General features: G+C 42.4%; 2 protein-coding genes across 3 annotated transcripts; one reads left to right on the forward strand and one right to left on the reverse strand.

Moving 5' to 3' along the window:
* Nucleotides 1–12209: 12209 nt before the first annotated feature.
* On the forward strand, nt 12210–21527 carry LOC147888269 (uncharacterized). Of its 2 annotated transcripts, XM_087393429.1 has the most exons (4): nt 12210–12705; nt 13634–13692; nt 13865–14059; nt 14503–21527. In XM_087393429.1, exons 1-4 carry the CDS (start codon nt 12644–12646, stop codon nt 21075–21077), a joined length of 6891 nt encoding a protein of 2296 aa, XP_087249555.1. In that variant the 5' UTR covers nt 12210–12643; the 3' UTR covers nt 21078–21527. The 2 variants fall into 2 exon arrangements, with proteins under 2 accessions (XP_087249555.1, XP_087249556.1); XM_087393430.1 differs by lacking the exon at nt 13634–13692.
* A 32714-nt stretch (nt 21528–54241) lies between these two features.
* LOC147888270 (uncharacterized) lies at nt 54242–59683 on the reverse strand. The gene is made up of 3 exons (XM_087393573.1): nt 59416–59683; nt 59194–59331; nt 54242–54746 (listed from the first exon to the last, which is right to left on the reverse strand). The coding sequence occupies exons 1-3, from the start codon at nt 59524–59526 to the stop codon at nt 54564–54566; spliced, it is 432 nt and encodes a 143-aa protein (XP_087249699.1). The 5' UTR covers nt 59527–59683; the 3' UTR covers nt 54242–54563.
* Nucleotides 59684–72089: the final 12406 nt, after the last annotated feature.

Raw genomic sequence — 72089 nt, forward strand, 5'->3', positions numbered from 1 at the left:
ATCCTCCGTGATCTTTATGCTCATTAAGTGATAGATTAGGCTAGTACGATCCACACTTTGTCATGGTATCAGAGCTTAGGTCTAGTCTCCTAGATTAGTTGTAGGTTTGCCTTAGGAGCACATGTTTTCTCCTAGGTTAGTTTTAGTTTTAGGTGAGAGAAATTCCATCCTTGTGAGAGTGAATGCTGTTCATTCAATCGAAAGAATTCCGTCTATTCTTTTCGTTCATTTCAACATTTGTGACAGATCTCCTTGTGAGAGATTATTGAGAGCCTAGACTTCTTTGAGAGAGTATTATGTGTAAGAGAAAACCATTCGGAGAGCGACATACTACATTTTGAGAGAGAGAGAGAGAGAGAGAGAGAGAGAGAGAGAGAGAGAGAGAGAACTCTCTTTATTGCTGCAGAGAATTTTGAGGTAAAGACCTCCACTATATCCTTTAGTAAGTGCTCATGCAAAGCTTCTTACTAAGCTTCTTGGCTGAGGCGGCACTCCATCAACTGTCTCTACTTCTATGTAAATCTCTTAAGCTATCAGCCCAACGATGCCTTCTATCTGTGCACCGCTATTGTATTTCTCTTGCACCCCTGCACTACTGATTTCTTGCAATAGAGCTCCCTCTAGCTCGCAACAAGGCACTTCCAAATTCTATGCTACAGCTCGCTTCACTGATAACTACGAAGTCCTACAACCCACTGGTCATGACCTCCACTAGTCTACAGTGGCTCTCCAAGGCTGCCTCCTACTCGCATCTACAACCAGCAATAGAACATTACAGCAACAGCGCCATCTCCAAGGCTCCATAAGCCTCTCCATTGTCCCAGCAGCTCACAAAGGCCAGATAGTGGCTCCGCTCTGCTAGCCTAAGCTCCAAAGCACCATGCAACGGCCTCCCAGGACTAGCCAACGCCCACGACCACCATAAATGCCTCCAAATGGCCTGCAAGCCTGCCTTGCTTGCCGCAGCTCCATAGTTGCCAACAACTCCAGCGCCTCCTACACAATGACCTACAAACAAAAACCCAGCCTCGCCTTCTCTAACAACGCTCCTAGACTCTAGTCTCCAGTCTCCCGCATCCTTCAACGCTGTTCCTGCAAGGCAGTGCCTCTCTAGAGTGACCTACAGCCAGACCAAGTCTTCCATCAATGAGCAGTGATGGCCCCCCACTCCTGACACCTCTGACTTCTGCAGCTCCTTACACACGAACCTTCCACTTTGTTGTCGCTCTTCATGCTCCTCTCGTCGTCATCGCGCCTCTGTAGCAGCCTGCAAAGTCTTTCTTTTTGTTTTCTAAGGATGAACCTTAGGCCACATGGCAATCCATTGATAGGACATGTGGCAGATAAGGTTGGGTGTGTGTGGTTATGTGTGGTTAAGTTCAACTTTGGTTAAGTTTATAGTTATGTTCAGTTTAGGTGGACCATGGTAAAGTAAATGTAACCTTGGGTTAACATGTTTGGGTTCAAAGATTGCCACATGGCACACGGCCACCTCAGCATAGTAACCCCTTGCCATGCACAGTTTGCAAGCAACATGTGAATCCATATGCCACATCATCAAAAGCCCCTTTTTTTAATCAAAATTTGACAAGCCGTAACTTGCAATCCAGGAGGAATTTGGACACGCTCCAAAAAGGAAAAGTGATTGCCTTTTTGAGCTCTACGCACTTGTTAGATCAGAATCATTGTATGCAATTAGACACTACTATTGAAGCAAAACGAAGCTCATGGTATGACCTTTGCAACAAATGGAAAAGCGATGCATGAATGCAAAAAGCATGCCAAAAGCACAAGTGCATGAGATGACCATAGCTCAGAACATGGCATCCACACATAAAGAATCAAGGCACATGGTAGAACAAAGCATCACGCATCAAGCTACATCAAGCAAAGAAAATAATGCCATCGACGTCAAGCATTGAGAAGCGACAACCTTGCCACCTTCAACCCACAGGTTTGTAAAACAAGCCTGACCACCTGAGAGTAGCTATGAAAGCATCTAGGGGAGGTATTGACATGTAAAAGCCACACTTAACCACCTTAAGTAGCAATGCATGCACTAAGGGGAGGTGATGGAATGTAAATTCACATCTGACCACCTTGCGGTAGCCAACGGATCATGGCACCAAGGGGAGGTGTTGAGATACGGTGCCATATGCACATAGATTAAAGGCTAAGGTATGGTATAGGAAAGAATTAAAGTAGCCACCCTAGGATGTGGACTACATGATGTGAGGATGTGGATTGAGGATATCCACAAGGAGAGATGTAGACTAGAGGATCCCACAAATGTTGACTATTCAAAGGGCACTCTCTATATAAGAGGCCTATCATGTATTGTTGATATAGCACATTTGGAATAGATTGAGTGTTTCATACTTCCTATCTCTCTGCCCATGGCTTTCCGTATTTGGTTTGATCCTCCGTGATCTTTATGCTCATTAAGTGATAGACTAGGCCAGTACGATCCGCACTTTGTCATACTCATGTCCTCTTCAAAGTCTTTTGACCAACCTGGCTCTAATTGAGCATCCAAATCCATATTTTGATTTTTTTTTAAATCTATTCTTCCGTCTCACTATCAGCCAAGGCATTAAAGGTGTTGTTCAACACTAGAGAGTCATCTATTTTCCCTTTCCCTTTACCTTTGTCCAGAGAGGGTTTGGGCTTGGCAGGACCTTCGTTCTGAGGAAGGGACTTTTCAAGAGTAACAGGGACCTTGGGGATCCATTTCTTAGTCTGTTTGGTGTTATTAGGTGCAAGAGGATGCTTGTGTTTGGCTTTAGCTCTCCTCTATTGGCAATTTTTAACTGCATGACTTGCCAATCCACAAAGGAAGCAAGAATTTGGTAGATTCTTGTAGAGAAGGGGTTGCTCTCTGTATATACTGCTGTTTCTATTCACAATGACTAGAGTGCTGGGTAGGTCCTCAGTTATATCCATTTTGATAGACACCTGAGGGTTAGATCTAGGATTTATAAAATTTTCTTTCTCAACACCCACTATCTCACCCAAACCACTGCATAGGGAGGCAAGTTGGTTGCAGAGGGATAGAGGCAGATCTGGCAGATCTGACATGCATGAATTTTGAGTTGACCCTTTTTATTTTAATTTGGTATGGACATGCTTAAATATGAGATTTTTTGTTTATGTTAATTTTTTGCATGCATGTGATTGTGACAACTTAAGGATTGATTGCTTTGTTTCAAACATTGCATGCATGATGGATGATAATTGATGTTTCATTTTTTTCCGTTCATCTTTTTAAGGGTTTAGGGTTTAGGTAGAATTTAGAAGTAGAAACATATAAAATTGTATGTGATCAAACTCTTCATGAATCAAATCATTACATATGATATTTCATGAATCAAATCGTTGCACCAAATATGCAATTCATGTAAAGTCATGAAAGATAGTGGACGTATGAATGTTTTATAATAGGTGAAGCCTACATTTGAAGACAATTAATACATCCAAACTTAGATTACACAAGAACCTAAAGGTTAGAGAAATCACATCATGAACTATACCATTACGGCTAAGCCTCCTTTATTCATGATATGATGGGAGTTGCGTAGTTTTTAGGGTTTAAGGGTTGAGTAACTTAGAATTAGAAACGTATAAACTTGCATGTGATCAAATCATTCATGAATCAAACATTCATGTATCCACTATCTTTCACGATTTTACATGCATCACATGTTTGGTGCAACAATTTGACTCATGAAAGATTATATGAGGTGAACCCTACATTTGGGATCATTCATACAACCAAACTTAGATTACATCAACCCCTACATATTAGACAATCCATACCATGAATTATCCATTGTACCTAAGTCTTAATTCATCTTATGATAGGAGCTGTGTAGTTTTCACCAGTCATGAATAGATTGGTAGTATGATAGAAAATAGAAATTCATTGAGTATACATTGTCAATTCAAGCCTTCCATTGTGGTCTTGTTGCACTAACCAATAATCATCTTGTTGGTGCAAGAAAAACATCATGATAAAAACCTTGTGGTGTTTGTGCTCTTTCTAGTCTTTGAAGCAAAAGGGGTATGTGTTCATTGTGACTATTCCTTTCCTTTCTATTAGGAGGAAGAGGAAGTCTTAGGTTTAAGGATTCCATTGTAGAGTTGTTGCTCTATCTAATCTTTAAATTGGGTGGGGTAAAAAGGCATCGTGATGGAGACACTATGGTGATGTGGCTCTTACTGGTCTTTGAAGCAGAAGGTGTTGGATATTCATTGTGGCTGATAGGTTTTCTCACATTGGATAATAAACTACCATATGCATACATGAAATGAATTTAGAATGGTTTGGACATGTATTTAGAAACCTATTCATTGGCTACCACATGGTATCCCCACTAGATTAACCAATCTAGAGGATACTAGATTTTGCCCCATGGATGATATAATGGGTATGACATGAATTTAATAGCTGTCTCATTTGCAACCGCTTTTGATTTTAGAGATAATTTCTCCTCTCCCATCATGAGGCTCATCCTAAGGACTAGCCTATAGAGTAGTCCTTGGCCCCTATGCTCACAAGGAACAAGAGCTAGATGGGACCACTCCTAGGGTCATTTCCATGGACTCTGTCGAAGGGGCAAGTGGTATTTTATTCTTTTTTTTGCACGCATGTGGCATTTCACACAATTTTTCTATGAGATGGAAGGTTCCAGTAGCTGTAAGTGCAAACATGAGTTAACAACAAAACAAAATAGGCATGTTAACTAGGTGTTTCAAGAGTTGTTACTAGAGTAAATAAATAGCTTGCACAAGAGAGAGATAGAGAGCATATGCCCGAACCCGTGGGCTTGCCAACATGGTGAATTGGCCATGTCCATGCACGGTCTGAGCAAACATGTGCTAAAAGATAGTCATTTATCAATGATGTCAGTGCAACACATATGAAACAAGGGGATGCATAATGGGTTGTGCATAAAAGTAACATCCTATGGTCAGAAAAGAAGAACCTTAGAATTGAGAGTTGGGAGAAGAAGTTGGCATTAAGGTTTGGTATGGCAGAGGAGTGAGCTAAGGAAGATGAGGAAGGAGGAACTACTGTCTTGAAATGAAGGTGCTTAGAGTATTGTACAAAAATTGGACTTGCATAATTGCATCAAGCCCAATGCTTCCACATAGACTTGCATGCACATTGCTCAATTTTACTCCACATGGCGCATGTCGTGTTGGAATCATTGATTGGGGAATGGCACATGATATTTTAGAGGAGCATAGAAAGGCCTTCAAAAAAACAAAGCAATTGCAGAGTGAGGGTGGTGAAGGTTGGGCATTATGGATTCACCATCATGAGAAAAATGCTCAAATGTCATGCTCTTCTCCATCTCCGTTTCGGTTCAGAAAGCTCATGAATCCACTTCCTGGAGCTTGAGATATGGTCTCTTGAGTACCATGCTCCCAGGCCTTCAACACAAGCAAACCCATGCACTCATAGGCGACTCCCTTCGGACCTCCAATGCCCTACTCCACGCCATCGCCAATAACTGCCATCCCCATTCCTAAGCTGACCTCCATGCGACAATAGCTCCATTGATGGAACTACAACAAACACCTAACATAAGGCTCCTCGGCTTAGCCCACAATGCCAAAATCTTCATCAGAGTAGGCTGAATCTACATAGATTCCTGGGTCTTGACACTTGGAGCCTTATCACAAAACCTCTCCCACACAAGGCTTGGTTAATAGCTTGCCACATGGCAGGCTATCTCCCACATCAGTTGTCCATTCACCTATGCCACGTCAGCTGCCTCAGGCAATTGCCATGTTGTCATCCAAAGTTCACTCCATAGTGACATCATTGTCCTTGTAATGATTTGTCATATGAGATAATGCACCGCTGTCGATGCACCAAGCATCCTGTTCTGCTTGGTTGACTTGATAGCTGAAATCCTCTTTTGGATTGCAATCAGTGTCTAAGTACACGTCTAAGTACACTACTGTATTATTCTTCTGCATTTCCTCGTTTGCAAGAAACATATTCCCATGTTCATTTGCAAAATGACTGTGACTAGAATGTCCACCACGATGATTTCCTCTGCCATGGAAATTCCCTCCGTTGCTACTGGATTGACCACCTTGGTTGTACTGCTTCTTGCAGCAATCTCTTTCATAGTGTCCAAACTTATGACATTAGTTGCATTGGATGTTTGACACGTTGGCGGATGCATTCCCTCATCCTTGGAATCTTCCTCGGTTGGAATGATTTTCTCTTTGCTGATTAGTGCCATGTCACCCAATTTGTGTAACCATGGTTAGGTTCGACTAGGGTTAAGGTTGTTGCCACATCAGCAGGTCCAATCACCTATTGCTATAGTGCCCAGTCAGCATGGCCACCTCATCATCTATCCAGTCAACATGCCACCTAAGCTTGCACAGTCAACAGTGCCACCTTAGCCACGATGCTTCATAGGCACACTTTCCATTTAGCGTGTGACCTTCCACTGCCACATCATCACAGTGCCACCTCATCCTTTTAATCACCCTCTTGGGATCCAAAGTTGTGGCCATCCTTCTGGGAGCCATAACTTTTGATCTAGGGGCGATTTGGAGGTGATCCAAAAGGAAAAAATGCTCGCCAGCTTGTGCTCTACACGTTGAGCAGCTCAAATCTACCATCTGACATTTCAATAGGTCTTGCATATGCACCCTCTACTTACCTAGTGCAATTTAAGAGGGGGTGTTAAGGTGTTCACATGTATATCTTCATGTTCATGTTCATTACACTTAGTGTACATGTAGCTATATCGGGTGCACTCCTCTCTCTCTCCCTCTCTCACTTCGGCTATCATAGACATATATATAATTGAGGACTAGGCTTGAGGCGTTCACGTCCCCAAATTTTAGTATACCACTTGCATTGAAAAAGAGGGGTATTTTAATGTTTGGTTGTGATCATGAGTTAAAAGTTGTAAATTTCACGTAGCATCATCATGCATCATATCATGTCGCATCATCATGCATCACAACGTGTTAAATCATCATGTTGTAATATCATGCATCAAGTAAGAATGCAACCTTTTAGTTCGATGAGGGCCATTTCTATTGCAAACAACAAGAAACAAAACACAATAAAAGTGGCATCAAATGGAAATCTGGTTATCAAACAAAAAGTCCAAATGCATAGACATGCATCAATACAATTCCTCCAAATACATTGGCACCTCACATGAATATAAAGGCAAGTTGCACCATCTCCATAATCCAAAAAATTGAGAAAAAATGACATCTTCGAAATCTCATTAGCTCACATTATCTTCTTTGCATTCATTGGCTTGCACCTCTTTCTCTCACGACTCAATTGTGGTCCACCTTTCCCCACCACGCTGGGTGTAGGGGCTATGGGGCTATGGATTACAATCTTACGGATGCAGAGTGCTCGGTGCTCTCACAAGCCTTTTATTTGAAAAATATAGGCAGGAAAGCCGACCAAAAGTACCATCAGTCAATTCCATAATGCCACTGGTCATAACACATAATACCACAGTAATGCTACTAGTATAAATAAAAAGAAAAATATAAACAATAATATTAAAAAGCCCGTCGGTATTATGGCTTGTACCGCCGGTATAAAAGGTGTTACAATCGGCATAAAGGATATTACCACACTAGTCTTTTATTATGTAATCTCAATTCCAAGCTATGAATTGTCTCCTAGTACTTGATAATCAGGCCAGTGTGGATATTGATAAGACCCATAACTACATATTGAATGTCCAAATCAATATACATTCTCCCCAACAAAGGTAGCCTTACCAAAACTCAAGACATTGGCCCACACCAACTCCAAGCTACTATCTTGTTAAAGCTCATAGATTGTAAAAACTATAGGTGGATGAATGGTGCAATAAGCCTCGCTCCGTGCCCAAGTATCGATATTTATGGGACAAGGGTATGTGAGTGAATGTGCGGGTGTTTCTCTCTATGAACAAAAAAGGAAGAAAGAAACCGAAAAAATAATAAGGATATTCAAATAACACAATTCTAATGAGAAAGAAACCTTCTAAAGACAATCGTTCATGGCCCAAGATTGTAGATTGCAATTAAGGCTAAAATGTTTAATGCAACCAACCCATTTCCATGTGACTAGGACCTACTCTTTATCTTAGGTTATGAAGTGCTCCAATTTATCTTGGGATGATGTGCCTATGCAATGCAAGAAATCAATAAAACAAGCTCATCCATATATGATGGTGTGTTATTAAGTTTTTTAGCACAATTGTCCATTTTAACTCTATGTGAGACTTGGGGATCCTTTTCATATTATGTAGTGTTTTGAAGAATTCCATTTAAGAAGAAAAGGTTTAAATCATTTATCAATCGAACAAAACTCTTTTTTTTCATATGAAAACATGTTGATTGATTTATTTATATGTCATTTAAACTTATAAGTTAAAAGAAAGGACACATAAATCACTTGTATTTTGATTAAAGTAAACATAAAAGGTCAGTCGGCTTTTCTCTAATTGCCTCTTTTGTATATATGTTTTAACATTACAAGATGGTTCAATAATGAAAAATATAATTTGGAATTGTTATTTTCTCCTCATAAAGAATGTTATCAATGCTCAACTCTCTCTCTCTCTCTCTCTCTCTCTCTCTCTCTCTCTCTCTCGCGCGCGCGCGCATGCGCGCAGTAATTATTAGCAGTTGTGTAGCAAACATGCTGTTGTACATCTTTGGGTGTGTAGGTTGGTAGCAGCATAATTTTACGTCTATCAAATTTTCTCAATGAATGTTTGTTTGCTCTCCTCTTGTGTGCCTTATGTGTCTTTCAAACAATTGTGAAAAAATAGTTATCGTCACAGGCTTGATTCCATAGAAGTTGTATTAAGCTTTACATTCGTCGGTAATCTATGAGGTAAATGAAGCGCTTGGAAATTCTGAGGTAGGGAAGCAAGGAGTTTAGAATTGAGGTTGCGATTTTCCATTGGGCTTGTTTATATTGAGTTAAACATGGCTAAAGGAGAAGCCTTTTTCAATTGACAACTCCTTGGGTCACTCTCACTATGTTGATATATTCTATTTGCACGTGCTCCTTTGGACAAGGCTTTTATTTTCATATTTACTTTTTGCATGTTTGTCTATGTTTTTGGCACACCATAATGACATCAAAAGTTTTGCTTACACCCTATGCGAGGTAGCACCATGGAGACCACTATATGCTGATGCAAGGATGGGTTGTTTGCATTGAGCGATGTTCAAACATTGGTAGAAACTACATCTGCTTGGAAATGGTGGATGATGAATGGTGGCATGTGTGAGCTTCTACGCCCGATTGCAATGAGGGTTCTTTCTCAGACATGCTCAAACTTGGGCTCAGAACGAAACTGGAGTCATTACAAGTACATTCACAGTACTTCACAAAATAGACTTCTAGAGGATCGGGTTGAGAAGTTAGTGTACATCTATGCATATCATAAAATCCTAGAAACATTAGGGGATGTGAGATATGAGGAGAAAGATTCGGGGATGCCAATCATAAAATCCTAGAAACATTAGGGGATGAGGAGAAAGTTCCAAAATGGACCTATGATATCCCATCGGATTCTATACCTGATTAAATGTTGGTACACCAACTAAAAGTTTACATAAAAATACTCCTTCTAGTGACGGTTTTACTAATGTTGTTTGGAAGAGGCCACTAGTGTTGTTACTATATCCTTGGATTATGAAGCATGTAAGAATAAATGTCCATTTAAGAAAATATGATATGGATACCATGAGTAGAATTAAAAAATACGTAAGAAATTGTTATTTATAGGATTTCAAAGTTTTATTTTATTAACTAGTTTAGTGCATAGGTGACTGAATTTGTTCACACATCCTCTATCTCGATAGTATATTTATACCACCGGTAATAGGTGCCCTATGAGATAAAAAATAGGTGTATTGTTGATTAGTCGTAATATTATGCCTTATATCAGTGGTAAATCTAGGTTTTCTAATATGTATAAAACATTCAATACACAACAATGGCAATATCATCTTTTCGGGATTGTGGGCTCTTATGCTAGGCCTTGGCCAATTCTAAGAAAGAGGATAGAGAATGGAGTGTGTGCACTAAGTAAAGCTTCAAGCATGTACTTTTTCGAGGGGCTGTGAACTCTTTTGTCACTTGGGCGTTTGGACTTGACCGACTCTACGAAAAAGAACAAATAGAGGGTGTGTAGAGTATCTCTTTTTTCTTGGGATTGTGAGCTCTTTTACATTGTTAGTATCGACGCTTGGGCAATTGTTTGAAACTATTGCATGTAATTAACAATCGTGTGTAGGGATTTTATTGATGTTTTCATGTTTACATCACCGCATCTTTTATGATCGTCATTTTGGGTTTGAAAATAATGTCATCACATTGGTAACCTGGACAATCACCAATGAACTAGTTGGAATGTGACTCTAATTTTGGGAATACAATTTTAGTGCAACAAATTTCTATTAAGTTTTTTATGTATAAAGAGGATGCTTCATTTGTTGAGTAGGGTTTGTAGAGGGCTTAGAGAAACTAACTAGAACTATACATAAATGAGCTGTAAAGTCACTAACTAAACTAAATTCTCTCTCTCTCTCTCTCTCTCTCTCTCTCTCTCTCTCTCATGCACATGCACACACACACATTGGATGAGCAATCTGTGGCCCCTTGCAATGTTCCTATGATGTGAAAAGTCTCTCGTCTTTGTGTACAATAATGTCATGCCCAACACATCTAATGTTCACTCCAAGCAAGCTTGCTAGTCTATGCAATATGACTCAAAAAGGGTGCCAAGGCTAAAGGAGGGGCATATCACTTCAAGGATCCACCATCTTCGAAGGGGGAGAGTAGTGTAGAATTGAGAAGCATAATAGAGCGGAGGATGGTAAGGTAAATGTTAAGAGAAGGAGACGAAACAAAGAGAGGACATCCCACCATATGCCTCCTCTTTTTTATGTTTTTATTACGTCCTTTATAACTTAGTTTAAGAGAGCTCACTCCCACCCCTCCCTCCCTTTCCGCTCGCCCATGTGGTGTCACTAGGAATTTCATGGGTCAAATATTTGGTTGAGACGAAACCAACTCTATTAAACCTTATCAACCCACTAGACTAGAAGCTATAAACATTTATAGCAAATCACACAAATAGAGTTGCATGTTCCCATACATTTCGTAGCAAGAAATAGCTAGCTATTGACCCTTCTCTTATTTTCAAGGTAAGCACTAGCCAAAATTTAATGCCAGCAGGCTCTTATTGCCCCACTATTGCAAAAGTTTAGGATAATATCTTATTGAGTTACCTTTTGTGCTAGTGTAAAAACAAGTTATGGAGACTTGGGCATGGTACACCATTCAGTTGCATTGTCATTTGGATGACTTGAAAGTTGTTACTTGTTGATATCCCAATTATGGCCATGGGAGTTCCCAATTACGTTGATGCAATGTCCACATGCTAGGCATAATGTTTGAGGGTTGCTGATCTACGGTCATGCTAGGTTTTCGGTTGCAAGGTTGTACATAGTGATGTAGCTGGGACAAGTCTTTCGCCCCCAAAGCGAAGAAGCACATGTGGGAGCCCCGAAAGAATATCATGGGCGTGCCGACACGGCAAGCAAGGAGCCCCACATGACGGAGGGGAGAAATGCGCAGTGCTGTGCTTTGAGGTAAAGTACAAGATTAAGAACGGCCCAGGCCGCTTTTCTAGATTCCACATCTCACAAAATCTGTGTTGGGACCCAAAACAATGGGAGATTAGGCGAGCCGTAAGAAGAAAATAGATGAGAGAGGGCGAGGGGGCGGGGGGAGGTGGTAAGCACGGGAAGGGCGTGGAGGACATGGGGGAGCAAAGGCTGGGGGCGACAGGCTGGTCCGATGCGAAGGAGGGGAAACTCCAGGTAGGGAGTGTAAGAAATTGGATCGGTTGAAGGGTCGGTGGGAAGAAGGAAAATCATGGTACGTTTGGCGGATGCGTAGAAAGGGCAGAGAGATGGAGACAGAGAGAGAGAGAGAGAGAGAGAGAGATGGTGACTGGAAAGTGGGTGACAGGGATGGCATTCTTAGTTGCATAGCTTGCAACGCTTGCAAGTGACTCTTTTTCTGTACTATTGGTGGGGTGAAAGCGACAAAGACCCCAACTGCTTGATTCCAAAGCGACTTCACTAAAGCAAGCTCCAGGCAGCAACAATTCTCTTGTGCTGTGAGCTGGGCACAGAGCCAGGACTACCGTGGTGGGAGTGCAAACAACAAGCACTAGCAGCAGAGCAGTGCAGATGATTCCTCCCTGAGCTCAGTGAAAAAGCTGCACTCACCTCTTTTGCTCGCCATTGTTGCTTGTTGCTCGATTGCCACTCGCCTCTGCAGCAGTCCGGCTCTTCTTAGGTAGATCCACTATCTATCCGCGAGCTCTCGCAAGATCTGTGTGTTCTTAAGATCCTGAGAAATTTCAAGCTATCTTGTTGCTGTTTGCTGCTCCCACTCTTCCCCCTGCTCCTCACTACTCATCTCTTCCTGTTCCTCTCATCTCGCACGATTCATCTCTTGTGAAATCAGACTGATCATTGATTTCGCCACCCCTCACGTGGGCTGCCACCGCACCCGCGCGCACTATCATTTTAACTGCTCCGTCGTCCCACTCTTTTAAGAATGGCCGGATTGGGTGCCCATCGCCTCCTCGATTTCTCCAGCGCTCCGCCCACAACCCAAAGGTAAGCACTCACCACACTCCATTCTAAACTTCTTCTGTTTTACGTCTGCTTGCTTTGACCCCTTTGCATGCGCAGCGAGCTTTCTTCCCTTGTCTCTAAAGATTTGCCCAATTGCTTCATGATTCTCTTACGTTTCTGAGCGCCCACCAAGCTTTGCCAAGTGCGTATCGTAGATCGTGCTGAATAATCATCGATTTCCCATCGACTCGCCCTTATCCGATAAGTCTGCCTCCGCACGCAGCATTTCCTCTCGAGGAGTCGCAATTTCCAATCGCCTGTTTTCAGTTCTTGTCGAAGCACTGCCCCGCTCACGCTGTCACTTGAGCATCGCCTTCTTTCACTCCAATTCGCCGTCTTCGTTTGTTTTGTTTTATAAGAGTCTAGTTGCCGTCATTTCGACCTCGCCTTTTGCATAGCCCATTGAACCTCCGCGTTTAATGAGATGCGGAACAATTCATCTCGTTGCTGTTGATATGCATGCCGGGACATAAGACGCAGCAAGGCCTGATTGTTGAGACCCGTAATTCCAGTAAGCGATGATATCAACAACGCTTGCCTTCGATCAGCGCACATCCGTGTAATACCGCTGTGTTTCGGGATCACACAAGAATACGTGTATGCGAGGCCCACGTAGAAATGGGCTTCTGCCTCTCTTGAGTCTCACAACACAACACATTTCTTCGATTTTGATCGCCCCTGTTGTCGATCCAAACCCGACACTTGTTTCTCCCCGCGGCTCCCTATCCTTCAAATCCAAAACTAAAGTGACCCGTGCACGTGGCCGATGTGCACTTCACCCATCAATCAGGCGTTGCCTACGTTCCGCCTGCGCTAGTATTAAAATTCATATGACACTAAATCGATAGCCCAGCTGCTAGTGAATATGTGGCTTAACCCTCAGTATCTGACCATCACTCTGATGCATCAGGTCCTCTGCTCTGAGGGGAGAGGTTGATGCAACATCCTCCGTACGAATTCACTATCCGAGTCAGCTCCCTCTCTCTCTCTCTCTCTCTCTCTCTCGATTGTACATTACATTACTATCAAAAAACTGGCTGTGCTTGATTCACTTTGCCCTGTAAGTTCACAGTTATATTTGGACGCGCCTTTTATATAATTTAGTACGCTAATGAAGTATGTTCCATGTCTACCGCTCCAGATTTGAAGTCTAGCTCGTTATACGACAAGGCAAAATTGGTGAAATGGTCTCATCTAGAAACACAATGGCAATCTCAACACGTTGAAGCACAACACCGTACAATGAAGAAGTCGGACAATTCGCGATCCCATTCCTGGTGGTGGGACAGTCACATCAGTCCCAAAAATTCAAAATGGCTTCACGAAAACTTGACAGGTATGTTCTTTCCATCTTTCCCCCGCAAAAAGTCTTTGTGTGCGCATAATAGATTTCAGTAAAATTCATCACGTTCATGGCTGCCATAGAGAAGAAAACCTGTCAAGGTGACCTAGACAAATAAATCACAAAAGAGGGATTGAAGGGACTGATTAGATTCAGAGCATTTTCTGTTTACGAGTCGAGTTTTTTAAAAAAATCTTCATCTTCATCTCTTTCCTAATTCTCACTCTCTCTCACTCTCACTCTCACTCTCTCTCAAACACACACACACACACACACACACACACTCTCACTCTCACTCTCACTCTCACTCTCACTCTCACTCTCTCACACACACACACAGACACACACTCACACACACACACACATATTTGAAATAGAGTGGCTACGTAATATTTTGCTGGAGGCTAAACATCATGGTTCTATTATGGATTTACCAGAAATGGATGCAAAGGTGAATGCCATGCTGAAGATCATTGAGGAGGATGCTGACTCATTTGCTCAGCGTGCGGAGATGTACTACAAAAGGAGGCCTGAGCTTCTCAATCTGGTGGAGGAATTCTATCGCACTTACCGTGCTTTGGTTGAGCGCTATACATTTCTCACCAGAGAGATCCGTCAAAATATAGCCCCGGCTCTGCAAGCTCAACTAGGGGTATCTGCTGACTCTGCTCAGAATTCGCCCATTGATCTTCATCTGAAACGTGGGATGGATGGGTTTGATACTTTCAGTCCATCCTATTCTTACCCAGGAGCATCAGAGTTTGATGATGATAGCCAATCTGAGATCTCGAGCAGATCTTGGAAGGGACACATGGATGAGGAAGAAACTTCTCCACTTGGTATCACATCAAGCTTCGACACCAGCTCTTTTGGCATGAAGCGCAAGTTTCCAAATTTAGGAGAGGAACACCTTCACAAGGACTATGAGCTTGGACGGCATAATACTGACATGGACATCAACCAGTTGCAGAAAGAACTTCAGCATCTTCAGCAAGACAACAAGGCACTTGCAGCCAAAGCCTCAGAAGATGTTGCAAATATAAAGGCTCTCCATTTAGACATTTCCAGTCTGCAGTCCAAACTGCGCAGCTTGGAGGCAGAAGACAGGCAGGCCAAAAGCAGATTGAAGTTGGTTCATGAACAGAGGCAGAAATTGGAAGCTGAGAACCTGAAGTTGAGCCACGCTCTCATCACATCAAAGGAAGAGAAAACTGAACTAGTTGAATTGCGAAAGAGGGAAGTGGAGGAACATACAGCAGCATGCAGGAGAATTCAGCAATTGGAAGAGGCGGCCACATCTTTGACAGAAGGAATCCTGAATGCACAGTCACAAGCATCGGTCGGGCTTGAGCAGGTCAAGAAGATGGAAGAGGAAAATCGAAAGCTACAACAGGAAAGTGAGAGAGATTCTCTCATTCAAAAGGAGACCTTTGAACAGTATACTCGAGAGCTGCAAGAGAAGTTTTCTATCCTTGAGAAAGAGAACAGGCTGCTCCAAGAGGAGATAGCCGCAGGGACAGCACAGGTTAAAAGGCTGGAGGGCCAGCTAGCGGAGTTGACTAATGCCAGGAAGGATTTGCAACAAGCCTTGGATGACTTACAGAAACAGAATGAAACTCTTGAGCATGAGAGATCTAGAGCAGTTTCACAGGGCCAAGGGTTGCAAAGTGAACTACAAGATCTTAGGCACAGCCTGTCCGAGCGGATAACACAGAGGGCTGAACAGATGGTAAAGCTAGAGGGTACAATCAATGACCTTCATGTTGAAAACGAAAGACTTGAAGTTGAAAGGGCGGAGGGGTCTAGACAATTGCTACAACTGAAGGCGGACATAGAGGACCTGCAAAGGGACAGGAATGGATTGATGGTTGAGTGCCAACAATATGAACGCAAATGCGAAGATTTTGAAGTAAATGAGACATTAATGAAGGAAGAGCTTGCTTCCAAATCTATTGAAACTGCCAGGCTTCAGGAAGAAAAGTCAGACGGTGAGGCCATGGTTGCTAAAGCAGCTTTGCAAGTGGAGGAGCTTCAGCAAAATCTGTCTGCCTTGTACTCTGAGAAAGCTACATTGATGCATGAACTCAATGCAGCTTTAGAACAAGTCAAGACCACCAGCGCCCGTTGCTCACAGATGCAAGAGGATGCTGAGAAGAGCCAAGGACTGTCTGATAAATTTCAATGTGAGTTAGCAACCCAATCTGCTCTCACCACCCAGTTGGAAGCTAACTTATCTTGCTTGCTACAAGAGAAGGACACATTAGAGAAAAGAGAGACAGAAGCTCAGCATGTAATTTTGGAATTGCAAAACGAGAGTAGGCATATTGGACAAGAGCTGGGCGAGGAGCGGGCATTCACAAAGACTCTGACAGATAAGATTCTTGATATAGAAAAGGAGAAAACAGCACTATTGCTTGATATTCAGCAGATGCAACGACAAGTTAAAACTTTGCAAGAAGAGAACATTGCCCTGTGTGAAAAATACAAAAGTAGCAATGCAGATCGTCAGACTGCAGAGGAAGCTGTCAGAAAAGCTCAAGAGGCTCTCTCTCTTCAGCTGTCAGAAACTCAAAGGTTGCAAGGTCAAAATCATGCTAAGTTGGAGCTCATTCAACAGCTGGAAAATGAGATTCAAGGGCTAAGAAAGCAGCTTGAGAAGTTTGAGGATGAAAACAAAAGTCTAGGAAAGGATAATAAATTTCATATCAAGAAACTTGCTGATGTTGAAGCAGAAATGCATGACTTGGACTCAAGACACTCTGATTTGCTAGCAGAACATGCAGCTCTAGCAGATCAGTTGTCTGTGAAGGTTAGAGCCATTGAAAACTTGGGAGCTCAGCTTTCTGACCTGTGCAGAGAAAAGGCATTGCTCGATAAGGACATTGCTTTGAAGTCAGACCATGCACTCATTTTGCAGGCACAACTGCTTCATTTCAAAGAGAGAGAGAAATCTCTACATGCAGAGCTTCAAGAAGGCTCTGACTTGATTCAAAAATTGGAGGCACAATTGGAGAGACTGCAGCAAGCATCATCCAAAGCTGAGGAAGATAACAAGACTCTGATGCGTGAGCATCAGAGAAGTGTGGACGACAGTGCTGTTGTAATAAAACGCATTTCTGTTCTGCAAGAAGAGCTCCAGCATCTCACAGAAGATAAAACACTTCTTGTCAAGAAGGTTGCCACTTTAACAAAACAGTACGAGGAGCTGGAATTAAAGTCTCAGAGTTTGGAAGGTGAAAAGGATGCAGTTGAGAAACAATTGTCAGCAGTAGTGCTTGTGGAAAGCAAGCTAAAGGAAGAGGTAAAGGACTTGTATGAACAAAACAAGCACCTCTCTGCTAATCTTGATGCTCAAAACACAAAGGTGCAGGAACAAGAGGAGGATTTGCAAAAGCTGCGTCAAGCATTATGCCATGTGCAAGAACAGCAGGCCACAGCACAAGACATGTTGCAGCTCAAAGCAGAGGAGAAAGATAGTTTGGAAAGAAGATGTGCAGACCTGCAGGCAGAATTGAAGGAAACGAAGAGGGCAGTCCTAGTGGCAATGGATACCATAAAGGAACTTGAAACTGACCTCAGCCGAATGCAGCAGGCCAACTATGCTGTTGAGGCAGATCTTAATGCCAAGGTTAACGAGATAAGCATGCTGCACACAGATAGGTTGAAATTACAGGCAGGAAAATTAGAAGTTGAAAAGGCATTGCAATTGAGTGTAAAGCAGAAGAAAGCCCTTGAAGATGAAATTGAGGTGCTTCAGCAGGTTCTTGTTAATACGCAGCAGGACAACAAAAGACTGGAGGAGCAATCTTTCAAATCGGCCGCCAATCAGGAGGATACTCAGAAAGCCTTAGTGAAGGTCAGAGAGGAGCTCGATGAACAAGTATCCAAGAATGAGATGCTCAAGGTGCAGATGGCCCATGAAGCCATCACCATGCAGGAGCTCAAGCAGGAACTTGCTGATTTGCAGGAAAAGAAGACGATACTGCAAGAGGAAATAGGCCGTCTGCAGCGAGAGCAGGAACATTCACTATTGCAAATACGGGAAAAAGAGATGGGGATACAAAGTCTGCAGGAGCAGCTTCAGTCTGTACAAGGTTCTAACTTTTCTCTGAAAGAGAATTGGCTCCAGGTGAGAGCTGATTGTGATGCTGCAGAAGAGAGACTGACACAGCTACAGGACGAGCTTACCCAATTGAAGGCAGAGAATCTGCAAAACAAGACTGAGCTTTTGCTCCAGCTTGAACTTCTAAGCAAATTAGAGAAGGAGATTGGGCAACTGCAACTTGAGAGAGCTGCTTTGCAGGAAGTCAATGCTTTAGATGCAAGGCAAGTGATAGACAAGCAGAGAGAGCTGGCAGAGTTACAGGAGCAAAATGAAGAATTGAAGAAAGGAGTAGAAGAAAAGGATGAGGTACTGTCGAAACTAACTAATGAGACCAGGGGGCTGCAGCAGTCTTTACTTGCATCTGAGGGGACAAGTGCAGAGCTGAGAGAACACTTGGAAAAAGAAATTTCTGAGCTGCAAAGCAAGGAGACAATATGGACAAGTGAGGTGGCAACTAAATCTGCACTCATTGTTGAACTGCATGAAGCAATCTCTGGCTTGGAAATGCACCAAAAAATATTGGATGATAATATTGCTGTAAAGGCAGAGCTTGGCTTCAAGTTGCAGGAGGAGGTGAGATCTCTCACTGAAACAAATAGGGAGCTCACTGAAAAGTTGCAAAATAAGGCCACAGAAATGCTGCTATTAGAAAATGACCTACAAACCTTACAGGAGGTTGAGATGCAGGAGCTTGAAAAAGCACTCATCAGGCTGCAGAATGAGAACACAACAGTGCAAGAGATGCATCAAATGCAGTCTGCAGAAACCGCTCTATGTAAGAAGCAAATAAATGATCTCACAGATGAACTCTCCCATCTGCAGGAAGAGAATGCCGCACTTAAAGGTGAGCTGGCCTCTCACTTTGCAAGCCTTAAGGATCTGGAAGACTCTCTCTCTGCGGAAAAGGCTGAAAACACAAATTTAGCTGAAAGTGTCTGTTGGCAAGAAGGGCAATTACGTGAGTTCCAGCAGCAGCTAGCAAGAGCCAGAGAGGAAAATGAAGGTTTAACAAGAAGAGTACAGCTTGATATTGAAGAGGTGGACAAGGTGAAGACAGAGATTCAAAACTTGCAGCTGCAACTTGACATCACATCTCAACTCTACCAAAGGGAAGTGGAAAATCACAACACAGCAACTGCAAAAATGGAACACTTGCAAAGAGAGCTATTTGCTGTCAGAGAAGAGAACGGGTCCCTAAGCGACACAGTATCCGCTGGAGTTGCATCAGCTTTGGATCTTCGCAAAGAGCAAGGAGAAAACAGACGCCTAAGCCTAGAGGTAAAATCGTCAAAGACAGAGATAGACAGACTGGAGGAAGAAAAAGGCATTTTGATAGGTGAAAACAGGGGACTTCATAAGAAAGCGAAGGCTGCCCATGTAGAAGTGAGGAACTTGCACGGCACACTACATAAACTGCAAGAAGAAGGGTTAAAGTCTGTCATGTTGTTAAAAGTGAAGTTATCTACCTTGCAAGAGGAGATCAAGTCAGTGACTGAATTATGTCAGAAAGAAATTGAAAAGAAGGGAAGTATTCAGATCAGCGACGTCCATGAGCATCTCTGCTGCTTGCAACGTCTGAATAATAGTGACATTAGTGCAGCCGAAGAAAAAGGAATCGAGCAAAATGTACTGCAGCAACTAGAAGCAACAAGGTTATCCGAGGAAGAGGGCCAAGATGATCGGAGAAGCCTGCAAGAGAAAACCCGACTGCTAGAAGCTGGGAGCATATTTGTGTCTTCTGAACTAAGAGCCAGAGTGGACGAAGCAAGTATGTCGCTTCGGGCTGTGGAGACCCTGACACAGATGTTGCTCAGCTTTTGGCAGAGGCAGCAAGGGGAGCGTAGCCCGCAACAGGAGCAGCTGCCAAGTGCTATATCCAGAACGGTGAAGGAGGAAGAGCACGATACAAGGAACATGGATTTGTTGAAGGATCAGCAGCTGGAGGTTCTGGTGGGTTCTGTCCGGCTGCATATCAATCTCGGTAGGTGGCTGCGCCAAGAGGTAATGGATGAGAAGTTGGAACATGAGCTCCTGGAGCTCAAGGAAAGTCGAAACCAAATAAAAGAGGACTTGGAGGCTCGGGTGGAGCAGGTACAGAGGCTGGAGGCAGAACTGGAAAAGTTGCAGGAACAGCTGAAAGAGGGGAATGTGGAAGATGATGGTTCATTAAATTATGGGCAGAAGCAGTGGCAAAGGAAGAAAAAGGTGGAGGAAAAGGCCAAGCAACTGCTGCAGGTACAGAGGGAACTTGTGGGAAAAATGCAGGAGGTGGGTATATCTACGGTACAGCAGCAAGAGGCTAGCTTAGAGGAGCAGGTGCAGCATCTGGTGCGCAAGGAGGCGATACCTAAGATGGAAGCGTGGGAAGAAGAAGAGGTGAACAGGCTGAGCAAAGAAATGGAGGGTCTGATAAGAGTGAATCGAAAGCACTCAATGGAGCTGCAATCGGTGGAGCAGGAGCTGGAGAGGGTGGGTTCTCTGATTCGGAATGCACAGCAGCAGCTGATGCCGGAAGAAGAACAGGAAGACGAAGACGAAGACGAAGACAAAGACGAAGAAGAGGAAATTGTTACCACGCAAGGAGCTGGAGCTGTCTCCCGCACATCCTCGACCAGCATCAGCACCACCGCATTTCCTCTCAAGCCGCGGCGCTTGGGCTCTTCCTGCTTCCTTCTCCTCTTCAGCCCACGTACAAAAGCTCGCTTAACCAGAAGCAGAAGCAGAAGCACAAGCACAAGCATAAGCAGAAGTGGTAGAAGCAACAGACCCTCTACCACCCTCGCTTTTTTGAATCGGATTCGCCGAAGCAGCAGCACCGCTCCCGCTACTGTTGGGGAGGAGCCCAAAAAGAAGGCGGGGTGTTGGGCTTGCATTTCGACCTCCAGCAAGCTCCGGTCGTTACATTGAAAGATCGTCATTCTCTTCTCCTTCAAAGGCTGGCAATTGAAGCAAAGACAGAGCGAGACAGGCGCTCCCCTCCAAACTGAACAACGCAGACGAACACACAAAATCTGCGATCCTGTTCTTGTCTTTCCTTCCATTGTTCGCCCATTTCTCCACAGTGCACACTACACAAACATTGCCATTTCTGGCCTCCCCTGATCCTTCTTTCCTTCGTCCCATTCTAACCTGTACAGTGGCTGTCATGTCCTCGGCAATCTCCTACTTTGCTTGGACCTCCTCTCCTCCTTGTATTTGTAGATTTTTGCACCACGCTGGACTCTTATCATGCATGTACATAGCAACAACCAGATATCTTCGTGTTCAGCCGTTAGGTCGTACTGCCCACTTTGCTTGTATTCCGTTATTCTTTCGCACATATATATGACGAGACATGGCCGTGAAGCATTCAACGAATCTCCTAAGATACTTTTCAGGTCTCGCCAACTTTCAACGCTTTTTGGCCCTGCAAGGGTCCTACGGGATGGTGGGGTTAGTGTTTGTTGGGTCCTTAGTGGTTAGTGGAATGGATGGACCCTAAAGAAGGCCATCCGGATTTGTAGTTAGTGTTTGGTCAAGTTGACCAAACCTTAGGTTAGTTGTTAGTTTAGGGTTAGAGCGTTAGATTAGGGTACTTATCTTGTTGTTTTGTGCAGGTACTGAATGCGCTTCCGTTTTGTTTGGTGGATGATCTGCTCGATGCGCCTCCCCTTCCTTTGGGCGACGATTTTTGTGGGTGGCGTGGCGATGGCGGAGAGCTCCTCAGCTATTTATCATGAGCGACAGGTCTGTGTGCAGTGTGGCGATGGCATAGATCTACTCGAATAGGATGGACGTCCATCCCGTGTCTTGTTTTCTATCAAAGTAGATAGGATAGGGTTGATTCTTGGAAGGGGCAAGCCATTCTTGGCTTGCACCTCTCTAGATTATCAGATAGAGATGCACGAGGGCGATCGTGTCAGGCATATCTGTATCTGCTCTGACGCGATCTAGAACATGCATTGTGTAACGCTTGCATTTGTGTATGTATAAATAGATGTGTGCATGGTTTGTTTGGATGCAAGATTGCAATGGTTGTATATGCATTGTATGACTCTTGTTGCACAAATTTCGATAAAGAGATGGCTGAGTCCAAAGGTCGTAGCTGATTTGCGAATTTCTTTGTAGTTGGTTTCGGGTTGCGTCTGTTGGAGATGTAAAAACGTAGGTTGGTTGGAGTGCATGCTTGCATCTGTGTTGAGCAGAAGAAGTTTGGTGATTTGCAGGAGGTTTGGTGATTTGTTGCATTGAGCAGAAGAAGTTCATACATGCGTGTGTTCTAGAGTTTCGGTGGTCGGCTTTGTACATGAGAATGAAGCATGTGCATAGGGCCTGGGGTTTCGGTGGTTTGCTGCATTGAGAAAATAGAAAGGAAAAAATATATATCGAAACATTGTAGGAATAGGAGCTAATTCTCCATGTATTAATACATTTGTATATATGTTGGCTCCTTTTGATTTGAGTTGAATCAAAACCTCCAATTACTGCTATTTCACTTTAATAAACAAATAAAACAAAAACATGTCAAAGCCAACGCAACGCATTTCAGTTTGTTGAAACAGATGTTGTGCACCCTCAAACTAAGAGATACAATATTCTTCCAACCAATAGATATCTCTCCTTTGAGTGTACATGTTGTGAATCCATCCCTTGTAGGTGGTGTTGCTTCTCTCTTAAGTTCCTCACCACCGCCTGCTCTGAAAACAACTATGGCTACCAAACCTTGTCAAAAAAGAAAGGTAGATGAAGGAGATGCTCTTGATGAAAGGAAGGCAAAACTGGTAGAGGTAAAAGAAGAATACCCACCTTGTGTAGAAAATGAGAATGTGCCTGCTTTGCATGAAGCGCACAACTGGTGTGGCCCTAAAATAGAGCCTATTGTCAAAATTGTCCAAGGTTCTGAAATCGATCTTCCAATCAAGAATTGTGTTTTCGATGGGAAGGTGTTGAATAAGTATGGAACCTACATGTTGTCTAATGTGAACTATCAAAGATGTTTGGAAGTTGATCTAGTTGATAGGATTGGCCTAGGTTTCATAACCCTACATATTGACGAGCTCTTTTATGGTGAGTTTGTGAAGTTGTTGAACATAGGTGACTGTATCAGGTTAACCAACTTCCCTATTTGTTTTAGAAACCGTGGGAATGATGGAGGAACTACCGACTATAGCATTGCCTTTGATCCCTCCACTAGAGTCGAGAGGATAGAACCATTTGCTGTGGTCCCAGAAATCGATCCCCAGGGAACCATCTGCCAATACAAGGAGAGGTGTAGGAATCTAGTTAATAAGGGTGAGGGAAATCTACTTCCTTTTGCAACACTTGCCATCATCATCATAAAATTGGGGGCTTCATACAAGCAGCATGACGAGTTGATTATGGGAGATGGTGATTTGCCTGAGGATCTAATAACAGTAAGATGTCATTTTCATTTTAAAGATTACTACATCTCTAATTCTTCTTGTGTACGACTCTCTTCACTCCTATGGCCCAAATCTATAACTTTTGCATTGCACTTTTGAATGAATGTGGACAACTCACTTTTTGGAGCAACCGACACTTCACTTTGTCAAAATTGTAGACAAATTCAAAGTTTTTGGAGAGGCAAAGTTCATATTGCACAATGTTGGATGCAAGAAGAACACCCAACCTATTCTATTAAACATGCTTGACATCACCATCATTGTGCCCATCAAAGACCAATCGCTCACAGCCTATCTCTCGCACGTCTTCACCACACACATCCAGCACATCGGATATGGCAACCAGGTCCACTCGCTTATTGTCCAAGTCAGTAGCCTAGATTTTTTGCCTTTGATTTTAAAGCTCTCACTAAAACTTTGCAGGTAATTGGGATCTTGACAGTAACGGGTATTAACTCAGGCCTTTATGAGAGTGCATACGCCATATACAAGGGAAATAAGATATCAAGAGATGGAGACAATGTCTTCTACTTGTCTTGTGACAAAGCATCCTCCCTTATCAAAACACCTAAAATAAAGGCCCTCATAACAACTGCCGAAGGAGCACTGATTGATGTCACTTTGAAAGACACAATTGTCGATAAGGTTTTAAGGCTTCCCCAACCTTTTGTAGACTTGCTTCATGGAAACACATCATTGCTAAAGTCCTACTTGTTCAGGAAGAAAGTGGAAGGCCGTTTCCTTACAAACAACTTCGCTTGTTTTACTGGTTTATTGCCTCCACTATCGAGGATCTGAAGTGAGGCATGTTCTTGCCTTAACCAAAAGTCTGCTTCTCTTCATGTAATAAGAGATGTGCTCATCAAGAAGCACTTTGTATAAATGGTTTGCTCAACAATAAAGACTTTTACGGAGATTGTATTTTTAGAATTCGAGGGTTGCAATGAAATCTTGTATCTTTAATAATAGTTTGTTTTGACTATTAGTTTGTACAGATCCATTAAAATAGTCTCCTTGCGTTCTTGACCAATCAAAGGTATGGAAAATATAAACGATAATAACCTTCTCGATGTCGAATTTGTTGCAAGATATCCAAACAATAATTGTGTTTTGATCTGTGTATCATATCTACTTAACTTTCACATATCCACTCACTCTTTGAAAGCTTGCATATGCGATGAAGTGAAAGATTTAATGGAAGGGGGAAAAGAAAGCTTCCTCGAATGGAAGAACAGCTTCATCAATGCATTGTTTGAGACTCTGTATCCAGGAGTCGTAGACTTTGAAGGGTATCTTTGGTGCGTACAACATGAAGGGTTCACACTCAACCCATTCAACTCATTCGCATTCTCAACATTATCGAGAAAATATGCATTCAAACTAGAGCTGTTTGTTGGAAACACCGATCGAATCTACAAAGTCTATGAGTTTGATAATTGGAATCACAAAACCTTAACCATGCAGATGTCGAACCGATTATGACCATTTATCCATGTAAGGTTCTTCAACATGAATAAAAATGCAAGCGTTGGTCTGCATGCATGGAGGAATGCCTACAAAGCATGGTGCTTGAAGAAAGAGAAACAAAAATCACAAACATTAAAGAGCGCATGCAACAAACTTTTCCCCTCTACAACATTTCGATATCAACTATCAAAAGCAAGATCTCAAAAATTAAACGCACCCACGAGGCATGACCGTTGAAAGCAACAAAGAAGCACAAAACTCCACACAACAAATTTCTTCGTTACCCACAGTTGTCCTAGAAAACCAGAGAGCAAGAATTTCTATCGATAGCAACATCACCCTCTCAAATTTTGCTCAAATGTTCGGATGTTGCTTGCAACAAGTTTAAAAAATATATAAACAACATCAAAGACACACCATCACATGATTGCTTTTCATGTGAACGAATGTTTAGCATGTACCTTAACAATGCAACATATGATTGGGTAAAAGAAAAGACGCGAGTGTCATATTTACAGAAAAATGACACATAATTTGTCTTGAATGCAAAAAGCAATAAGAAAAAGTGTTCTCCCTAAATTTTTTACTCCGTTGAATATATCACAGAACACGCCTTTGTCTGACATGTGCATCCTAAATGCAATGGAGGAGCGTCTGGTGGCACCAAGGCTTGCCTTTGCACAAATTAGAGAGAGGACTTTTAATGGGCAAATGGCAATTAGTGGAAGTATTGTCAACATCATACTGTTAGATACAAACAAAATACAACAAGTTCTACCACGCTTTGTGGATGACGATCATGCTGTCATTGTTGGGATCAAAAGAAGATTGCAATACAAATCAACATTTGCAATAGGCAAGGTTAGGCCATACACTCTCATGAAAGCATTGAAAATGCCTGTAACGACACCAGTATATAGAGCTAACAACATTGTTGTCTCTGTGCCAACATGGACTTGGGTAGTATAGAATGTGTCTGTAGAGTAGCGGCAAAGCTCCGCTTGTACTTGCATAAGGCTAGAAATAATCCCTCTTAGAAATCCAACTTGCATGTTCTACATGCAAGTCCTACATGCAACTCCTACATGCAAGTTCTACATGCAAGTCCTACATGTGATTCCTACATGCAAGTTCTACATGCGAGTTCTACACACAACTCCTACATGCAACATGCAACATGCGAGTTCTACATGCAACTCCTACATGCAACTTCTATATGCAAGTTCTACACGTAGAGAGAGAATGTCTTACAATTCCTACATGCAGAGAGAGAAGCTCTCCAACTTGTATAAATACCCCATAATGGAATGAAGCCCACACTCTTTGGGGCATTGTGTTGAGTTCTACTTTGGTATTCCAAGCAATTGTCTCAAGTGTCCATGCTTCCTTGCACTCCACGTCCAAAAGCATGCCCTAACCTTGCAACTCCTCCTCCCCTCTCCTTTAACCTTGCAACCCATCCTCTCCCTCTCCTCCCTTCTCCTCCTTCTCCCTCCTCCTCCTCCCTCCTCCTCCTCCTCCTCCCTTCTCCTCCTCCCTCCTCCTCCTCCTCCCTCCTCCTCCTCCCTCCTCTCTCTTCTTTCCCCCATGCTCTTACACCTTCTTCCTCTCCCACTCCTATGCTCCCCCTAAACCCTTAGTTCCTTAACCCTTAACCTCCATGATCTACGAGGGAGACGGGTTCTCCACCATGTACCCTACCCTGAACCTTGGATCCTCCTTCTAACCCTTGAACCTCTTCTAAACTCTGGAACCTCTTCTAAACTCTGGAACCTCCTTCTAAACCTTGGAACCTCCTTCTAAACCCTGAAACCTCCTTCTAAACCCTAAACTTCTCTCTAATCCTTAAACTCCTCCTAAACCCTGCAACCCCCAATGAAGGCAAAAGCCTCCATTACCTCAACCATGATGATGCACGTTCCTTTCACACATGCATGCACTATGTTTGCTTACCACACTTAAGCCTACGTCTCTCATCGGAATACGACTCGAGGTCCTAACCTACACGTTTACTACAAACGACAACCTCGATATATCGGTAGGTGACAAAAAGCCTCAAAACCCTGCATACTGAGGATACCCTGCTCTTCCTGTGAAAACCGTGGGAAAGAGCCAACATTTGGCGCCGTTGCCAGGGAGACTACCATCTCAAGTAACGGAGTAAACATATGCAGGTATGTGTAAAAATCAAACTACTTCGAACTTTCACGAACATATCACTCAAGAGCGAGGAGAGCTAAAATTTTTCCAACTCCAGTAAAAGAAAAAAAAATCCTAGCTGAAGTCTTCATTAGGAAAATGCATGTTTTCTAGAAAAACAACACCTTAAGGAATAAATGAGACCATGTGATGGTTGTGAGAGTGTAGAGCTTGAAATTCAAAACATTTCTCCTTTTTACGGAAGCACATTCTGACATAACCACCAAAAGTTATGGGCAATCAATGATTAAAGGTTCTAAATGCCATAACCCAAAAGAAAAATTGAAACCACCTCCCTACTGAAACATGGACAAATTCAAAGCTGCACATGTATTTGACTACTCACACGTGGACAAATTCAAAGGTGCACATGTGTTTGACTAAATCCACGGCTCCCCCTCCTTTTCTATAAAAGCGCACCCATCCCTCTCATACTTCTTCTTTCACATCTTCCCTCCATCCTCTTCCCCTTTCTGAGCCTTACACAAGACACTCCTCCCTCTCCATCAACCACCACCCTACTCCCATCCTCACATGGTGAGTTACTTCGAGCCCATCTCGTAGTGATAAGCTAGCCATCCACCCACTGTCCATTCATCCTCAACAATTCCGTTACATCGAGAAAACTTGGAGAGCGTTCAAGTGACAATCTCTTCCTCCCTTTGGATTTCCGTCAAAGTTTTTCGTTCGTCAAGTTTTTTTCTTTCCCCCCCCCTCCTCCTCCACCACCATCCCGCCCTTAATTCCCCCCCGCCCCCCCCCCCCTCCTCCATCTCCACCACCCCCCCTCTCCACCACCCCCCCTCCACCACCACCACCACCCCCTCCCCCTCCACCATACCCCCCTCCACCACCATCCCCTCACCCCGCCTCTCCACCCCCTCCACCCCCCTTTCCCCCTCTCCCTCCCCCACCACCCTCTCCCCCTCCACCATCCCCTCCATCCCCCCTTCCATCTACCCCCCCTTTCTAGCCCCCTGCCCCCTCCATCTCCACCACCCCCCACCCCCACCCCCTCCACCACCCCTCCCCCTCCCCCCCACCCCTGCCAACCCCCTCTCCACAACCCCCTCCACCACTCCCTCACCCCCTCCACCACCCCCCCATCCCCGCCCCCCCCTCCATTCCACACACACACCCCCCCCTCTCCACCCCCCCCCCTTTCTGTTCCACACACACAACCCCCCCTCTCCCCCCTCCATTCCACCCTCCCCTTTCCCCCCCCCCCCCTCCCCCTCTCTCTTTCTCTCTACCTCCCCTCCCTCTTCTCTCTCTCTCTCTCTCTCTCTCTCTCTCTCTCTACCCCACCTCCCTATATTCTCTCTCTCTCTCTCTCTCTCTCTCTCTCTCTCTCTTTCCACTGCCCCCTCCCTCTTCTCTCTCTCTCTTTCTTCTTTCCATCGCCCCCTCCCTCTTCTCTCTCTCTCTCTCTCTCTCTCTCTCTCTCTCTCTCTCTCTCTCTCTTTCTCCCCGCCTCCCACCCCTCACTCTCTCTCTCTCTCTCTCTCTCTCTCTCTCTCTCTCTCTCTCTCTCTCTTTCTCCCCGCCTCCCCCCCTCACCCCCCTCTCGCACTCCTCTCCCTACCCTACTAACTAAGGGCTTTACAAGCCCTGTCTATCTAAACGGCTTGAGGGCCCTTGTCTTGGGCCTTGCTCTGCAAAGGCAGCTCGTAGCCTGCATAGCGCCCACCAGCGATGCGTGCCGGCGGTGCAACCGCACTTCGCCCATATTCGACTGTGCCACCCACCATGTGGCCACGTTCGCCCCGCCTCGCTACCATCCGCTCCGCTCAAGGGGGCCTCCTCCAACACCCAGCCTCTCTACGCGCCCCCTGCCGCGCCTCCCGGTGCACGACCTCTGCCCGTGGCCACCTCCCCTCCTCTCCACATTCCTCCCCCTCAGCTGCGACACCCCCCCCTCTCCATACTCCTCCCACTTGTTCGTGGAAAACGCCCCCCCCTCACACATCGCCACTGCCAGTTGTGCGACGCCCCCCCGCCCCCCCAAATTTTTTTTTTAATTTTAAAAAAAGAAGGAAAAATTTAAAAAAAAACCTAACCAAACCAAACCATATAACTAACTATAGTTAGGCTAGTGTTAAGCTAGGTTAGTTTCAACTTAGGTTAGGTTAGCTTTAACCTATGTTAGTTAGGTTAACTCTAGGTTAGTTTAGTTGTGAGTTAGTTAGACTAACTGCACAGTTGCATTAGTCTAACTATACTAAAGTTAGTTCAACTAACTTTGGTTAGTTTAGTTAGCTGTAGTCAGTTTAAACCATAGTTAGATTAGCTTAGACTAACTGTTAGGCATCTAACTAGATAGTTAGGTTAGTTAAACTAATTGGGCCAGTTAGGTCAACTAAATTGGGTCAGTTACCACCCCTCAGCTAGATTTGAAGCCCATTCACACCAAACCTTAAGACCAAGCCCCCCCCCCACAAAAAAGGTCCATGTTCCCTCTTCTTTAACCCCTCGTAACTCATCCGTTTGCGACCCAAACCGAACACGGTTTGAACCCAGATTTCACACACGAAAACACCACACTACGGGGCATTTTTCCAATCCATTGCACACCATTTCGGCATCCCTAGCACTCGCTCATTGGCGCCCCCGTGTGGGCCTTATTTCGCACTAATTCGCTCATATCTTTAAGCCGTGAACTCCGATTGACAATCTGTTTGCACCAACACATTTTCCTACACACGTGGGACAATCTTAGGCACATTATTAACATGAAGATCCCCACAACACTAACATAACTCTAACCCTCCAAACATAACTACATCAACACCCGCACTTGCGACAGAGACACCCTTTGCAACTCTCGCCCAATCTGCATGCAGCTATGCCTCGGCCAATGCCTCTGACTCTAACGCTCACCAAATCCGCATACAACTCCACTGTAACCACCGCCTCCGACAATCCTCTACCTTGATTTCCCCCCTGAAATCCCTTTAACTCCTCCACGCCACAACATGGCTAGACGTCGTCGCAACAATGATGGGGATATTGACCTCGATGCAGAGGCTGACAATTTCTTTAATCGCAGAAATAATAACAATCAAGGCAGGTGCCCCTTAGGAAAACTGGAACTTCCCAAATATAATGTTAGGGGAGATCCAGCTCATTTCCTCCAGCATTTTGATGCCACATGTCGAGTAGGTGGAGATCAATCCCATGAAACCAAGGTGGCCTGGTTTCCCATGGCCTTAACTGATGAAGCATCTAAATGGTACCTAGACCTCCAAGTGGAAGAGTGAGCCACGTGGGACCTTCTTCAAATAGAATTCAAAAGGCGCTTTCAAACGGAGAGGCTACAAGATGAGCCCGCTCTCCAACTAAGCAAGATCAAACAAGGACGTCAAGAAGATGTACGCATGTATCTGGGCAAGATGAAAAGATTAACCGCCAAATGTGACCCACGCCCTGATGCAAAGTACCCCAAGGCCTGGTTCATTGCGAAACTTAAAAAAAAAATCCAAAAGGATATGAAAAAGATTAGCAGCTTTGAAACATTCAGTGCTGCTCATGCGGTAGCCATTGACATCGAGGATGGCATGACCCGACTCTAACACTAGTAGTGATGAGGGCAGATCCAGTACATGAGATAAGCACTCTAAAAAGGGCAAATCCATGTCCACTACCGAAACGTTGAATGAGGATCACCTAGAGGCCATGACCATGAAGCTAAAAGACGAAATGATGCAGGCCATGGAAAAAAAGTTTCACTTGTCTCAGCCGGGTGCCGCCACCTCAGACTTATCCATGGTGAGAAAATGTCTAGTGTCCACACTGCATGGCCAATCATACAGCAAATGAGTACCCGGTCCTAAGAGCTAGGATCAATGCACAAGCAAATCCACTGCTAAGGTTGTGGTGCCATATCTACATTGTCGGCGGCCATGATGAAAATAGTTGCATCTTCAACATGCGCAACAACCTGCCTCAACCTCAACAATACCAAGTGGCACCATGCCAATGTATATGCAACTAGCACCCCCAGCTCTAAGGCTATATCCCGTTCTTATTCGGACACAAGTCCCACAATTACTCAGGAATCCGAATCCACAACCATATCCAAGAGCGCCAAATCCAGCCCCTCAGGCAGTTCCAATACATCAATTACAAGCCGAGGAAGTAGACTCACCATTTGAGTATGAAGCAGAGTACCGAGTGTACTATGTAGAAGGTGCAAAGGGACTAATACCAGTCTATGCAAATCAAGTATGCCCCAACACATATCGAGCACCAATCAAGTGCTACAGTTGTGGAGAAAATCACCGGATCGCTGAGTGGCCTCATCGTGGTAGCCCCACTACTTTCCAACCACTTTGTAGAGATTGTGGCATAGGACATGCTTGTCTGGATTGTCCCATGAAAAATAAGGTCCCACAACAAACAGAGGTTAAGCCTGATGTCCCAATCGGCATCTTGGGGTGGACCATCAAAGTCTAGGGCCAGCAAGCATAATATCACAACCTGTGAATGTAATTGCATGCCAGGAGACAGAGGCCACCAAGGACCCTAACATTCCAATCCAACCAAAACGACTTCTTAAAAAGAAAGCACAAGTGCCTCCACCTCCGCGAAGCAATGAGCAGCTGAGCTCATCCACATAAACTCTCAAGCCTCAAATGAAAGAAGCTCCATACCCAAATGCAGAGGTGGAGAAGGCTCATTTTCAGGCACTTCAACAATGGGTACAAAAGGAACAAGCTCAATTTGAGGCTGAGAAACAAGCTCAGGATCCAATCCATGACTTGGCCCCACAAAGTATTGATACTGTACTCGAGCCTTTGTTCCAACAACAGACTCCACAACATAACGTACTACCACGTCAACTTGAAGGAGCCACACTCTCTAGCATCCTGAGTTGCCCTGTGTTAATTCCCATCAGAATCCTCCTTTTCAAAGGATGGATTGAACTCGCAAATCCCCCTCCACCTATGAACGACATCGAAGATATCCTTGTGCGGATGGGTCAGAGAGATGACATACGCAACATTACTGTGCCTTTGATCCACAAGGCATATAATGAAGTCCAAGCCATACTAGATGGTGGAGCAGGTGTAAATGTCCTATCAAAGGAGCTCTACGATGAATGGGGCCTCCCACCAATGCAAAAGGCTAATTTTAACATACGCCTGGTCGATGATTCATGGGCTAAACCCTTGGCAATAGTGAATGGCGTGTCCACAAAGGTCGCAGGAGTTCGCTTTTCCCTTTAATTCACAATCTTGGATCTCCCCCAAAAATCCTATCAAATCTGACTGGGACATCCTTGGTTACGAGAAGCATCAGTCCTCCATGACTGGAAAACTAATAGACTGACAATCCAGAATCGTGACACCGCAATCAGGGTGAATGTGGGGATAGGAGCTATAAAAACAATTGTGCCTAGAGCATTGGATGACACATCTTCAACGACATCTTAAGCAAATCAGCTCCCTTGGAACAGCATGCCATAGTGGGCGATTCACAAAGCAATGTAAATAATTACATACAAACATTGGCAACCATCGACAAGTGCCATTCATTAGACCCCATCTTCTCTTGTAGATAGATGCTAAGGTGCTAAAGGTAGATCCTCTAGTCACACATGAAGAACCAATCGATCTAGAGGTGCCATTCTTTATGGTTGACCTCGAGTGGGATAATGAACCTGAAGAAGGTACCCATACCAATGATGACTTCGATTTTCCTTGGGACCTTGAAACTGAGACTGAGAATGTTGAAATTAAAGATCAAATCTTTTATAATGACTTAGCCATTCTGCATGCCCTAATGGCGGTCGAGCTCCCAAAAGTTGAACCTCCAAAGTTAAATAACAGCAGAAGATCCCGCAAGAAAGCTAAAGGAGGAAATCGCAAAAAAGACAAGGCTGAACACTATAATGAATTCAAACGAGTACAAGCGAGGATCGTTGAATTGTATCTTGCAAAACAAGCTCCCTCAGAATTAGAACCACCGCCTCTCGAATCCCTGAGGGATTGGAAGGAGTATGCACAGCAAATGAACCCTTACTTGGGAACACCTTACCAGTGGAAAAGTTACCCCATAGTTCCCAGCGTAAGAAGTTTAGAAAGTATAAGCCACATGTGCATATGAAGATTGATCAAGAGACTTCAGAAAAAGAAAATCAAAAAGAGCCTACCAAATTGGTAAATGAAACTATGCCACCCAGTACACATGGCACATGTCAGGCTAGTTCAACACCATTAGAGGCCGATCTTCGAGAAGTGCCGGAATACTTCAAGAATTACACAAGTGGTAGTGCCCCAATAGCAATGCCAAGACCACTAAGAGAATCTGAAGCTCAAGAAACCGATAGCATTGGAGAAACTCCAATCTATGAGGGACCGGCAAAAACATGCACAATAAACCTTGCCCTTGAAGGGGAGGAAGAAAAATTGGTTTTCATTGGGAAATAGCTTCAACAAGAAGATGAAACCAAACTCAAAGCACTCCTAATGGAATACCATGACTGCCTAGCTTGGTCATACAAAGAGATGAAAGGAATTTCACCAGACATGGCAGTACACACGATATCTGTAAGGGAAGGTGCCCACCCTAAGGTATGTGGACCTTATTGCACAAATCCTAAGTATGGCACCATGGTTTATGAGACGAGCTGGAAAAACTCCTAGATGCTGAATTCATCTATGAGATAGAGCACACTGATTGGGTTTCATCCATCGTCATTGTGCCTAAATGCAACAAGAAGCTCAGAATATGCATAAACTTAAAGAATTTGAATGCCGCCAATTAGGGATCACTATCCCCTACCCTTAATAGAAAGAGTGTTGGAAAATGTGGTAGGCTCGGAAATATATAGCTTCTTGGATGGCTTCAGTGGCTATAACCAAGTGCAAATTGCTCCTAAAGATCAATCAAAAACAACATTTGCTACAAAGTGGGGTATTTTTGCATATGTTCTTGGATGATTTGTGCATCCATTCAAACAAAAAAGACCACTTCAAATGTCTTGAAGCAGTACTAATCAAATGCAAGGAGTATGGCATCTCCCTAAATCCAACAAAATGCCAGTTTGTTTTGGGAACATTTCTCAACATGGGATTGCAACTGACATGGACAAAATCAAAATCATCATGGCATTGCCTCCTCCTACAAATTCCAAACGTGTACAGGTCTTTATGAGACATGCTGGCTATTATAGAAGATTTATATTGCAGTATGCCATGATAGCTAGACCACTTTACAAATTATTAGTGGAATTCTTATGGACAAAAGAGTGTGACCAAGCCTTTGAGCTTTTAAAGGGGTGGCCTAATCACAACACCCATCCTTATATCTCCCAATTGGGATATTGATTTTCATGTTCATACTAATGGATCCAAGTATGCAATTGGGAGTGTGCTTTGTCAACCTGGTGAACATAAGAAAGACTACCCATTCTACTTCACCAATCGACAACTCAATGATGCAGAGATCAACTATACCACCACAGAAAGAGAAGCCCTAGCAATGATGTATAGTGTTAAGAAATTTCGGCACTATCTACTGGCAAATGATTTTATCTACACCGACCATCAAGCATTGCTTTGTCTTGTGAACCGTCCGTGTACAATAGGAAGAATAACCAGATGGCTTCTCTTGCTTCAAGAATTCAACTTCAAAATAGGGGCACGCAAAGGTGCCCAACACTACATTGCCGATCACATGTCTCATGTCAAGTCGGGAGAAGAAGGCACTGGAGTAGAAGACGACTTACTAGATGCCACACTATTTCAAATAGATGCTGTTTCAAAGTGGTGTGGAGATATCATTGAGTACTTAATGGCAGGAAGACCACCCCCTGAAATGAAAGCAGTAGATGCCAAAAAACTGATTCTAAAGGCTGCACCCTATCAACTCATTGTAGGACAATAGTACAAGATGGGCAAGGACCAGGTATTAAGAAGATATGTAATGCCTCATGAGATCATGCCAATCCTGAGTGAAGTCCATGAAGACATTGTAGGAGGACACTTCCAAGGGGAAGCCACAGTAAGAAGAGTCCTCCTTGTAGGCTACTGGTGGCCACCACTTTGGGCAGATGCCTATGAATATGTAAAAGGCTATGATGTATGCAAATGAACTACTAAACTACAACACAAAGACTTCAATCCCCTAACAATAGTTGTTGCACAAAAACCATTTGATAAATGGGGGATTGACTATGTGGGTCCCATCCATCCAACAGCAAAGGGAACACAAGCATGCTACATCATTGTGGCCACTGATTACTTTACAAAATGGGCTGAAGCTAAAGCAGTTAGAAAGGCGGATGCCAGAAGCCAGCAAGATTCTTATACGAAAATGTGATCACCCGATTCAGATGTCCCATTGAAATTGTGTCGGATAAAGGCACACATTTTGTCAATGAGGTAATCCAAGAAATCTTGTTTGGCTTTATGGTAATCCATAGAAAAAGCATGCCCTACTACTCCCAAGGGAATGGACAGGCGCAATCCACCAACAAAATATTATGCATTATCCTCACCAAGGTAGTAGAACCACAATGTTCTGATTGGGCAGAGAAATTGAATGCAGCCTTATGGGCATACAAAACCACACTCAAGGTTAGTACAGGGAACACACATTTTCAATTGGTGTATGGCCTTGATTTTGTGGTCCCACTAGAATTTGTGATACCAAGCCTATGCATAGCAGTACAAGAATGCATGGGAGACCATGAATCCTTGAAAGAAAAACTTTATCAGATAGAGAAGCATACAAAGACAAGACTAGTCGCCTGCCATGCCATGACAATAGAAAAACGTAGAAGAAAGGCATGGTTTGATAGAAATCTTAAAGGTAAAGACATCAAGGAAGGTGATTTGGTCCTGTTATACAATGCCAAAGTACACAAAGGGAAACTGAAGTATCTAGCTCAAGGACCCTACTGAGTAAGAAAGATGAATCCCATCGGAGCTATGCTGTTAGAAACATTGGATGGAGTCGAATTCAACACAATAATAAACAAGAGCCGATTGAAGCGCTACTACTTCAACACGCAAGCCATCCCTGATAAAAATGAAGTTCTGGGAACCCCAAGTCTTCAATAGTTTGCACTAGATTGTTACACGAGCACTCACTAGTATATGCACATTTTTGCACATATAGTTTGCACTAGATTGTTACATGCACACTCACCAGCATATGCACATTTTTGCACATTTAGGAAGACCTAATCAATTTTGTATTAGGGATTATTGAGTCTTAGTTTCCCTAATAAATCCCACAAATAAGCATATAGTTAGTCACTACCTAATCGACACATCATGTGCACTCACATGATTTTGCATAGGCACATAATAGATTGCATCAATAATAGTATCACACACTTTCATTCCATACTCTCAAAGCATGCAATGAATTCACAAGTAGGACAAGAAGCTATGCCAAAACTCAAGATGAATTGGCAAAAGAGTCTGCAGCCTCAGCAACGAGACCCCTGCCAAACATCACAGTTGTCTCCTAAATGTAAAAATATCAGACTTGCATACAAACTTATCTACAAGCTCAATGATACAGGTGTAATCGCATCCAACATGTATGCAAGATAGCAAGAAATGCCAGCCTCAACAAAGAGACCCTTGCCAAACCTCTTCCCAACAAAATTCGATGGCAGAGTCCACAGGCTTAGCAAAACGAGATCCCGTCTGAAATTCACAACCGTTTACCTCTCCTACATGGCTTGTGTGTTGATGTTGTATCGCTTCAATCGGCTCCCATTTATGGTTGTGTTTAAATGGACTTCGTCCAATGTTTATAGCAGCATAGCTCCGATGGGATTCATCTTTCTTATTCGGTAGGGTCCTTGACCTAGGTACTTCAATTTCCCTTGTGTATAAATGGTAGGTGACTAGTCTTGTCTCTGTATGCTTCTCCAACTGATAGAGTCTTTCTCTCAAGGATTCATGGTATCCCATGCATTCATGTACTGCTATGCATAGGCTTGGTATTACAAATTCTAGTGGGACCATAGCTTCAAGGCCATGCACGAACTAAAAAGGTGTGTTCCCTGTCCTAACCTTGAGTGTGGTTCTATATGCCCATAAGGTTGCATTCAGTTTCTCTGCCCAATCAGAACACTGTGGTTCTACTACCTTAGTGAGAATAATGCATAATATTTTGTTGGTGGATTCAGCCTATCCATTCCCTTGGGGGTAGTAGGGTGTGCTTTTTCTATGGATTACCATAAAGCCAGACGAGTTCTTGGATTACCTCATTGACAAAATGTATGCCTCTATCCGACACAATTTCAATGTGCCATCCGAATCGGGTAATCACATTTTGTACAAAAATCTTGTTGTGCTTCTGGCATTTGCCTTTCTGATGCTTTAGCTTCAACCCATTTTGTAAAGTAATCAGTGGACAGAATGATGTAGCGTGCCTATGTTCCCTTTGCTGCTGGGTGGATGGGACCCACATAGTCAATCCCCCATTTTTCAAATGGTTTTTGTGCAACAACTGTTGTTAGGGGATTGAAGTCTTTTTTGTGGTTTAGTAGTCCATTGGCATACATCACATCCTTTTACATATTCATAGGCATTTGCCCAAAGTGTTGGCCACCAATAGCTTGCGAGGAGGACTTTTCTTACTGTGGCTTCCCCTTGGAAGTGTCCTTCTACAATGCCTTCATGGACTTCACTTAGGATTGGCATGATCTCATGAGGCATTACACATCTTCTTAATACCTCTTGCCCATCTTGTATAGTTGTCCTGCAATGCGTTGATAGGGTGCAGCCTTTAGAATTAGTTTTCCGGCATATACTGCTTTCATTTCAGGGGGTGGTCTTCTTACCATTCAGTACCCAATGATATCTCCACACCACTCTAGAATAGCATCTATTTGAAATAGTGTGGCATCTGGTAAGTCGTCTTCAACTCCAGTGGCTTCTTCTCTTGACTTGACATGAGACATGTGATCGGCAATGTAGTGTTGGGCACCTTTGCGGACCACTATTTTGAAGTTGAATTCTTGAAGCAAGAGGAGCCATCTGGTTATTCTTCCTATTATACACAGACAGTTCACAAGATAAAGCAATGCTTGATGGTCAGTGTAGAAGACAAAATAATTTGCCATTAGATAGTGCCAAAATTTCTTAACACTATATGCCATTGCTAGGGCTTCTCTTTCTGTAGTGGTATAGTTGATCTCTGCATCATTGAGTTGTCGACTGGTGAGGTAGAATGGGTAGTCTTTCTTATGTTCACCAGGTTATACTTAGATCCATCAGTATGAACATGAAAATCAATATCCCAATTGGGAGATATAAGGATGGGTGCTATGATTAGGTGCCACTTTAAAAGCTCAAAGGCTTGGTTGCACTCTTCTGTCCATAAGAATTGCACTAATAATTTGTAAAATGGTCTAGCTATCATGGCATACCGTAATATAAATCTTCTATAATAGCTGGCATGTCCCATAAAGACCTGTACACCTTTGGAATTTGTAGGAGGAGGCAATTCCATGATGATTTTGATTTTTGTCCATGTCAGTTGCAATCCCATGTTGAGAAACGATGTGTCCCAAAACAACTCCGTGGGTGACCATGAACTGGCATTTAGGGAGATGCCATACTCCCTGCATTTGATTAGTACTACTTCAAGACATTTGAAGTGATCTTTTTTGTTTGAATGGATGCACAAATCATCCAAGAACACCTATAAAAACTTATTCAGAAATGACTTGAAAGCTGTGAACATGACTCGCTAGAATGTGGCCGGTGGGGCAAAGGCCGAATGGCATGACTCTACATGCAAAAATACCCCATTTTGTAGCAAATGTTGTTTTTTATTGGTCTGTAGGAGCAATTTGCACTTGGTTGTAGCCACTGAAGCCATCCAAGAAGCTATATATTTTGGAGCCTGCCACCTTTTCCAACACTGTTTCTGTTAATGGTAGGGGATAGTGATCCCTAATTGTGGCAGTATTCAGATTCTTTAAGTTTACGCATATTGTAAGCTTCTTGTTGCGTTTAGGCACAAGGATGATGGGTGAAACCTAATCAGTGTGCTCTATCTCGTAGATGAATCCGGCATCTAGGAGTTTTTCTAGCTTGTCATAAACCATAATGCCATACTTAGGATTTGTGCGATAAGGTCCACATACCTTAGGGTGGGCACCTTCCCTTATAGGTATCATGTGTACTACCATGTCTAGTGAAATTCCTTTCATCTCTTTGTATGACCATGCTAGGTAGTCATGGTATTCCATTAGGAGTGCTTTGAGTTTGGTTTCATCTTCCTGTCGAAGTTGTTTCCCAATGAAAACTAGTTTTTCTTCCTCCCCTTCAAGGGTGAGGTTTATTGTGCATGTTTTTGCCGGTCCCTCATAGATTGGAGTTTCTCCAATGCTATCGGTTTCTTGAACTTCAAATTCTTATAGTGGTATTGGCATTGCTAATAGGGCACTGCCACTTGTGTAATTCTTGAAGTACTCCGACACTTCTCGAAGATTGACCTCTGATGGTATTGAACTAGCCTGACATGTGCCATGTGTATTGCATGGCATAGTTTCATTTACCAATTTGTTAGGCTCTTTTTGAGTTTCTTTTTCTCCAACACTACATTGCCGATACACCATGATGCATGTTGGGACCCAAGCAAAGGAGTATGCACCAAATGTTGGCTCTTTCCCATGGCTATAACCAAGTGCGAATGAGCGAGTGCTAGGGATGTCAAAATGGTGTGCAATGGGCTGGAAAAATGCCCCGTAGCATGATGTTTTTGTGTGTGAGATTTTGGTTCAAATGGGGTCCAGTTTGGGTCCTAAACGGATGAGTTACGAGGGGTTAAAGAAGGGGGGAAATGGATCTTTTTTTGGGGGGGGCTCCCTTGATCTTAAGATTGGTGTGAATGGACTTTAAGTCCAAGTGAGGGGTTTGAACCAAGTTAATTCTAGTTAGTCTAACTAACCTATTACATTAACTATCCAGTTACTATAATTGGACAATTACTTTAAGTAACCTAACTAAACTAAATTAACTATGGATCTAACTAACTACAACTAGTTGAACTAACTGACATAACAAGTTCCACTTAACCTAACAACAGCTAACCTATCCTAACAACAGTTAGGTTAGACTTAACCTAACCTATATCTATGTCTAACTAATAGTGGTTAGTATACTAACCTGATTAGAGTTAATGCAAACCTAACCTAATCCAAACCTAACCACTAGCAATACTAACCTAACCTAAGCTACTAACCTAACCTAAGTTAGTTTAGGATTAGTTAGAAAGGCAGATGCCAGAAGCATAGCAAGATTCTTATACAAAAATGTGATCACCCGATTCGGATGCCCCATTGAAATTGTGTCGAATAGAGGCACACATTTTGTCAATTAGGTAATCCAAGAACTCTTAAGTGGCTTTATGGTAATCTATAGAAAAAGCACACCCTACTACCCTCAAGGGAATGGACAGGCCGAATCCACCAAAAAAATATAATGCATTATCCTCACCAAGGTAGCAGAACCACAGCATTCTGATTGGGCAGAGAAACTGAATGCAGCCTTATGGGCATACAGAACCACACTCAAGGTCAATACAAGGAACACACCTTTTCAATTGGTGTACGGCCTTGAAGTTGTGGTCCCACTAGAATTTGTAATACCAAGCCTACGCATAGCAGTACAGGAATGCATGGGAGACTATGAATCCTTGAAAGAAAGACTCTATCAATTGGAGAAGCATACAGAGACAAGACTAGTCACCTACCATGCCATGACAATAGAAAAACGTAGAAGAAAGGCATGGTTTGACAAAAATCTTAAAGCTAAAGACATCAAGGAAGGTGACTTGGTCCTGTTACACAATGCCAAAGTACACAAGGGGAAACTGAAGTATCTAGGTCAAGGACCCTACCGAGTAAGAAAGATGAATCCCATCAAAGCTGTGCTGCTAGAAACATTTGTTGTCTTTGTGCCAACATGGACTTAGGTAGTACAAAATGTGTGTGTAGAGTAGCGGCAAAGCTCCGCTTGTACTTGCATAAGGCTAGGAATAATCCCTCTTAGAAATCCAACTCGCATGTTCTACATGCAAGTTTTACATACGATTCCTACATGCAACATGTGAGTTCTACATGCAACTCCTACATGCATGTTCTACATGCAACTCCTACATGCAACTCCTACATGCATGTTCTACATGCAAGTCCTACATGCAAGTTCTACATACTATTCCTACATGCAACTCCTACATGCATGTTCTACGTGCAAGTTCTACATGCACCTCCTACATGCAACTCCTACATGCATGTTCTACATGCAAGTCCTACATGCAACTCCTACATGCAAGTTCTACATGCAAGTTCAACATACAACTCCTACATGCAACATGCAACTCCTACACGCCACTTGCAACTCCTACATGCAACTTTTATATGCAAGTTCTACATGTAGAGAGAGAATGTCTTACAATTCCTACATGCAGAGAGAGAAGCTCTCCAACTTGTATAAATACCCCATAAAGGAATGAAGCCCACACTGTTTGGGGCATTGTGTTGAGTTCTACTTTGGTATTCTAAGCAATTGTCTCAAGTTTCTATGCTTCCTTGCACTCCACGTCCAAAAGCATGTCCTAACCTTGCAACTCCTCCTCCCCTCTTCTCCAACCTTGCAACCCATCCTCTCCCTCTCTTCCTTCCTCCTCCTCCTCCCTTCTCCTCCTCTTCCTCCCTCCTCCTCCCTTCTCCTCCTTCTCCTCCTCCTCCCTCCTCCTCCTCCCTCCTCTCTCTTCTTTCCCCCATGCTTTTACACCTTCTCTATCTCCCACTCCTATGCTCCCCCTAAACCCTTAGTTCCTCAACCCTTAACCTCCATGATCTATGAGGGAGACGAGTTCTCCACCATGTACTCTACCCTGAACCTTGGATCCTTCTTCTAACCCTAGAACCACTTCTAAACCTTGGAACCTCTTCTAAACTCTCGAACCTCCTTCTAAACCTTGGAACCTCCTTCTAAACCTAGAACCTCCTTCTAAACCTTGTAACCTCCTTCTAAACCTTGAACCTCCCTCTAACCCTTGAACTCCTCGTAAACCCTACAACCTCCAATGAAGGCGAAAGCCTTCATTACCTCAACCATGAGGATACACGTTCCTTTTACACATGCATGCACTATGTTTGCTTACCACACTTAAGCTTACATCTCTCACTAGAATATGACTCGAGTGAGAGTGCTCTCAATGGAAGCAAGAACGGAAGAGGGAGAGAGAGAAACAAAGAGCCACACAAGTTTTGGTGGGTGCAGAACCACCCTAATCTTCTTTTTCATTCATTTATATATGTGTTTGAGTATTGTACATAACCGGGGTAAAGGCATAGTGACCTTTAACCCCCACAACCTCCCACTTAAAGGACAATGTGCCTTTAAGGGAGAACAACCAGTGAGCATACTATCCAATGCCCATCAATACATGACAATACTCAAACCGCTGACTAGGTAGACTCTTCGTCAGCATATCTGCAGGGTTATCATCTGTATGAACCTTGACAAGCTCTATGCGCTTGTCCTCAAGTACCTCCCTGATGAAATGGTACCTGACCTCAATGTGTTTGGTCTTTGCATGAAAGACCGGATTTCGTGCTAGCTGAATAGCACTCATGGAATCACTATGCAATGTTGGTACACCTGTATGAATCCCCAAATCTCCCACTAGCTAATCAAGCCATATAGCCTCCTTGCAACCCTTTGTGGCTGCAACATACTTAGCCTCTATGGTAGACAAAGCAATGCACTTCTGTGCGCGAGACATCCACGACACTGCACCACCTGCAAAGGTGAACACATAACCAGAAGTGGATCTCCTACTATCCACATGCCCTGCATAGTCTGAATCTATGTACTCAAGTACATGCATGTCTCCTCTACCAAAGCAGATGCACATCTCCTTGGTACCCTTCATGTACCTCATGATGCACCTAACTGCCTCCCAATGCCTCTTTCCTAGATTAGCCATATACTGGCTAACAACTCCCACTACAAATGCAATCTCTAGTCTAGTAGCTATCATAGCATACATAAGACTCCCAACAAGGAACCTTGGCCATCATGGCCCTTTCCTCATCTGATTTGGGACTATCTATATGACTCAGTTTCACATATGGAGGCAATGGAGTACTCACTGCCTTCCCCCCTCCATATTGAAACGCTGCAATACTTTTGTAACATACTCTTTTTGTGAAAGCCAAAGGAGTTTCCTACTCTGATCACGCTGATGTGCATACCAAGAATATGACCTGCAAGTCCCAAATCCTTCATATCAAAGGCCTCATGCATAAGGACATGTTAATAGTAGGCGGTGTAGTTGATTACTTCTTTATCATAGAGTTCCTAAGTAGAGGTAGCCAGCACGAGCATGGGATTTTATGGGTTGAACAATCACCACAATACAATGTTAATAGTGATGCTGAAGTAGTAGCCTTCATAGACGAGCACATCACATGCGACAAGAAGCTCCTTAGTGAAAAAATGACCGAAATACAAAATCACAAACATACAAAGACATGTACAAAGGGTCAGTGCAAAGTTTGCAGATTTCACTATCCCAAGCCCCAAGAGGCCTGCATTTGGATTTGGCAAGGAATTCAAATAATTGAAACAATAAAAGACGTTAAGTTCCCACAATGGTTGGACACTCTACAAATAGACATACAAGCATACATCCTATCATTAAGAGCTTCAATATCAAAACCATCGTTATTCCTAAAGCTTGAGCCGAAGGACATCTTCACCAATCCCTTCAACAAAAAGATTAGCTTCCTCTGGCAATCTAACATGGACATACAATTCATCTTGGGCCCATACGGTGCTGCATCGTACTCCATCTTATATATCACAAAAATGGACACCACACTCATGCAATCGATGCACGACACATTAACAACATGCTTGTAATAGAATAACCCCACGCAAGAGAAATTAAGGAAAATGAGGAATACTTTTCTACATGCCTAGCAAATGGGCGCACAGCTCGGAGCACGTTCATAACTCTGTCACTACTTTTGCACAGATCCAGTAGGGACTTCCAATTCATAAACACAAATGAGAAGGGGAAAAGAGCATTCATTCTAAAGCGTAAAGACAAACTACAGGCACTCAACAATGAATCCACAAACGTTTCTTGCCGAAGTATCATCGACAAATATAGCGATCGGTAAAACATGAACGACTTATGTCTGGCAACATTTGCCACCGAGTACAACCATGACAACAACACTTCCAACAAAAGAAAGAAACAAAAAATCTTGAGGTTTGTCAAGTTCAACAAATTTAAAGACCCTGACAATTACTACCATGAGCAACTTCTTCTTTACTGCCCCTTCAAAGATGATGAGGATGAGCAATTAAGAGTCCATGAGACTTGGAAAGAAGCCTACTATGCAAATGAAGATATTATATGCATCAACAAAGGGAAGTACAACTACCAGTACTATGACAACAATGACATAAAAAATCTTCCTACAGACATCGTAGACAACAACGAAGATAGCAAAAGCCAGCAAAAGCCCAGCTCTAAGCAACGATGCACAAAAGGATAACTCCTACGATATATCCTTAGACATGACCGTGATATCAAAAGTCATCAATAGCAACCAGTATATGGTCACCGCCAAGAAGCAAGTTCTAATGGACAATGCTGAGTACTTCTAGAAGATAAGATCACTCAACAAGGAGCAACGTGAGCTATTTGATGATGTAATGTTGCAAAAACAACTGGCGCCACAAGAAAAAATACACATGTTTCTTACTGGAGGGGCAAGAATGGGCAAAACATATCTTCTACTCCTAATAGTGCAAGGCTTAATTAGACACTACCATAGGAATTTGGAACATGTAGACTGCAACCTCCCCATAGTGCTCCTTCTCACCTACACCAAAAAAGCATCGTGTAATATTGGTAACGCAATTCACTCCACCTTGCACCTTCCTACACACACGAGCAACTTGACATCCTTGCCAAGGGAGAGATTGGACACATTAACAGCTCCATATTCACAAGTTCAACTTATTGTTTTTTATGAAATCTCCTTGGTTGGGAGAAGAACAATGAATTTTGCAGATTTAAGAATGCGTACTTTAAAAAAAGATCACACACTTCTTTGGAGATGTAGATATCATTACGTGTGGAGACTTCTACTAGGCCAAGCGAGTCAAAGATTCGTGGGTCTTCAAAACAGCCAAGAGAGAGCTAGAATGTCTTGTAGAGAATGCACCCACACAATTGAAGATTTGGACTACATCAATAAAACATGCTTATGCCCAACGCCACTAGACCACACATTCCCCCACCTGTACTACACAAATTTGCAAACAAGAAAGCACAATGACATGATAATGCACCTTTGCAACAGGAAAAAGCATGTGATTCTTGCAAGGGATCACTTCTCACATGCAACATGCAGAAGAACAAAAACGCTAGAGGATCCAAATGAGGATCCAACGCTAGAGGATCCTCTCTGGTTGTCGCATGTGGGCTTCTCTACTCTCTTCTCCGATGGCATGCAGGCTTTCCCCTCCTCTCTGATGGAATGATGGAAGCACTTTGAACATGAGGACATTGTTTATACATCAACAAAGAGCCTTTCCAGCTACGTCCAACATGCCTTCTCCTCTTTTGGTTCACTCAGCTAACTAAAATGCTCACCCTTAATTTTCAAGAGTTGGAAAAGCACAATCTGGTCAAAAGCATGACTTCATTCGTGGGCGATACCTTGTTCTTTGTCCAAAAAAGGGAATCCAAAGAAAGTAACGCATCAACTGCTATAGTAGATGAAGAAATTTTTACAAATCCATTTAATGGCTATAGACACATTCACTTAGAGGTATGTGCATGGTCATTGTTTTCTTAGACAAGTGGATTAGATTGAATTGGGCCAAGAGGATTCCATTAGGCAATCTGGAAATAGGCATATGACTCCCACAAAAGTAGCCAATCCAAATGTGCATAGGCAAATCCAAGTGAATAGAATATACATCTTAACAATGCATGATTTATAGCTAACATGATTTATAGCTAACAATGCATGATTTATATAGCTAACATGATTGTTTCTAGATCTACAAAGAAGGAAGATGGTGGGATGGACTCTACAAGAATAGAAAAGAGACCCGGAATTGAGAAAGGAGCAAGATCAAAGAAGTAAGGCAATGGGTACTAGTAACTTCTAAATGAGGTATAGTCCCAAATCAATGCCAAGATGCAAGAAGAGGCAAAGTCAGTGTGCAAGTTGAAGAGTAAACAAGCATTAACAAAGTCAAGTCCAAGTAGTTCTCCACCCATAAAAGCTATAGTACTACACTCTACACCACAAGAAGATTGAGTTTTGAGCTTACATAAATTGTGGAAGCAAATGTACTTGCATCTTCATGAATTCATCAATTTAGCATTGATATAATCACCAAAAGATGATTTGTGGGTCAAGTATACAAAGCAAACTCTTGGAACTAGGACTACTGATGATGAAAATTGCACAAGCTTAGAGAGCAAGCAGCATGAAGGAGTGCGCAATGAATGTTAAGCATAGAGGAGGCTGTAAGAATATGAGTGGATGGTAGAAATGAATAATACAACTCACAAAATGTTGTCTCATTGATCCAAGTTGAAGTCGAATGTGGGCAACCTAAATCAAATATGATGTTAAGGGTAGCAAAGGGAAAGGAGTGCAAGAAGATCAAAGGAGTCAAGGCTCCACCTTAAAAGGAAATCCTATCACCTCATGGCACAAATGACTAGGAAGTAGTACCCCACCGAATCCACAAATGCAAGGGATCCAAGCATAGTAACACGTTCCACAAGAAATGGCAAAGATATCATAGAGGCCACTAGCAAGGGCCAAGGGCAAATCCACTAATGGTAGGATTGAATTTAAAACTCAAATATTAAAAGTATATGATTTTGAGGACAAAGGACAAGTGCTTGTTGTACTTCTTCACCATGATTGTCAACAAAGCAATGCAACATGTAGGATAAATACTTGTTATACTTCCCCACCATGTTTGTAGACAAAGCTATTGAGTGGTTTGACCAATATCCAAATGGTAATTTCATGACATGGATGAATTGAGAGAAGCTTTTTAAAAAGGTTTTAACATGAGTTCAGCTAATATGTCATGGTGAAACTCAACAAAATCAAGCACTTTTAAATGACATGGAAGGCATTGAGCAAAGCTATTTAAAAATGTTCCAATACAAGTTCAGCAAAGAAGATTTCATATTGAAGCCCGATAAATCAAGCAAAAGGCTACTGAATCAAAGCATAACTTTGCATCCCTAATGAGGACATTACCAATCAACTACGACAATAAGAGACATAAAAACACTTTGGTCATGTTGCTAAGTGGCCTCACCAACTTCCTTTTGCATGAGGACATGCCATAAAGAGATGAAAAACATCTTCCCTCATTCCTAGACATCGTTTGCAACAACCATCACCTTTCCCAATTCTTAAGCTCGTGCTATTTGTCCAGACGACCATGTGAAGAATCATCCATAACAAGGTTGAGACTTTTTCTGGTATGTTTTTGGCCTAGATGGTCTTAAAGATGCTCTTCCAAATGGCCGCACTGTATCCTCATGCATATGCCTTGAAGTCATTGTGTCCTCACCACCAAAGGTGGAGATAAACTCCACAGAAATCCCTCAAATATATAGTCGTGTAATCACACAAGTAGGTCGATTATCAGGCCACTGTAAACATCATGTCATTTACCACATTGTCAATATACAAGCCTCTTAAAAGAATGTCATAGTTTTGGGTTTTTATACTAATGGCACTTGGCAATTATGATCAAAGAAAACATATTTTGAATATTTCTCGTAGATCTCTAAAATCAAGTTTTTGACACTGATTTGAGCAGTCATGGCCGTGGTGTTGCTTGCTATGACTAAGATTATTCACACATTGAAACGATGGTTAGATTTCTATCTTGCTTCACAATGTATAGCCTAGGTTATTTTTCAATTCTAACACACTTTTGACTTTAGGGATGCATTAATCTAAAGAATGCCCCTATATTTTTGCCCACTAAAATTGATCGGCAATGCCCTATTCTTTCCATTTTTCAGAGCAGAAGAGAGGACCCTTGGAGAGATCCGGCTGAGAAAGGGTCCATTACCATTAAAGCTGGAGGCAACCAATTGGTTCTGGAGGGCGTATTTGCTAGAGGGTGCAGGCAGGGACCATCCTGCAGTGAACATGACTTGGAGAACTCATCAATGAGGAGATAGATAAGACATAGATAGGTTTCTTCAACGACCTCAAGGGTCACTATGTAAAACCCCATATAGCATTTATGATCAAGGGGTATTTTTAAAACATGAGGAATGTAGCCACAACAAGGCCATGTACTTAGTCTAATTTTGCATCATTTGTTAGTCCAAGAGGGTCTTTTAAAGACTAGACAGGCATGAAGTGTCTCTTATGATTTTAGTGTCCAAGACTTCTATTAAGAACCAAGCTACTTCCTATAAACAAGATCTTGGATCATGCTATGTCCATATCCATAGTTTTGTGCCTTTGCATCTATAGGTCTTGAGGGATACATTTGCATTGGACTTAGAAAGGAAAAATGTGGCCTACAATACTATAGTGTTGAGGTATATATGAAGAGTCATTTGGCAGTATGTTACTATGGCATTACTTCCCAAGTGTCCATGGTCCATTGCACTCTCAATTGTGCAATAGCATGCTCTAAATTTCAATCCCCTCTCGAACCTTGCAATCCTCCCTCTTACTCTCAATTCCTACAAGCTCCCTTTCCGTCCAGTTGCAATCCTCCTAATCCTTGCAAACTCCCTTTTCATTATCTTGCAATCCAACACTCTCTACTCCCCATACTCTCTATCCAAGCACTCCCAACTTTTTCTAACCTTACTCCTACCCCCCAAACTCAATGTCAAACCTATTTTTCAACATAATTCCTTTTCTAAACTCTTCCCTTTCTTTTCTTTACTACAATCCAAGCACTCCCAAATGTTGCTTCTTTACTCCTACCCCACAAACTCAATATTCAACTTACTTCTCAACCTTAATATCCATTTCTAACCTCTAAAACTCACTCACTATTCTATTTATCAACCCAAAATTCCCAAATTAGCCTATCTAAACCCTTTATCTCCTCAAGGTGGCAATGGCAACTCACTCTTCTTTCTTAACCTTTCAAAATTCCACCCTATTTTAAATCCTTAAACCTTTTTTTGGAGATTACAATTGCCTTCTATCCATAAAACTTTGTGGAATGATTATTTGTAACCCCTTAATGTGATAATCCTGCTTGAAAGCCCTCGCTCATAGTACTTCACCACTCCTCTTAATGCTCTTGGATAGCGGATGTAGCATAGAGACTTTGGTTGTATTTTGTTCAGAGGACTGGTGAAGTTTGTATAAGGGAGTGTTGGCAAGAGGCATTATCACAATAAAGGGTTGGAGATAACCATTCCAAAGAGTTTTAGGGGTAGAAGGTGGTTGTAGGGTCAGAAAAGAGTTTAAGGCTTAGAAATAGGGTGGAGTCTAGAAGAGGAAGAAAGGAAAACGAGTCTCTATTATTGACTTATAGAAATAAAGATTTAGAAAGGCTCATCTAGGAGTTTTGGGTTGAAAAATAGAGTAGGAAGTGAGGCATTGGAGTGTAGAAATGGACTAGGAATTGGGCTTGGAGTGTAAATACGTTTCTTGGAAAGAAATAGCTAAAGGATAGAGTTGGACGTGCTCGAGTTGGAGTGGAGAAGAGAAAGGAAGAGAGGGAGAACATGGGGCCAGGAGGGAGGGATAAGGAGAGAGTAGTGGATTGCAAGGCAATCAAAAGGGACTTTGCAAGGATTGAGAGTAGGAGTAATAGGAGGATTCCCAAGGTTTGAGAGTGAGTCGCTAGTGCACAATGAACAGGGAATTTGAAAGGATTAAGAGTAGGAGGATTCCAAGGTTTGAGAATGGGTTGCTAGTGCACAATTGAGAGTTCAAGGGAACGTGGACACTTTGGAAGAGAGTAGTACACAAGATATGCATTAAACACAATGCCCAAAGAGTGTGTGTTCTCACTACTCATGGGTGTTTAAACATGCACCTTCATACTCTATTTTTAGATCTATTTTCTCACTCTACGATAGGGTTTATAAATGTCTCCATCTAGTTTCTCTCTCTCACCTCAAAATATACTTGGTGTCAAAATATATCGTCTCTATATAAAGGTTTAATATTTCTACCTCTAAGAAATGAAATTAAGAAATCTAAAAAGCTATCCAATCATTATTAAGAGAGTATCCCCATCATGCTAATGCTATCATATCTACTAAGCCTTTTTAATGTGCTTAATTTATTACAAGCGGAGCTACTATACATCATACACAGGTACTATTAATGAATGCAATTTTTACTACATCTTAACTTGTGAATCGTTTAGCACACTACAATTTTCATTTCATTTCAACTTATGAATCATCTGGCACATTTGGGGTCAATAGCTACAAGGATGCACTCTCAAAAAGTTACCGGGCTACTTGGAGGCACTCTAAATTGTGCAATACTTGAGAAGGGTCAATAGCATACTAGAAGGCACTCTAAAAGCGACAATCTTCAATCATGTAATCAAGACTATGGTCCCTCTAGGCAAAGTCGCTCGTTTTTGTTGGATTTAATTAGGATTCACAATTAATAATGTGAACCCACGCATATGGCCTTAATCAAGCATCAACTATGGGATCTGAGTATCCTGGGAGAGTCTAGTAGAAAATGGCCCTAATAAAATCTCAACTAGGGGAGCTTAGCGGCATAGTAGAGCCTAGTAGCAAGACTCATTATCCTTGCTTAATTTCAAAAGATGTTTCCCTATGGATAGTGAATGCATTCAGTCTATCAGTGAAAGTGTTGGGTAGCTTTATGTATGAGACTAGACTAAGAGACATTTTTTGTGTGCTCGCACGTGCGTTCGTGCGTGCGTGCGTGCGTGCGTGCGTGCGTGCGTGCGTGCGTGTGTGTGTGTGTGTGTGTGTGTGTGTGTGTGTGAGAGAGAGAGAGAGAGAGAGAGAGAGAGAGAGAGGAGGGGGTAGGATCTTAAGGGAGATTGAATATAAAACAAAGAAATAACATCAATATTGCTTTCAAAAACCTTAATACCATACAACTATGCTAGTAAAGCCAAAAAATATACACATTAAGAGTGATATATTGGGACAAAAGCATACCAAATATAGTATAACATCAACTTCATTTAGGAAGTGTTAACATATTCATTATAGAAAGAAACATCATATACATATGATGATAGTACCATTAAAAACTATTAAATATACACATTTGAAAAAAGACCTCTATGGCTTAATTTATTTATGCATTAATTAACCTATATTTCTCCATGGCTTAATTCATTTTATGCATGGGGGGGGGGGGCTTCCCAAAATGTTCAAGGAAAGATTTGAACCCAAAGCCTTCTTTTTCCCATGCGTGAGCCTTATCAGTGAACTATAAAGTAATGTTATATGCCCCTTTTCTTATAATAGTAATATAAATCTCCCTTTGAGATGTCCTTTCCTCTTCATAAATTGCTCCCTCCTCTCCAATATCACACGTCCCTCCCTCTTTAATGCCCCTCCCCCTCCCCCCTTTATTTAATTCAAGCTCTCCCCAATGAGACTAATTATTGCCCCTCCCTCCCCCTTTATTTAATCAAAGCCCTCCCTTCCCCCTTTCTGCCTAAATGTTTACCTCTCCCCCACACCAACTAATTAATTGATAGGGGTTTTTTTCTCACTGGCAGGGCCCCCTTGATGACTAAATGTTTACCTCTCCCCCCTCCCCCCTCTCCCCCACACCAACTAATTAATTAATAGGGGTTTTTTTCTCACTGGGGGGGGGCCCTATTCACTCGCTCTTCAAAATTCATTTAACTTGTTCACTCGCTCTCCTGATCGCTATCTACTTAATTAACCTAAGCCTATTTAGTTAATTCGCTAACTCCCTCGCCTCTCCCTACTACGCACCTCTCCCTGCTCCGCACTCCCATTCTCCTCCCCAATCTCCACTCCCTACTCTACTTTGATGGGCAATGGGATATATAGGTGCAGAAGCTTCCTGCAGAAGATTCTGGAGCGTTAATTCGTTGCCTCGCCTCCCCCCCCCCCCCCCCCCCTCTTCTGTGAACTAATTGATGAATTTTATTTTTGGAACATTAGGGGGCCCTATTCAACAAGATCTCATTGAAGCTCCAAAGAAAATATTCATGGGATTAGGCTTGCAATGCAAAGGATTATTAAAGAGTCAAAAGTAAAATAGACTTTAGATATACATTTATAAGGGTTGAAAACTAAACATTAAATCAGTCTTGAGTGAACAAGGATAAAATAAAAATATGGGGCAAATTATACGCCACCACTCATATATGGCCACTTGGTGAGACATGCAAGTTCTTCATCCTTCTTTAAAGAGGTTCAAGTATCTTTGTGAAGTGAAACAAGCAACGACACAAGGCAAAGAAACAAATCCTACCAATAATCTAGTAAAGTATGAAACACCATCAATAAGGTAACAACAGATGTGAATTGTACAGTGTGTAAGCCTAAAATCTAATACTTATTGAAGAAATGTACACATGTAAAATGTAACATTTGCTATCTTTGAAAAGCTAAGGTTTTGGCAAACACTCTTGACAATTACAGGATATCATTTAAAAGCTTCCACAGTGTTCCCATTTGAACATAACAATTCCAATTCAAATGTAACACTTTTTGAAGTTTCGTCCATTATCAACATATAAGAAGCTCAAGGTTTTACACGACTGAAAATGTTGTAGTTCTACAAACAATCTTGAAACCTTGCTTTAACCTTAAAACAAAAGAAAGAAGGGCCCCAAACTAGCTTACGCTTTAGTCCTTAAGTTAGCATGTGGCATATGCTCATATGCAAAAACTTCAAAGGTAACCTACACAGAGTCCGTTCAAACAATTGTATCTGCAACATGGGATTTAGTTATATTGGTGTTTTGCAAACATTCTTGAGACTTTGCTTTAACCTTAAACCAAAAGGAAGAACGGCCCAAAACTAACTTACCCTTTAGTTCTTAACAGAGACTAGAATCCAATTTCCCTTTGTGGCAATATGCTCAAAAAGAGTGCACATGCGAAAATTCAAAAAAACCTAAAAGCAAATCTACTACAAAGAGCTCCATTCAAACATTGGTATATGTAACGTGGAATTTACTTCTCGAATAATGATACAACCACATTAATAGTTGCATAAAAGCAGATACATAATACAAAAGGTCCTAATTAATGCCATTGCCAAGTAAAGAAAAAGATGCAAGAAGAGCAACAAAACCACTTGTTGAACAACAAAGCTCACTAGAATCTCGATCTCTCCAAGGCTTTTCCCCATTGGATAGGGAGAAAATACTAGGACTAGGTAACAAGAAAAAGCCAATAAATCCTAAAAACCAAAGTGATATTTCTAAAAGGAAGTTCCATTTTTTACTCCCACTCATTACAATAACATCTCTCCTCTTCTTCTACTTGTCTTACTATTTGGTCCTTATGTTCCCATCGTTTCAAATACAGTCTACTTCATATCTTCCTTATCATTGCGGTTGGTTTACAATTGCAAGCGGCCACTAACATACCCTCTTGACACAACCAAAAGCCTAACAACAATTGCCACCAGGGCTTCGTGACATCATGTATGCATGGCTTAGACATATTCACCACAATAAACACTCCATTTGAAGTTGTGAAATCATCCATCACTTTGAGAACATAGCAATTAGAGCAAGTGAACAACAAATCATGTAGAGTAACCAACCGCCAAAATCTGTGACATGCCTCTACGGTTAGAAAGATGCAAAGGGTTTGCCATGCCTGCAACCTCCTCAAGCTGTGTTGCGAGGACATACTGTCAACCTAGAACGGACTACATTTTATGCAAATCGCTAATCGTATATTTGAAGCCCAGAAATATATGCCGGAGACATGGATAGTATTTTAAAAGCACTTTCATTGCTCTTCCCCCAAGGACAAAGCTTTAAATGTGTAAATGAGATTAGGTAAATACAAAGCAAAATTGAACCTCATTGCTGTTACTTGGACAAGGGACATTTAAATGAAATCAGTAAAATTTCCCTTGATAAGATAAAATTATCAATGAATTCTAAGAAAGGGTAGCAACACGCAACCACCCAAATCATTGGAGCAAAGATTCTGGGCACATATTGGGCCAAAGAATCTTACATAATAACTTAAGGTAGTCGTTTAAAATGCCGCTCTCTTAGGCTATTGAATCACAAAAACTGCTATAAAGCATGGCAAAAAAACCCGTCAATGACACTTACTCTGTGTCACGAGGCATTTGTGATTTCAGTTGGGATGCAAGGTGAGGCAAGGTCTTCATTTGTTCTTTGACTACTGTTTCTACACACTGTTCAACTTCTTTGGAAGAGCTCTCTTGTTTGGTTAACCTTCTGGCTTCATACTTGTCTTGGCAAACCATCAAATTTCGTGTCAGGCGATCCTACAAATCATCAAGCATGTCAGGACATGAATTATTAAACGCTATAGGTACAAACTCGTATTTCTATGACAAGAAAATGAAATTCAAATATGGAATCATGGTCTACAGTAAATAAGTCAGTAAAATAGATGCTTTAACAATGCATGGCCTGCCATTTTGAAAACCCCAAATTTAAAAATCCACATCTCAGCATCACAATGAGGCCATCTACATGGCGGATCATAGGTGGTGTATCGAAGGTCCTCTGGACGGGCTCAGGTGGTATGGGACGCCTGGGTTAGATACGGGCCTATGGATGAGTCGAGCTGTAGCCCACGTGCTTGGGGGTGGTCGAGAGGATCGAGGCACCTGCGCTATGATTCTGGTTGGATTGAGGATGAGATTCTAGGTTAGTGATAGGGTCAGATCCTGCAAAATCGTGTCATTTGGTATCAGAGCCGTCCTATCACAATTGAATTCAACGCGAGGTATGCAAAAAAAATGTCTTCCAAGTACGCTTTTTGAGATTGCTCTTGCAAAACTGAATTTCCGCTCACGTATGGGCTGAATCGTTGGCTGATGATGTGCGCTCATGATTGGGAGAGTTGTGGAAGAAATAGAAGTCCATAGGCTGTGTGCTCTCTCTCGGTTGCTATGTGTTTGGAAATCGTGATTCCCTGAGAAGGGTAGGCGATGAGAAGACTTGATGCTTTCAGCAAGAGATATGAGGATGGATCGTTTCTGACCTATAACTACCTACGCTTGGGTTGTTGATGTGATTGGCTGTGTGGGGACGCGTGAGAGTGGGCTGGTTAGGGAATGAATTCGCTCTAGGTTCTCAAGGATGAGATTCCTACCCTAGAGACCTAGATTTGCTGCAGTTGAGAAGGAGGAGGAAAGAGAGGGCGTTCATAAGCCAGAGAACGGCTTGTGTAGGAGATTCGGGCATCAGAGACAGGGGCGATATGATTGGGGCAGGCGCTTGGCTTTGGGAAGGAGCGTATGGCCTGATTTTAGCGCGTTTTGGCTATTTTTGGCTGGCTGGAGAAAAGCGGGACCATATCTATTAGAAGCGAGTCTGTTTTTGGTAAAAAAAAGCAGGTTGCTTTTTTGTTTTTCTCTAGCAAGGACAGCACTTGCTCTAAATCAAGCACCCACCCTAAATTCGCCTAGCTTTTAATGGCCCTTCCTGGCTATTTATATACCCGGGATTTCTCTCTCTTTCTCACTTCAGCACTTCAGCACTTCAGTGCATGAAGGCGAATTCCCCACCCTCTTTCTGTCTGAGATCAGCCTATCAGATTCCGCCATCTTTCTTGCTGTCCTCTACTCGCCTTCTTCCTTGATTCCACGCAGCACCAGATTCTCTCTTGGGAAGAGCACGTGTTTGGACGCAGCTGTTTTTCTTCTAGTCCCTCTCCCGTGCGAGATATTTTCCAGCCATGGAAGGACATCAAAGTAATCAGACACCTACGTTGGATTGCTGTTTTGTTGACATGGAGGATGAGGCTACGTCGGAGATTATTCCTCGTAGACCTCATGACCTGCTATGAGAGATGGATTCCTTGATGGATGAACTCTGGGCAGCTCTTCACTACTATAAAACCCCTCAGCACCAGAAATATATTGAAGAAGGCTCATGTTGTTCTAAATGTAGACAACTTGTTTTAGAGTCTTTATACCACTTCTGTGCTATTGAGAAGCGATGAAGAGGTTGAAATTCTCAGTTTTGACCGACACCCAATTATTTTTTGGCTCGACTGGATCTTTTGAACCACGTTTGGTTCAAGATGTCCCCAATTTTGTCGAAATTACAAACTGGCTTGTTCTTAAATTAACCAGGTTTTGGTTAATTTGGTTATGATTTGTAACTTGTGGCATCTATAATTTGATGGGTTTTTTTTTCAAATTATATAACGTGTACTTTTGTTCCATATATCTTGAAGTTTTTTAGATATATGGTACATTGAGGGTGCTTGAGACTTTGTTACATCTTAAACTGGATTTAACTAAGACAATTGAATTTCCCTTTCTCAAATCTTGGTGCGTAGATTCCTGTTTGGTTTCTCTTTGAAGTTTTGATCTCGGTGTGATTGTGAGTTATGACGTTTCTTCGAGTTACCGTTTGGACATATGAAGGTTCTTATTGATTAGACCAGGATGAGTCTTGTTGGATACCTTCTTTGAATCATGTCGAAAGGCGGGGTCATTCTGATTCTCACTCTTTTAGCCCGAGGTCATGGATAGTCAGGATTCAAGAGTTGTTAGGGATGCTACCTACTGGGTTTTCTTCTTTGACCTATTGGTTGGGGTATTGTAACACAAGGGGGTGATATAATCACATTAAGAAGAGGATTGAGAACGGATTTGCCACCCTGACTCAATCTGGGATCATCTGAGTTGAAGAGGGATTGGCTACCTAATTTACTCATATTGTCCACTGAGTTTTTTATTTGCAATATACTTTGGTGGTATGGGACACTAAGGTATGTTACATTTAAGATTCTCTCATGTGGTGGTATAATCCAGCGTGAAATAATACCACCAAGGTGAAGTACAAGTAGGCTGAATTGAATTGGGGGCAACCTGATTAGATTTTTTTTACGAGGGCTCACTAAGATTATTTACCCTGAGAGAAGCCATGTTTTTTTTTTGGGTTCAACCCTGGAGCTCCATAGTCTAGACTCAATCTCAGGGAAGGTTACCGCATCTCTTCTGATGATGGTCTGTCAGTGCCTTGTTTGGAACTTGATGTTCCTAGATAAGAGATCCTAAGAACTGGATGATCCGGTGATCAGAGCGGTTTATTGTGCACAAGTTTATACAAAATATTCGATAGTGGATCTTATTTTAAGAGATTTCAGATTGTATGTCAAATCTAATTGTCATTCATGCATTGTGCGTGGGCCTCAAGGTTGGGGCTATCCTAAATATTTATGCCTTCACATGTCGATAGCATAGGGGACATTTCAGGAGACAGCTTACAAACTACTTGCATGAGATGGACTTATGGATTGTTGGTGTAGACTTTAACAACCTGGAGTTCACATGGGACAAGCTTGGGAAAACCTCCTTCCAAAGATCCCTCCCGCAAAGAGAATATCCTAAGAGTAAGTTAAACTCTGGCCAGGGTCAAACTTTTCCCACACTCTACACAATCTCCTTTATTCATTTGTGCATTGCAAACATGATGGTCTTCTAGAGGGGCTTGACCACTATTGGGCAATGCACAAAGGTTGTCCTACTAGAGCAAGCCATGCATGGCTTCCCATGCAAGTCAACAAATTTGATTAGAGTCAAGACCATTGTCAAAGCTCTTTTTCTCTCTTAGGAGAACGTTGTTGGAATAGAGGTTCATTGTCCCACCTATAAGAGGGGATCTTGGCACATGGTACCTACATGAAGTAGAGATGCTCCATGGGCAAATCAACATGGGTCTGGCCCATCACAAGGGCTGCCATGTTGCTTAAACATCCCTGAGTGGGCTTACACATAGCCCAACAAACACACACACACACACACATAATTTATTTATTTATTTATATGTGCATTGCAAACATGATGGTCTTCTAGAGGGGCATGACCACTATTGGGCAATGCACAAAGGTCGTCCTACTAGAGCAAGCCATGCATAGCTTCCCATGCAAGTCAACAAATTTGATTAGAGTCGAGACCATTGTCAGAGCTCTTTCTCTCTTAGGAGAACATTGTTGGAATAGAGGCTCATTGTCCCACCTATAAGAGGGGATCCTGGCACATGGTACCTACATGAAGTAGAGATGCTCCATGGGCAGATCAACATGGGTCTGGCCCATCACAAGGGCTGCCATGTTGCTTAAACAGCCCTGAGTGGGCTTACACACAGCGCAACAAACACACACACACACACATATAATTTATTTATTTATTTATATTTATACTTATATGGGCTTGCTTACGTACAGCCCACTGTGAGACACACGCACTTACACACACACATATATATGGATGGATCAGTGGTCAATTATGACATTGATACATAAGGGCCCTTCTCAATCCCTTTTCGCAGTTCAAGAGCAGTTTGTACATGGGAGTAAGGAAATCGATCAATCACAGCTCTAGGTGCCATGTAAACCCTGCTAGCCATATGGATGTGTAAGCACACGCTGAGAGGTATACACAAACACAGATTGGCGACAGGCAATTAAGAACCTAGAGTTATAATTTTGGATTCTGACAGGAAGGCATCAATACTTAACTCTACTCCCTCCAACCTGACTCATTTGTGGCGTGGCTAGGCCTTTTGGCGTTGAGAGACTCGCAGGCGTACATATTATCCGACTTAAATTTAAACGCACATCCAGGCGTTGTAAACACAATAACAACAATAATTCCTGACTATACATGCTTGGTAAATGTACTACAACGAGTTTCAACTTTGTTTTCACCTTCAGTGTTAGGAAAGGACAGGATTATAGCAGGAACGGACCTGAAACCTCGCCATCTCATTTTCGAAAAGTGAATTGGCTTTCATCACAGGCGCCCCGCATCGCTCCACACAATGAGAAATTTCTTGCTGAGTTCGGTTCCTGTCGAAGCATTCGTATGCACATTTGAAATACGCTCGCTGTAGATATGAAGGAACGAGAAGACTGTCAGATACGAGCCACTGAAGAAAGGAGAACGTTCAATGACAAAGGGAGTTAAGGACCTGGAGAGTGAAATTCACGTAGTCTTGGACTTCTGCGAACGATTCCTTGACAGCTGCCTCTAGCTGCTTCTTAAGGTTTTCGGCAAATGGACTATCTCCTGCGTAGCTCATGACGCCTGCTCCAATGAGAGACGCGTTTTTCTTCTTTTGGCTGAGGCCAAACCCTAGGGTTTAAGCTCCACATTAGCAGGCCTCTTACGTGTATATATTTTATAGCAAGCCTCCAAACTCATCCTCTAATAACAAGCGAGTACAAGTACTCGTGAGCAATTTGCAACACCTGTGATGGAAGCCCGTGCATAGGAAAGTCCGAATGATTTGCAAACTCTGTGTGTGTGTGTGTGTGTGTGTGTGAGAGAGAGAGAGAGAGAGAGAGAGAGACCCAAAATGGAAGGGGGCCACTTGGCAAGAGACTGTGTAGAACACTTTTTGGCGTGCCCTGGGGAGTAGGCTTATGTAAAGTGTCACCATCTTTGAGAAACGAAGAACGTGTGGTTGTCATTGGTGATTTGTGTTATGTCTTCATTAGTGGCTTCGGTTTTTTTATTTTGAGTCATCTGAACTTCGTGCATGCAGCCACATGGTTGGTGTCTCGACTTCGTGCATGCAGCCACGTGACTTTTATTCATGGATTCCTGGGATGTTGGTGATTGGCTTGCATGGCTGGTTGATTTTGCCGCCTTTTCGTGCTGTGGGTGGTTCTTTCTCTTGGCTTTTTGTGGTCCTGTTACTGCTTGCGCTATCACTGCGCTCCCATTTGCCGATTGCATGTATTAGTGTTATGTGTTGGCGTGTTGCTCTAGCCTTTTCAGTGTCTTTCGATCATGGTATGGACCTCTCCACCGATTCGTTCGACTACATGGTCCATTCCTTAGACGATCGTGGTGCTCGTTTGTGCTGCATGAGTCTTACAGTTTATGGTGTTGCCTTCTTTCTGGATTTCACGTACTGTGTTCGCAGCGGTGGCGACCTTGCCTTTTTGGGTTCCAAGGAGCCTTCTAGCAATCTGTGGAGTCAGTTGTGGTGCTAGCAATCTGAAATTTCTTTCGTTGGATTGGTTGAGCGAGGTGGTCATTCCATTGTTGTTTGTACTGGTACCCCTCTTGCAATTCCAACAGGCGATGGGAACCTTTTAGCATGTCGAAGTGCTGCAGCGATTGGAATTTCCTTCGGTTGTTCCATTTCCTTGGCTGATCGATGATACCATCCACGATGGATATAAAAGCAGCCTATGCCTTCATTCCCTTCACGTTATGCTCGCAAGTCTGCCAATACCTATGTTTCTATTCATACCCCTGCTTCCTCAACCGATGGCACCCCACCAAGAATTCCCCAGTGAATCTATGGACACATATAGTAAAGAGTTTGAGAGGGGTATGATAGTTACTTGATTCTGTTGATGTTTCCTTCGCTTCCTTCCTTTGTCAATTATTCCTTTGTTTCTTCGTATTAAGTTCTCACTCCAATTATTTCGTTTTGCAGAGTTGGAGAAGTTGTGCGCGCGACATCTGAGATGGGATCTTTTCATGGAATTGAAGGAGATGCTATCGGTATAGGAATGATGTTTTAAGAATGTAATTCAAGAAGAGGATCAACTTCTTGTTTCTCTGTGGTCTTACCTCTACTTTTGTCTGCCTGTTGACAGTTGACCAACCTCTATGCAAAGTCAAAGAGGAGGTGGAGATGTCGGATTGTTGTATGCAAGTGCTTTCATTCCAAAAGTGCTGCCAGTGCACCCACAATAGAGCCAGCTATAAGTGACAACACGGCTACTTCCGATAGTTTCCTATGCATGTAGTTGATTGATGTTTGTTATTCGTATTGCTTGTATCTAAGGGTTGCAGTCACTAATATTTGTTTAAAGTGTTTGTAGAAGAGCGGAAACATCATATGAACGGATACCGGTTGTCCTGCTGGCGGTATTAATTTCAGAGTTGCAATTTGACTTTATAGCAGTCGTGTGTAGGGGTTTGCAATAGTTTTTTGCTCATGCCAAATTTTTATGGTGACGGGTCTTGGTGGTTTGATTACTCCTGCGGCACCCAAGCAACGTGCTCTTATTCCCTATCCACGATCTGACCAATGCCCTGCAGTTTCATCGCACGATATCATGGGGTCATCCAGGAGTGTAAAAGGGAGGTCATTTGCAAAAGACCAGAAAATTGAGAAGGCAGGGAGGAATTCGCTACAGAGAGCTTTCAACGATGCAGCCAAGTTTGCATCCGAAGAGGGTGAGCGTCATTTGGATTTGGGTTTTGCAATAGTTATTAATGTTGATCAAATTAGTTGCGATGAGGCAATTACATGTGTGGTTGTTGTGCAGGATACTTTTTCAAAAAACCCCGCTTGCATATGAAGGTTGCTGCTATACTCTTGACTTGATAACATAAACTCTGAGTACACATTTTAGGAAGCACTATATTAGTGGTGTGCGTGATTCGTCATTTTGCATTGGAAGCATGATTTATGTAGGAAAAGAATGAGGTATCTAGATAGTTATTGACAAAGAAGTCATGGATTGAAGTAGATATTGGAGATTACATCTATGGCACCTCATATAGGCCAATAATAATTTGTAGCAGGTGTTGTTTTCTATTTTAGTTTTTCTAATCTATGTTTCTCTTTGGATATTGTGATTTTTTGCAATTCAACGACATAACTTTTATCATGTTATTTTCTGTTTTTTCTGCAAATTCCCTTTTAAAGCATCTACGTTTTAGCTTCCATGTTGTCATTTTTTGCAATTTCAACAAATGTTTTTTGCAATATTTCTTGCAAATTCTCGCTTCATTTTTAAAAAAAATAACCTTTCATATTATGGATAGTCATCATTTTTTTAATTGTAGTACGAGTTTTTTTTTAAGGTATTGTTCTCATGACATGCATCCTATTCATTTTCAGCATCCAAGCACTCTTGCGTCTTTCTGAAGATGATCCCACCCAGTACATCATTGAAAGAGAGACATAGTGAAACACCCCTCTACGTAGTGCCCATTGTAGTGTAGGACCTATTGTCCCATTGTCAGAGAATTTTGTTGGGGGGGGAACTCACTGCCTACACTCACAATTAATGTCTTATCAAAATTCATACGACATCGCTTTGCACTGGAATGCAAGGTACTAGCTAAATATGGTACCTTCCATGCACGCAATCCTAACTACCCTATTTGTCTTCACGTAGACATAACGGATTGGCATCTTTGTGACACAATAACCTTAGTTGTCCCACATGCATTTGTTGACCAATACAAAGACTACTTGGAGGTGGACTCATTCTACCACATTGAGGGTGCCACGGTTGTTCCAAAGGCCACTGGAGAGGGTGGGACGACAAGTTATTCCCTACATGTTAACAGCACGATTACCATGATACGCGGGGAGCCCTTTGATGGTACTATCTCATTCTTGCCTGAGACAACAATTGCATTATACTTTCCTTGGGCATCCTCCACCATCAAGTCAAGCCTAGGTAACATATCCACTATAGCTAGCACTATCGCTTTTGTCGTGATCAAAGTGGATTCAAAGGGTGGTCTGAATAATCAAGTAATTATCACAGAGGGACCACGCAATGAAGACCGGGCTGTGGTGAGTGTATCTTAGCACTCTACTTCAATTCTCACATTCAATTTTCTGCACCCAACTAATTTGGATTTTTGAATCGTTAACATTTGTGAACGACCACAAGAACGTTCAAGCACAACTGATCCAAGAATTGAATGACAATGGGATAGTCATCCACCCTCTTAGGAATGTGTTTATATGCGTGCACATGACTCGTTCTGCATCTTCGACTTCACTATCCTTGGCGACGTTCCTCAGGGCACACAAAGATGTCATGAGCACTCTCTTCATCATGTTTCCACACAGGTTCCATCTACCTTAGAGAAATCCATAAATCTTAAGGCACACATGTTCTCTCATGGTATCAGAGCTTAGGTCTAGTCTCCTCGATTAGTTGTAGGCTTGCCTTAGGAGCACATGTTTTTCTCCTAGGTTAGTTTTTTAGTTTTAGATTGAGAGAATTCCGTCCATTGAATGAAAATTATGTTCATTGCTTTGAGATATTTCCATCATTCCTGATGAGAGAGAGAGAGAGAGAGAGAGAGAGAGTTCCTTTTAGAGATCTATTTTGTAAGATAGATCTGTGAGATAGATCTGTGAGATAGATCTGTGACGAGTTCTTCTTCTTCTTCTTCTTAGAGAGAGCTTGTGAGAAAGAGAGTCTCTGATTATTGAGTTTGTTGAAGGGCTTTCTGCCACTTAGACCAAGTTGCTCCAAAGAGACACAAAGGCTTCATCCACTAACTTAGTTGCACACAAACGACACCCAGCAATGCGACTCACTACGGGCTTCTTGGCAACACCAACCATCCCACAAAGAGAGCTCCAGCAGCTCCTATGACCACCAACAGCCTCAGCTACAAACTCTGTGAGCAAGCAGCCCTTATCATCCACTACAGCCCCAGGCACCTTAGCCCTGCAAACAAGCTCCCGCTCTAGCCGCGTCAAAACGCCACAATAGACTCCAACTATAGCGACGATGGGCTATAGCTCCCAAGCTCCTCTCCAAGCCTCAAGCAGACAGCTGCCTCCTGCTCGCAACCCGCAACTCCAACAACGAGCACGTCTCTACCTCACCACAACCTTCACGGAAGCCTCTACGCTTGCCCTCTGTCCAGCAAATGCCTCCTCCAAACCAGCAGCAATGAAACACCATGCAACGATTGTGACGCGAATCTCAATCCATCGACGAAGACGTCGCCATCAATGTTCTACTGTACAAACCTTCCCACACCAAGGTCTCAAACCTTAGAAAATGCCACGTCGCATGGTCAGTAGAATGACAAGTGGCAAATAAGACCTGGACTCTGGCTAGGTCAAACATAGCCATGGTTAGGTTATGGGGTTAGTTAAATGTGCCACATCACCAAGTGCCACCTAAGCACACAGCTCCTTACTAAGCACAATGTGTAAGCAGCATATGAATCCCTGTGTCACATCATCAAGGCCCCCTCTTCTTCACAAAAACTTTGACAAAGCGTAACTTGCAATCCAAGAGGAATTTGCACATGCTCCAAAAAGGAAAAGTGATCATCTTTTCGAGCTCTATGCGCTTGTTAGATCAGAATCATTGTTAGCAATTAGTCACTACCAATATTGAAAGAAATCAATTGGCAATACCTTTGTGACAAATGTTAAAGCAAAGCATGAATGCAAACATCACTGTCATAAGCATGCCGAAAGCACAAGTGTATGAGATGACCATAGCTTGAAACATGGCATCCACACATAAAGCATTAAGGCACATAAAAGAACAAAGCATCATGCATCAAGCTACATTGAGTAAAGATGCGAACGCCATCAACATCATGCATTGAGAAGGAAAAACCTCGCCACCTTTTGCCCATATGTTTGTAAATCAAACCTGACCACCTAATAGTAGCTATGTGAGCACCCAGGGGAGGATTTGATCTTGTAACTCACATTCGACCACCTTGTAGTAGAAGGATGATGGCACCAAGGGGCGGTGTTGAGAGTTGTGGTGCCATGAGCACATATTAGAGGCTAAGGTATGGTATAGGAAAGAATCAAAGTAGCCACCCTAGGATGTGGACTACATGATGTGGAGATGTGGATCAAGGATATCCACAAGGGGAGATGTGGATGAGAGGATCCCACAAGTGTTGACTATTCTAAGGGCACTCTCTATATAAGAGGCTTATCATGTATTGTTGAGTACAATAGAGAAATGCACATTCACTCAAGATTATGTTTATGAGTCCAAGCTAATCTATCTTGGAACCTAATTGACTTGAGGTACATGTCATGAGCACTCTCTTCATCATGTTTCCACACAGGTTCCATCCACCTTAGAGCACTCCATAGATCTTGAGGCACACATGTTTTCTCAAAGGTACAGTGGCCTTTAACCCCCACTACCTCCCACTTAAAGGCCAATGTGCCTTTAAGGGAGAACAACTAATGAGCATACAATCCAATGCCCATCAATACACGGCAATACTCAAACCGCTGACTAGGTAGACTCTTTGTCAGCATATCTGCAGGGTTATCATCTGTATGAACCTTGACAAGCTCTATGCGCTTGTCCTCAAGTACCTCCCTTATAAAATGGTACCTGACCTCAATGTGTTTGGTCTTTGCATGAAAGACCGGATTCTGTGCTAGCTGAATAGCACTCATGGAATCACTATGCAATGTTGGTACACCTGTATGAATCCCCAAATCTCTCACTAGCCAATCAAGCCATATAGCCTCCTTACAACCCTCTGTGGCTACAACATACTCGGCCTCTGTGGTAGACAAAGCAATGCACTTCTATGCGTGAGACATCCACGACATTGCACCACCTACAAAGGTGAACACATAACCAGAAGTGGATCCCCTGCTATCCACATGCCTTGTGTAGTTTGAAAACTACCTCCCAATGCCTCTTTCCTGGATTAGCCATATACCGGCTAACAACTCCCACTGCAAATGCAATGTCCGATCTAGTAGCTATCATAGCATACATAAGACTCCCAACCGCTGATGCATAAGGAACCTTGGCCATCATGGCCCTCTCCTCATCTGATTTGGGACTATCTGCCTGACTCAGTTTCGCATATGGAGGCAATGGATTACTTACTGCCTTCCCCCCCTCCATATTGAAATGCTGCAACACTTTTGTAACATACTCCTTCTGTGAAAGCCAAAGGAGTTTCCTACTCAGGTCACGCGTGATGCGCATACCAAGAATATGACCTGCAGATCCCAAATCCTTCATGTCAAAAGCCTCATGCAACTTGGCCTTCAATGCATCAAGCTCATAAGTGTTCTTGCTAGCCAAAAACATATCATCCACATAAAGTGTCAAGAGTATCAGGCTATTATCCTTAGCTCTTTTAGTATAGAGGTAGCGACCAATCTCACTTCTTTTGAAACCCTGGGATTGAATGAAAGCATCAAACTTGTGATACCATTCTCTAGGTGCTTGCTTGAGGCCATAGAGACACTTTTTCAGCTTGCAAACGGATGCGTCAATTTTACGAGCAAAAACCTATGAGCAGGTTTATCCGAGCGTGTTTTTCAAGAGATTTTTAAAAATGTTTTTCTTTAGGAAACATGGTTTTTACACTTTTATTTTCACTAGAACTAGATCCCTTTATCATAAAAATATACAGACTAGTCACTCATTCATTTTTACACAACATAATTTTCTTATTTAGAGACATCCCTTTGTACCCCTGTTATTACCTTAAAAAAGTGTTGATTCCTTTAAGAAACATTCCTCATAATCACTCTCAATGTAATAATACTATGCATATATAATTACTTATTAACACATTTATATCATATGGCAATATCTTTTTAGTGTTTTTATAGCATATTTATGGACATGTTTCTAAAGAAGTTTAAATTACTATAAATAAGTATTAACTTGGGCTTATATATCACTCTCATAAAATACATGTAATATTTAATACTATATATGGAAGATTTTCCAAAATATAACTTCATAGATGTGCTCAAATGGGGTGTTCCGATCAATTTGAGTGGTTGAATGACTATATTTGGACATTGGATATGAAAGTTATGTCACTTTTAAAAGTGCTGTCCAAGGTAGTTTCGCCAGCGAAACTACCTTGGGAGACTTGCTTCAAAGGGGTTTCGCTGGCGAAACTACCTGGATGGCTTGCTTCAATGAGTTTTCTTTGAAGAAACTCTTTCATGAAGATAGGTTGAGAGAGGGTTTTCAATGTCACCCCCTATTAAGTAAAAGTTATAAGAAGGATCATAAGGGAATTTTCATAGAGAAGTCTACTCTACATGTGGGTTCTTCAAAAGCCATCCCATTATGCTCTCACCATTCCTACAGATTCATTTTTGTATAAAATAGGCATTGCTATAATACTTTGCATATTTCTAAGTAAAACTATGTTTTCTTCTTATCGATTTTTGCCATATTTATGCATAGTTGGAAGCTTTTTTTTTCCTTCGCTCGGACGCTCGGAAGATTTCGCTCAGAAAATGCTCGTCCCCGCAAACCAAATGCTCTTTGTCCTTTTCTTCAAAGCCTGCCGGTTGTACCATGTAAATTTCCTCATGCAAATCCCCATGCAAGAGTTGTCTTGACATCCATCTACATAAGCTCCATATCCTCTATTGCCACAAGTCCAAGTACACATCTAAGTGTGGTCATCTTCACAACGGGAGAGAATATCTCATCAAAGTCCACACCCTTCTCTGGCTTGAACCCTTTAGCAACCAAACGGGCCTTGTACGTAGGCACATCATCACCTGTGACCTTCATCTTGTAGACCCATTTACATGGCAATGCTTTCTTTCCATGTGGCAAAGAAACGGGAACTCATCTGTGATTGCATATCATACTCCCACTTGTGATGATCCTCGTGCATCATAGCCTCTCTGTAGTAAGAAGGCTCCCCGCAATCAGTAAGCATCACATAGTCTACCCCTGGAACAAATCTCTCAGGTGGTCTAAACACTCTAGATGTTCTTCTCAAGGGCATTTCAACTTGTTGTCCCACTCGCATATCAGCCACATTTGGCTCATCATTGCCACCAATAGATGATCCTTCATCTGCCCTTGATTATGTACCTGTGGGAGTACCTAGTGGCACCATTTCCTGCACATTCGGTGCATGGAAAGCTTGCTATCTATCAACATATATGGGTGGATTCACATCCTGGAAAGTGATTGTCCTCATTTCCACATCCCTCATGGGTGTCTTATGCATCTTCTTCTCATTGAAGACCACATCATGGCTTTGTATGATTTTCTTTGCTTCCGGATCCCAGAGACGATAGCCCATCTTTCCACTTTCACCATAACCCAAAAAGATGCATTTCCTAGACTTAGGATCTAGCTTCTTCCGAAGCTCTTTTTGCACATGTGCATATGCATCACACCCAAATATATGCAAATGAGAGTAAGAGGGCTTCTTGCCACTCCATGCCTCTTCAGGAATACCACCATCCAAACTCTTGCTAGTAGGTTATCTATTGATCACATGCACTGCAGTCTTCATTGCCTCAGCCCAAAAACCACCAGAAAGACTTGCATTGGAAAGCATACATTGCAACCTTTCCTGAATGGTTCGGTTCATCTGCTCTGCAATTGGATTTTTCTTTGGAGTACGAGGGGACGTGAGCTCCCTCTTAATCCCATGTATATCACATAAATGCTAAAAGTCATGAGAGATATATTCTCCACCATTATCAGTCCATAGGCATTTAAGCGTTTTACCTGACTGATTTTCAGCCAAAGCCAACCATTTCGAAATACTTGGAACACATCACTTTTCTGAGCTATAGCATAAGCCCACACTTTCCTAGTTGCATCATCAATGAATGTCACATAGTATTCAAACCCGCCTAATAACTGTGTAGGCATGGGACCACATACGTCTGAATGCACCAGATCAAGCTTTTCAAGCTCTTTGTTTCCCCTTCTTTTATGGGCTGATTTAGTCTGCTTCCCATAGAGACAGTGCTCACAAAATTCAAAATCAAAAAAACTCAAATGCGGTACATAACCCAAATAGCATAAGAGTTTCATTCCATTCTAGCTCATGTGCCCCAACCGGCAATGCCACAAAGAAGTACTTGGCTGCTCAATTATTGCAACAACACGATCAGACACCCTTGATACATATAAGGGATACAATGCCCCACACTTGGCACCTTGGCCAAAACCATAGAGCCCTTCTGAATTTTCCAACTCTGAAAGCCAAACGTGGTCTGAAAACCAACATCATCTAGCTAACCCACTGAAATAAGACTCTTGCTCAGCTTAGGCACACGTCTCACATTTTTCAAAACAAATGCAGACCCATTTGCAAAAGAAAACTTTATGTCACGTGCTCCCACTATGTCACATGCATAGTTATTTCCAAGATGTACACAACCTGTCTTTCCACTGTCATAAGTGGAAAACCACCAAAAAGACTTGCATTGGAAAGCATACATTGCAACCTTTCCTAAATGGTGCGGTTCATCTGTTCTGCAACTGGATTTTGCTCTAGAGTATGAGGGGATGTGAGCTCCCTCTAAATCCCATGTCTATCACAAAAATGTTAAAAGTCATGAGAGAGATACTCTCCACCATTGTCAGTCCGTAGGCATTTAAGCATTCTACCTAACTGATTTTCAACCAAAGCCAGCCATTTCTGAAATACCTGGAACACATCGCTCTTTCGAGCTATAGCATAAGCCCACACTTTCCTAGTTGCATCATCAATGAATGTCACATAATATTCAGCCCTGCCTAATGACCGTGTAGGCATGGGACCACATATGTCTAAATGCACCAAATCAAGCCTTTCAAGCTCTTACTTACCCCTTATTTTATGGGCTGATTTAGTCTGCTTCCCATAGAGACAATGCTCACAAAATTCAAAATAAGAAAAACTCAAATGCGGCACATAAGCCAAATGGCATAAGAGTTTCATTCCATTCTAGCTCATGTGCCCCAACCTGCAATACCACAAAGAAGTACTTGGATACTTGGTTATTGCAACAACGTGATCAGACACCCTTGATACATGTAAGGGATACAATGTCCCACACTTGGCACCTCTTGTCAAAACCATAGAGCCCTTCTAAATTTTCCAACTCTGAAAGCCAAAAGTGGTCTAAAAACCAATGTCATCTAGCTGACCTGTTGAAATAAGGCTCTTGGTCAACTTAGGCGCATGTCTCACATTTTTTAAAACAAATGCAGACCCATTCACAAAAGAAAACTTTATGTCACCTGCTCCCACTATGTCACATGTATAGTTATTTCAAAGATGCATACAACCCGCCTTTCCACTATCATAAGTGGAGAACCATTCCCTATGAGGAGTAACATGGAATGAAGCACTAGAATCCAAAATCCAATCCTTGGAATATGCATCATCTGAAGTGGTAAGCAAGTCTGCAGGTAGACTAGACATGAAGAGAATGTCATTGTCACTATTATTAGTGACTGCATTGATCTCCTCGATCTTCATTTTTCCTTTGTCCTCCCTTCGACTCTCTTCCTTCTTATGCATTGCGCCCATCAAATCTTGGAAGATTAAGTAACTGCAACCTACCCTCGCCCTGCAAATGCCCAGTAACCCACATGCACCTCGACCTGACCTTGTGCAGACTTTGGTTTGCCATTGTCTTCTTTTGGGTAAGTTGTCTTATATTCTTTGCTTGCCTCATAAGCTAGCTTCTCTCTATTTTGGTTTGGCATTATCGTCTTTCACTAATCGTCACCATGGCAACATGCATCTTGCCATGGCTTACAAGAGAAGCAAACCAATATTGTGAGATAGAAAATATGAAAAGCTTTGTCAGGGAACAAGGAACAAAAGACTCCTTGCAGAGTAGTATCAGGAAGTGGTTGTTGCAGATGCACGCATTCGATCATTGCCATTAGACCGAAGAAAATGAGTTGTGATGTCACAATTGGTGGTAGCATTTGAGGAAGCAACATCAGGCCATTCAAGTACATATCATTCTTGATTCTTCAAAACCTTTAGCTTGCACCCTAAAGTTCATAGAGTGACAACCCTACCAACACCTTGTATTTTCGTGCCAAAACATCACCACTATTACAATTACTTCTGCACTTAGGCTGTCTCTCCTTTTCTTGCATTCTGTTGAAGCCCATAGACTACTCAAATCAGGATGATCAGGCATTGCTTCCACTCTTTGTGCATCTCTCAAGAGTTTCTCCAAATAACAAGGACATCTGTAGAAAGCTGACGGGATGCAAGATGTTTGATGAGCACATCATACACATTCTTGATACAACGTAGGTCAGTGGTTGCCTAAACCATCTTGGTGGTTGTTTGTGATTGAGCTTAGGGATAGTTTACTTGTTTCATTTCTTGATAAGAAGCAGGTCAGTGGTTGCCTAAACCAACCCAGTGGTTGCCTAAAGTAGCCCGGTGGTTGTTTGTGATTGAGCTTTGGGATAGTTTACTAGGCTGGGCTGGACTTAATGTGATTGTCCTAAACCAACCTGGTAGTTGGAATATCATGCAACCTTATGGCTTGTTCAGCTCAAACACAGAACTAGGCTAGCTTGGACTTAATGTGATTGTCCTAAACCAGCTTGCTGGTTGGAACATCATGCAATCGTGGTTGGGTTAGCTCAAAGACAATTAATTACTTAAGACAATTATGAAATTCAAACTCAAATTCAAGTTAATAAAACTATGAAAAGATAATTAAGTACTTAAGAAAATTATGAAAGGACATCAATGCAGAAAGGACAATTATTTACTTAAGACAATTATGAAAAGCTAATTTTGAAAGGACAAATATTTATGAAAGACAAGTGGAATCCAAGAAGGTTTTCATACATAGAAAATATCACAAAAAATAATATTGTTAAACAAGAGTTCTCATATACAAAAAGAGAGTGCAAAATCTATCTTTAAAAGTATGCTTAAGCCAAATCTATCTCCAAAAGTATGCTTAAGCAAAATCTATCTCCAAAAGAGACATTCTCCAAAAATGCCAATATACTGGAGGAGGTATACTGCTCTACATTACTGTGCGAGGTACTTTCTTCCTCCTAGGTGCTAGGCGGGTCCCTGGGGACCTCATCTTCCACCTCTTCTAATATGAGGTCATACTCTTCAGGGTCATACTCTTTAGGGATTATGTAT

The sequence above is a fragment of the Dipteris shenzhenensis genome, chromosome 22, assembly GCF_047967505.1.
Source record: "Dipteris shenzhenensis isolate YYH24624 ecotype China chromosome 22, Dip_SZ_1.0, whole genome shotgun sequence".
NCBI lineage: Eukaryota > Viridiplantae > Streptophyta > Polypodiopsida > Gleicheniales > Dipteridaceae > Dipteris > Dipteris shenzhenensis.

What these genes read in the sequence shown, in the direction of transcription:
- LOC147888269 (XM_087393429.1), top strand. Translation starts at nt 12,644, where the DNA reads ATGGCCGGATTGGGTGCCCATCGCCTCCTCGATTTCTCCAGCGCTCCG. An exon ending in GCTCCGCCCACAACCCAAAG is followed by an intron (nt 12,706 to 13,633) that starts GTAAGCACTCAC and finishes CTGATGCATCAG; the next exon opens with GTCCTCTGCTCTGAGGGGAG. An exon ending in GCTTCACGAAAACTTGACAG is followed by an intron (nt 14,060 to 14,502) that starts GTATGTTCTTTC and finishes TGGATTTACCAG; the next exon opens with AAATGGATGCAAAGGTGAAT.
- LOC147888270 (XM_087393573.1), bottom strand. Translation starts at nt 59,526, where the DNA reads ATGAGCTACGCAGGAGATAGTCCATTTGCCGAAAACCTTAAGAAGCAG. An exon ending in ACGTGAATTTCACTCTCCAG is followed by an intron (nt 59,332 to 59,415) that starts GTCCTTAACTCC and finishes TCATATCTACAG; the next exon opens with CGAGCGTATTTCAAATGTGC. An exon ending in ATGAGATGGCGAGGTTTCAG is followed by an intron (nt 54,747 to 59,193) that starts GTCCGTTCCTGC and finishes GATGATTTGTAG; the next exon opens with GATCGCCTGACACGAAATTT.